Genomic DNA, 71,458 nt, shown 5'->3' with positions numbered 1-71,458 from the left:
GCAAACGTAGTAGCGGACGCTCTAAGTAGAAAACTGACGCATTTGGCGAGTGTGTCGATTTATGAGTGGATAATGATGCGAGACTTGGGGTTCTACGCTTCACATTTTGAGGAGGTTAGTGATGAAGTTACGTTATGCAATTTGACCGTTCAATTGACATTAGTGACTCGGGTTATAGATGCTCAACGAGGTGACAAGGAAGCAACCAAGTTTCATATCGATCTTCTTAGCGGAAAGGCACCAGAGGGGTGGGTAATCCATAGTGATCAAGGGTTGCGTTTTAAGGGAAATTTGTTCGTACCCGTTTCGTGTCGCGAGGAAATGCTTCAGGAATATCACCATTCTCCTTTAGCGGTTCACCCGGGAGGGACGAAAATGTATCACGACTTGCGTAGGCAATATTGGTGGCCGGGGATGAAAAGGGATGTTGCGACTTTCGTATCTAAGTGTCTCACATGTCAACAAGTTAAAGTGGAACACCAAAGACCGGCGGGGGAATTGCAACCGTTATCGGTAGCCGAGTGGAAGTGGGAACACATGACCATGGATTTCGTGACGGGTTTGCCGAGATCGCCGAGGGGGCACGATGCTGTTTGGGTTGTTGTTGATCGTTTGACTAAGTCCGCACACTTTTTGCCGATGCAAGTAACCGATTCGATAGAAACACTTAGCCATTTGTACATACAGGAGATCATTCGTCTTCATGGGATTCCAGTTTCAATTGTGTCTGATCGTGATTCGCGTTTTACCGCTCATTTTTGGTGGGGTTTGCAATCCGCACTTGGGACCGATTTGTTGCTTAGCACCGCTTATCACCCACAAATAGATGGTCAATCGGAGAGGACAATTCAAATCTTGGAGGATATGCTTCGGGCTTGTGTCTTGGATTTTCGGGGTAGTTTGGAAGATCACTTGCCGTTGGTCGAATTCGCTTATAACGATAGTTACCAATCAAGCATTGAAATGGCACCATTTGAAGCCTTATATGGTAGGCCGTGTCGATCACCCGTGTGTTGGACCGAATTGGGAGAGGCTACGTTAGTGGGACCGGAACTTGTAAAGGAAACATCCAAATCCATGAGAGCCATTCGTGAAAGGCTTAAGGCCGCGAAAAACCAACTACCGAGAAAGTGAAGACAATTCGGAAGAGGTTATTGACCGCTCAGAGCCGAAATAAGAGTTATGCCGATCGTCGTCGACGCCCGTTATCATTTGAGGTTAGAGACCACGTATTCCTTAAAGTATCGCGTCGGGGTTTATCTCGTTTTGGGCGAGGAGGGAAGCTATCACTGAGGTACATTGGTCCGTTCAACATCATCGAGAGGATTGGGGAAGTCGCGTATCGCTTGGCATTACCGCCAAAGTTGTCAGGCATACAAGATGTGTTTCACGTATCCATGTTGCGGAAGTATGAGCCGGATCCATCACATGTACTAGAGTGGTCCGATCTTGAGTTAGAGGCCGATGCGTCACTTAGGGAAAAACCGATACGTATAGTGGACTCTTGTGTCCAAGAGTTGCGAGGCAAAAAGATACCGCTAGTTCGGGTGTTGTAAAATAACTTTGGGGTAGAAGAGTCTACTTGGGAAAGGGAGGACGAGATAAAAGAGAAATATCCGAACTTGTTCGCTTCGACTTGATGTGAGTACTTTACGATTTTAGTGTATATATGTTGTTGAATTAATACGTCGTGTTGGGCGGTTTGGCATGATCATTGTTTGCATGTTTTGGCATGGCGTAAGCTAATTGATATAGGAGTATGGTATGGGAATAGCACTGGTACGCAAATTTCGGGGACGAAATTCCCTAAGGGGGATAGGATGTAGCGACCCAGATAATTATTTCATGAAAAATACGTCAATATTACGTGTGGCATTGGGGTTAATGTGTAATTAGTTTGGGGTTGGGGCCAATGTGTAAGAGAGGGAAAATATGTATATATGTATAGGGGTGGGGTGGGGTGGAAATCAAAACAAAACAAAAATCAAAACATCTCCTCTCCCCCTCTCTCTCACATCTACCTCTCTCTCTATACCCCTCTTCTCCAAACTTCATCTCCCACAATTCCTCCACAAAACCCACATCAAAAACCTTCAATCCTTGCTCCTCCATGCTGTAATTTCGTGGGATGTCGATGAGGGTTACGGGACCCAACACCGCCCGGAATTCATGTCAATATGGACGGAGCCCGGTTCACCTTCTTGGTGGGACCTTGGTGAGGGTTACGGGACCCAACACCGCCCAGAATTCACGTCAATATGGATGGAGCCCGGTTCACCTTCTTGGTGGGACCTTGGCGAGGGTTACGGGACCCAACACCGCCCGAAATTCACGTCAATATGGATGGAGCCCGGTTCACCTTCTTGGTGGGACCTTGGCGAGGGTTACGGGACCCAACACCGCCCGAAATTCACGTCAATATGGACGGAGCCCGGTTCACCTTCTTGGTGGGACCTTGGCGAGAGTTACAGGGCCCAACATTGCCCGGTGCATTGCTTTGCATCACATATCACGCATTGTTGATTGGTTGGGCTAGACGTATAACCTGTGTTGCTTGAGAAATGAAAAGAGAGATAAAGTTGTTAATCTAATGTTTGGCCTGTCATTCGACTTTGAACTGTATCTTGGATTACTATCCTTCCTCATTGAGCCTCTTGTTCGGTAATTGAATATATCACGTTTTCATGTATTTCATTTCAAGATTTCTCTACGAGCTTGTGAGCTCACCCTTCTTTAACATTTTCAGGTACAAATCAAGGAAACTAGTTCTTGTTGCATAGAGTGTATGCCTGCAAAGAAAAGGCATCTTTTGTGAGCTTATTGGACGGTTATTTATACATCTACACTTATAGTCTTTTGGAAATTGGGTAGATGGCTCTGTAATCGTATTTTGACGTTTATTTTTGACATTGGAAGAATGTAACTAACTTTGTTATTTCAGCCAGTTAACCTTGATACTTGAACTTTCTCCAATTTATGCTAAACTCAAAGGACCTTTTTGGTAATATTGTTATTTTTATTTTATTTTGTTAGTATCTTTTTTTTAAAAATATGTTTAAAAAGCAGGGCGTGACACATGTCACTTGTATATTTATTTATTTATTTATAATTTTTTTTTTAATTTTTTTCCAAGTTTAAATGACAAAATGTGGACAAAACGAAAATTCATAATTCCAATATCATTCAAACAAAACAAGACATCCATAAGTTCAATACAACCCAATTGAAAAATTACAATTTAACTTCTGAAATTTTTTGAAAAATTACAGTTTGACCTCAAATTTTTTTAAAATTACACTTTAACCCCTAAATTTTTGAAAAAATTACACTTTTACTCCGGTCATGTCCCCATCGGTGTCCCTATCAAAAATTTAAATTAAATTATGCGACATGCCACGTGGCGTGTCCCAAACTTGTCCCCGCGTCCAACACTGCAATATGTCAACCTCTAGAGGTGTTGGTGCATCATAGACAGCAGGTATTTCTTCGTGCGTGCTGTGTGTTTACGGGAAAAAAAAAAATTCAGACGCATTTTTCCGTCACTTAGGATTGATGTGAAATCCATTTGTCCCACAGTGGAAACGAAATGGAAGTAGAGTTAGTATAGTATAACAAATCGTGAGCCGCTTCCGCATAACTCGATGTTAATCTTTTGAGCCACATGAGTTGTTCCCTTCAATAAGAACAAATGAGTTGTTCCCTTCAATAAGAACAAATAATTGATCTAGTGGAGATAATAATGTGTCCACACTTAACAACTTTTAATTTTCCGTTAATAACTTAGGGTGTCCACCTTCCGAGCCAAAATGCGCGAACCTTCACTAATCTAGTAATCTATGAGGAGCCAATCCCTTAGTCCACTGGCGAGGCCGAAATCAGCACAAAGTTCTGTTTTGACTAGACCCATAAGAGTTGATATCACCTGAGACCGTAGAAGAAAATTCCTAAATTAAATCTCACGGCTTGTCCATCTAGCTAAGGTCTTGGGGCTGTGTTCACACTAACTTAAATATTAGTCAGCGCGAAGTTTCATCTGGACTAGACCCATAACATCGAGTTGATATCACCTAAGACTGTAGAAGAAAATTCCTAAATTAATTAAATCTCACGGCTTGTCCATCTGGCTAAGGCCTTAGGGTTGTGTTCACACTAACTTAAATATTAGGAACGATAGTCAGTTATTCTCGTGGTTAGAGAATTTTTTATGTAGCTTTTGGTTAAAACATTTGGAATTATGTACGCTAAAAAATATAAAAAGGTGGATCAAAGATGGAAAAATTGATTAAAAAAAAAAACTATTCACTTAATTCAACACAAATATGATCTGAAGCATACAAACAAATAAAGACAATAATCGTGTGTCTTGGGAGTTATTTCTAATGAAAAAATTAAACTCCCAATTACTCAGAATGAATTTAGCCCTTAGAAGAAGAAGTACCAGTTGCCATAAAAAGAAACAGGCAATAACAAATTGCTGAATCTTAACATGAGAAGAAAGAGAGAGAATATCTCAAGGGCTGCCAAAACCCAAGGAGAGTGCGAGAGCAATACCAGTACATCAGCGCATTTTATTTCCTTCCACATCCTACTGTGTTTTCACACCTAATAGTGGGCTCCCCAATTCAACTTTCCACAAATCATTTATTTCTTTCCACATGACATGCTACTGTGCTTTCACATGTAATCTACTTTCCACAGACCAAATAGGGACCAGTAACAAACAAAAACCACACAAGACAGAAATGGCACAGGGTGCTATCTCTTTACATCCAAGGGCAACTCCAGGAAGCAACAAAACAGAAAAAAATGGCAGAGGGTGCTGTGTTCATACTTCTATCCAACTTCGCACCCTATCTCCAAGAAGAGGTAAACCTGTTAACAGGAATGCGGGAAAAGATTGAATTCATTTGACAAGTTGCTATTGTTATGGTGCATGGAAGTTACTATGTCATATATCGATGTAGAACCGCTTTGACACGTACTAGTTGTTCGTTTAATGATAGTATTATGATTATGACTCAATTGGAGAAAGCCTAAACACAGATTTATGTGCCCTTAATGTTACCATATGAAGCCCTAACGTAACTGATCGCATGGGCCAAGTGAAGAATGTAAGAGTATGGCCCACATGAATGCTTTTCCCACATGATTGCCTTGGATGCCTAACAATTAAATGAGCTCCATAATTGCAAGGCTGGCATCTACTTCTTTTGCCTTCACCTTTTGGTACGTAAAGCAAGGCCTCTGAGGATGTGTATGGATGATTGTACCACGTGACATTGAGGCATTATCGGGGTGTGACTAATTCATGCCCCATCTGTTACCTGGGCAACCAATATTCATTCGGTAGTACTTCTCATCTGATAATGGCAAGTAGGTCGTCCAGCGGATGAACCAAATCATCCAACCCCCTCAATCCGGACCAAACCGAGACATGCTATGAAAGAGTAAGGATCTGAAAATACTGATTTTGACGGATGCGGTTTGGTTCCGGTTCAAACCGCCCAATCTGTCTAATTCGCAAATTCTTACAAAACACTAGAAAAATATATTCACTTCAGCACCCAAGCCCTATTCCCATTAGCATCCGAATCACACGTAAACCTAAATATCTCACTGAGAATCAGATTCTATGAACGCAACCAACCAATTATCTTCTTAAAGTGTACTATTGTGCGATTATTTGCTTGAATTCAGTTGATATCGAAGCGAAATTCAACTGACCCATATTTAGAACTTGTTTTGATTTTAGGGTGGATGAACTTTTTTCGATTTTAGGGTGGATCAATGTTTAGACTTGTTAAATTCTTTTAGACTTGATTGAACTTGAAGTTTTGGGGCTTTTTTTTTTAAAAATCTTTTGGTGTATGTAAAAAAATTAAATTGGATGCTCAAATCCGCCGAAACCGCATCCAACCAATCCATCCAAACAACATCACAGACAGTTGACAGATGGAGAAAACGACAATCCGCTGCAAGCGAATCAGATTGAAAACCGGACCGATCCGCTGGCAACCCTAATGGAAAGGGTCTTTTCTCTCAGTCTTCCCCATCGATTGAAGTTATAAATTATAATTGAGGGCCCAGAGGGAGAAATCTAATTCCTAGACCCTAGTGCTCTTAAGTATGAGGGCATCTTTCAGTAATGCTTTAAATTATGATGTTCTAGATTCGGGAATTATAGTTCACATTTGAGAATCTAATTCCTACTAACCGGTTCAGATTTAAGATCCCAAATATCCGCTTAACCTAAATTCTATTGTAAGAAACAGAAAAAATAAAAAAAGGCCGGAGGCTTCAGTTTTCAATTGGATAACTGTAAGTAGTGGAACTAATCATCTATTTTTTCATTCAGAATTTAAGATCCTGAATTATGAAAAGAAAGGAAAGGGTTGTGGTTTCTTAAGAAATCACTCGTTTGGATTGAACATTTTAGTGAGAAAAGGAGAGAAAAATATATAAAAAAATATTTTAATTAGTCCTTTCCTTTTTCACCCAATCTCATAAAAAATGGTGAGATTTGGAGAAAAAAGACTTTCCTTTCTTTTCTCCTCCTTTCTCACCATCTAAAGGGAGTGTTAAGTTATCTTACAAGCTAATTTTTCACGAGACTTTTCAAAAACCTACTTAGAATTACTGAATGCCTCGTGTGGGACCCTTCGGAGTGTGTCCCACAATGTGATCGGTGCAACTTAGATCGATACCCTTCGTATTACACCCGGAATAAACTAATAACTCCTCACCAGTTTTCCCTCACCTACTAAAGAAGCCACTGTAAAAGTAGTTTACTATCTAGAGTCAATTTCTCATTCTATACTCAATCGAATATTGTTCATATTTTTCATGGACAAATTAAGCTACTTACTTAGGAGTACCCTTGGACCTACCTCATTTGGTATTTGGGTCTCATTGAATTTAATTTCTGCTCCAAAATATCCACAAATCTTATGAAAAATCCATTTTCCCTAACATATGCAGCTAACATTAATTCGGAGCTTGAATAGAGACTTACAAGGCGTGGACTATTGAGAAATTGCCCACATCCCTACGGTTTGTTATGCTATGCAGAGGACTCCAAATCTGTCTTTTGGACTGTTGGCTAGCCTATGTACTCGATAATATACAGCAGTGGACTCCAAATCTCCACCATTAATGGTCTATATGTCGTGGTGTTTGTGAGAGTTTGAAACACAAGGGGCAGAGCCTCACTTTTTTGACAGAAGAATTGCCTTCGAGGTACTGAATTCTTCCAAGGAGAGAGAGATGGAAATGACTTCAATTTCCCAAAGCATATTAAAACACTCACAGCAGGTGCATGTTTCTTTGTGCGTGCTGTGAGATTACGGAAAATTATTAAGTGCTTCAAACGCTTTTTTCCTATCACTTATTAGTGTAGGCTCGATGTGAAATCCATTTGTCCCACATCGGAAATGAAATGGAAATAGAGTTAGTATAGTATAACGAATCGTGAGCAGCTACTGCATAATTTGATGTTTATCTTTTGAGTAATGTGATTAGGCTAAGAGTTAGCAGAACGTAGGTCGTTACACTCAACCATTAAGTCTGTGACTCCCATACTAATGTATGATGGAAGAGACCCCTGAAACACCACATGGTGATACTGCTATTCACTCGTGTGTTGTCCCCTTTCAATAAGAACAAATAATTGGTCTAGTGGAGATAATAATGTGTTCACACTTAACAACTTTTTTTTTTCATTAATAACTTAGGATGTCCGCCTTCTGAGCCAAAATACATGAACCTTGACTAATCTATGAGGAGCCAATCCCTTAGTCCACTAGCGAGGTTGAAGCCAATACAAAGTTCCGTCTGGACTAGACCCACAAGAGTTTATATCACCTGAGACCGTAGAAGAAAATTCCTAAATTAAATCTCACGGCTTGTCCATCTGGCTAAGGCCATGGGGCTGTGTTCACACTAACTTAAATATTTAGAACGATAGTCAGTTATATATTCTCGCGGTTAGCGAATTTATTATGTAGCTTTTGGTTAAAACATTTGGAATTAAGCACGCTAAAAATATAAAAATGTGGATAAAGTTGGAAAAAATCGATAAAAATAAAAAAGCTATTCACTTAATTCAGCACAAATATGCTCTGAAGTAGACAAACAAATAAACAAATAAAGACAATAACCGTGTCTCTTTTGTAGTTATTTAAAATAATAATAATAAAACTCGCAATTACTCGGAATGAATTGCTCTTAGAAGAAGAAGTACCAGTTGCCATAAAAAAATACAGACAATAGCAATTTTCTGGATCTTAACATGAGAAGAACGAGAAAAAATATCTCAAGGTCTGCCAAAACCAAAGGAGAGAGTGCAATACCAGTCCATCACCTCATTTATTTCATTCTACATCCTACTGTGTTTTCACACCAGAGGCGGATCCTCTGCAATTGGACTGCAGAGACTCTCTGCAGTTCAATGACAGTCATTCATTTTTGCATCCAACGGTCTAAACTTTAAGAAACTTTCTAACTTTTCTGTGAAATTTAGTTTCTAGATCCCAACCATTAAAAATACCATCCGACAGTCCTGAACACTCCAACCACACCTTTGCAATCCAAACGTGGCCTGCAGACAAGCCTTCTTCTTTCACACCTAATAGTGGCCCCCGAATTTAATCAACTTTCCACAAATCATTTATTTCTTTCCACATGACATGCTACTGTGTTTTCACATGTAAATCAACTTTCCACGAACTTTCCACAAACCAAAAAATATATATATATAACTTTCCACAAACGGTCCCATTACTCTTGGACAATGTCCCTTATAGCTATCAATATCATATTCAGGGCTCACTTGAATATAAACTAACAAGAACATTATTCCGGTTTTACCTCACAATCTCCTTTCTCTTTACATCCAAGGGCTACTCCAGGAAGCAACAAAACAGAAAAAAATGGCAGAGGGTGTTGTGTTCGAACTTTTATCCAACTTCGCACCCTATCTCCAGGAAGAGGTAAACCTGTTAACTGGAGTGCGGGAAGAGATTGAATTCATTAGAGCTGAATTCGAGCGGATGAAGAATTTCCTGAGAGTTGCTGATGAAGTGGAAGAGAGAGACCCGAATCTCAAAGTATGGGTGAAGCAAGTTCGAGAAGCTGCATATGACACTGCAGATGCTCTTGACATGTACATGCTTCGCCTTGGACGTCAACATGGCGCTGGATTCCGCGGGTTTCTTCGTAAGGTTTCTTGCTTTATTAAGACCTTGAAAGCACGCCACCAAATTGCTTCCGAAGTAAAACGAATCAAGTCCAGATTCGTCGATATTTCCGCGGGATATCAGACATATAGTAACATATATTGCACAATAGAGCAAGGCTCAAGTTCCACTCATTCTGGAATTGCATGGAATGATTGCCGTGGCGATGCACTTCTACTCCAAGAAGCTGACCTTGTGGGCATCGACAATCCCAAATCACAAATGATTCAGTGGCTAGTGGATGAGGATCCTCAACTCAAGGTGATTTCAGTAGCAGGAATGGGCGGGTTGGGCAAAACGACCCTTACTAAAAAGGTCTATGATGATGCAACAGTGAAGAGGCACTTTCAAACCCGTGTTTGGATCACTGTTTCTGAAACAGTCAAAGTCGAAGAGCTTTTAAAAGACATGATCCGACAACTCTTTGAAGAAGTCAGGCAACCACTCCCCGCAAGAATGGACAATATGGATACAAATGGCTTAAAAAGGACAATTAACGATTTTCTGCAGCCGAAGAGGTACGTGTTTGTTTTGGACGATGTATGGCACATTCCTGAGTGGCAATTTCTCAAAATTATATTTCCTGAATGCAATTGTGGCAGTCGAATAGTCCTAACAACGAGAAATAATGATCTAGCATCTTTTGCTAGTAAAGAATATCATGGTTCTGTTTATAATCTCCAACCCTTGCCTCACCAACAATCATGGAACCTGTTTTGCAAGAAGGCATTTCAAGGGAATCCTTGTCCCTCACATTTGGAAGATCTTTCAAGAGACATCTTGAAAAGATGCGAGGGTTTACCACTTGCAATTGTGGCAATCGGTGGTCTTTTATTAACAAAGAAGAACAGAACTGATGAGTGGGAGAGGATTAACCGCAACCTTGGAGCGGAACTAGAAAGCAATGACAAACTCACGAGCATGAAAAAGATATTGTCTCTCAGTTACTTTGATCTCCCTTACTATCTCAAGTTATGTTTTCTGTACTTGAGTATTTTTCCAGAAGATTTTTTCATTGGCCACATGACATTAATTCGGCTGTGGGTAGTGGAAGGATTTGTAGAAGCGAAAGAAGGAATGACAAAAGAAGAAGTTGCTGTGGGATACGTCAATGAGCTAATCAATAGAAGTTTAGTTCAAGTGGCAGAGAAGAGGGATGATGGGAGGTTGAAAAGTTATCGAATCCATGACCTTTGGCGTGAAATAGTTGTTTCAAAGTCGAGAGAGCAAAACTTTGTGTCATTAGCCAGTGCCGAGAAGGTGCGACGCTTATCATTACACACTAATTTGGACGACATACAAATCAATTGCTTCACTCGACTTCGTTCTTTGCTTGTGTTTAGCATAGAAGATCCGATGACTATGTTGTCTAAAGTTGTGTCGTTCAGCAAAGGGGCGAGGCTATTAACGGTGCTAGACTTGAGAGGTACAGATTTGGGAACATTTCCCGAAGGAATTGTGAAGCTAGTTCATCTTACTTATCTAAGTCTAAGGGAGACCGAGGTAAAATTGATTCCGAAGTCAATTGGAAACCTCAAGAAACTAGAAACATTGGATCTCAAGTTGACACATGTTACAGAGTTGCCAGAAGAGATACTGAAGTTACAATATCTTCGTCATCTCTTATTGACTAGTGCTAACAAAGGATTGATGGGTTGTTACTATGGTTTTCACTATAAATCTGGATTCAAAGCCCCAACAGGAATAGGGAGCTTGACATCCTTGCAGAAATTATGTTATATCGAGGCAGACAATGGAAGTAACAATGGCATTGTGTTGAGGGAGCTTGGGAAGCTGACTCAACTGAGGAAGTTGCACATTTTAAGAGTTCCACAAGAAGATGGAAAGGTGCTATGTTCATCCCTTGAGAAACTAAACAGCCTTCAATCGTTGTTTGTCGGTGCAAAAGAGAAAGATGAGATCGTTGATCTAGATTCTTTGTCTTCGGCACCTCGACAACTTCGAACGCTCTATTTAAAAGGACGCCTGCAAAATCTACCCCACTGGATACATTCGCTTCACAACCTGACGAGAGTATTCTTATGGTGGAGTAAGTTAAGGGATGTTGATCCACTGCAATCCTTTCAAGACTTGCCCAATTTGGTTTGCCTTCAAGTCACAGCGGCTTATGAAGGAGAAGGATTGTGTTTCAAGGCAGGTGGGTTTCAAAGCCTCAAATGTTTACAGCTGTCTCAAATGGAAGGATTAAAATGGGTGAGAGTGGAGGCAGGCTCAATGCCTCTTCTTGAAAAGCTACTTCTCTACGATTGCAAATCGATGAAGAAGTTGCCCTCAGGAATTGAACATCTGACCAACCTTAAACTTCTTGACTTGGCTGATTTGTCAGATAGCTTGATTACAAGTTTGGATAGAGACTTAAAAGGTGGGGATTATTGGAAAATTGCACACATCCCTAAAGTTTGGACAGGGGACAGCAAGTCAGGCATTTGGAAAATAACTCATCTTTGAGATCGGGTCATACCTTCAATTACAGCGTCCTGTTTTTGTTTTTGTTTTTGTTTTTATTTTTCAGGATTTTTTGAGCACTTGGCAACTTATTTGTAAAATCCTACTATAAATAACGGATTTCAAGTTTTATTTTTTGTTCTTTTTTTGTTTTGGATATCAGTAGATCGAGAATCTCTTATTTGACATAATTAGCTTGACATGGATTTGGAACAGCAAAGCATGCATTCAGTTTGTAATAATCGTAATTTAGATTTAGAATGTCAAGACTTCTCTTGATGAATCTAGGATTTCTTAGACTCGTGAAAATCTTTGTCTTGTTTGTATAATTGTATTTAGGGTAAACTACAGTTAACCCCCTCTAACTAAGCTTCACGTGCACTTTGCCCTCTCTAACTTTTTGTTTTGACACTCAACCCCCTCTAACTAACTGAAATTCAAACGGTCATAACTTAAACAGTCATAACTTCTTTGTCCGAAATCGAAAACATGCAAATTGTATATCGATTTCGAGGTCTTGAAGTCAGCTTTCTAATGACACCAAAATCATATCACGATTCAAAGCACATAGAAAGTTATGATCAAAATGGTCTTTCTGTCTACCAGCCCTTACTCTTTTGATCATAACTTTCTGTGTCCTTTGAATCGTGATGTGATTTTGGTGTCATTAGAAAGCTGACTTCAAGACCTCGAAATTGATATATAATTTGCATGTTTTCGATTTCGGACGAAGAAGTTATGACCGTTTGAAATTATGACCGTTTGAATTTCAGTTAGTTAGAGGGGGTTGAGTGCCAAAAAAAGAAGTTAGAGGGGGCAAAGTGCACGCGAGGCTTAGTTAGAGGGGGTTAACAATAGTTTACCCTTGTATTTATTTTGAATTTACAGTTCCATTGAAAGGTTTTATTGTCATTTATCTAGGGCTGTAAAAAGCATTCGATGCTTGGATAAATCTAAGTTCTTGAGAAAACAAATACAGTATAGAGGAAATGATATTGGCACTCCAAAAATTGATACTGGCACTCTAATAAACAAAAAAAATTGGCTTTGGAATTACATTGATTTTGGAGTGCCTGAATCTATATTGGGAGAAAACAAATATCTCATGTTCAGACTTTCTGAGTCCTTTGTATTGTTTGGTAATGAATATATGTTTCTATTTTTTGACATCATTTTCCACTAGCAAAAAACCTGTGCTATGCATAGCATAGGAACTTGTTTTGTGTTGATTACACAGTGCATAAAATGACTGAGGCCAATGGGCTTGTCCCATTGGGTTTCCTTGATTGGTATCTTGTCAATCGAGGGTTTGGATCTCGGACTGAGCATAAGATTTTTCTTAGATTCGTTGGAAATTTGATGTCGTTCTCCTTACTCCTATTCGTCTTTGTATCAATTTCAAAGATTAATAAGAAAAATTTGTTGTTAAAAAAAATGTTTGAGACCAAGACTAAACTGCTCTTGCACTGTTGGGAAAGTTGTAGTGGGATCATCATCTTAGCTACTTTTGGGGGTAGAAGCAAAAGAAAATAAAACATTGTGTTCATTGGTATTGTTCACCATTATACCAAAGATCAACCACTTCTAAGTTCCTTGGACATAAAATCTTAATGTAGAAGTGTTACTACGTGTTTGATGTTAATGAAAATCTATTAATGGATGGTTAATTTTTTTCGTGAGGAAATGAATAAATCTAGTATCAAAAGCGTGCTAGGCACAACTGCCTTAATCGAAGTAAAATCAAGGGTCTTTTTTTTTTTTATCAACAAAATTATAGTAGATTTTATTAATCAATTGTAATAGATACAAAGATTAAACGGGGCAAGAGAAAGCATCACAAGTATGCCACTCGAGACCCAAAAGATTTCAAGGTTGGCAAAAGGACAACTAACGAAACCAAACAACAAACAAGCTCAATAAAGAGCAATCAGATCTGATAGTCCCATAATTGAAAACAGCCCTTATCAAAGTGGATAATCTGTGTGGGAGTTCATACTTTCTTCACACTACAAGCATTCAGAATATATGTCAAACTAGTATTTAATTTGTTTTAACCATAAATATATAGGACCAAGTCAAAAATCAAAATAGCTGATTTACGCCCAGATCATTCTACTAACTGATTTTAACACGTTTACTTAAGCATAGATTACATCAAACTTCACAAATGTTACAGGACGTCACCATTTTGTTTAATGATATTCGGAAACAAAAAAGAAGTAATTCATACCTGATGAAACGCTGGTCCAATCCTCTTTTCAGATTATTTTTCAAACTGAAGTACGAAGCATCTTATATGATTCGTGGTTATATTATCTCATTGAACAAGTGCACACTGAGAAAAGCTTATAAATTGTTTGAGCTTACGGAACCAAAGCATAATTTCTGAGGGAGATCAAATGGAATTCCAGTTTATATCAGTTTCAAGCTGAACTTTGGACCTTCTATTGGACAGGTTCCTCCTCACCACCACCAATTGATTCCTCATCACTTGAAAACATAATATGCGTGAATAATTTAGGACTGTAAATGAACTAAACCGTTTGTGAACTGTTCGAGGCTCGACTCGGTAAAAGCTCGTTCGAGTTCGATTCGTCTACTAAATGAACCGAACCTGAACCTCAATTTTAGGCTCGTTACATAAATGAGCCGAACATGAATATAACAGTATTCGGTTTGATTAAGCTCACGAACCTAGAGTATATATATATAGAGATTTTATATAGTTACATAGTGAAACTTTTAAAACTTGTACAAGTCTAACATTTACAAATACAATAAACTTATTTATGTATATATTTTTATCATTTTACATGTATCCGAACGTATTTATGCACATATTAAATTTTTTATTTGCAGCTTTAGACATGTATAAGAGCATAAATATATGATATTATTGGATCGTTAAGGCTCGTGAACAAGTTTGAGTTCGACCCAAACTTAGGCAAGCTCAGTTCAAGTTCTGCTCGTCATAATTTTCATTGAATTCGGCTCGAGCTCGAGTTTGCTAAAAAACTTAATGAACACATCTAAACGTTCTAATAATCGACTCGATTCGGCTCGTTTACAGCCCTATGCATGATGATAACTATCAATACAACAGGACCGAATGTATTCTCATTAACGGCATATGAGTTTACCACTCAGATACAGTGTACTATTTCTCACAGCATGTACAAGCATATATACGCATATAACATACACAAAAATGATACTCACACAACAATCTAAACACAACAACTTACACAACCTCTCACATGCATGTAAACTCCACACACACTACTATGTGTAAGCCCCGCATATATGTGAGAGGTTGTGTAAGTTGTTGTGTTTAGATTATTGTGTGAGTAGGCATCTTTGATACATACAACTGGAGCAACATAATTCACACAATGGCCCAAATGGAAAACTCACAAATTAAAAAGCTTGAAGTAATTGGCTCCCTCTGGTATTACAGCTTCTGAATAGGCTCCGCCGGTGCATGTGAGAGCAGTCATCGGGAGCAATGGAAGACACGAAGGACCACACAGGTGAAACTGCTACACAATCTTTGAGCTTGAGTCACTTTTTTTCTCTTCAAAGGAACAGTCATTCATAGATTTGTTGCTCACCTTCCATTTTCTAGAAAGCGTGTCATGAAAAAGTCTAGGACATGGTATCACCCAAAAATGTAAAAACCCTTTTCCTAAAAACTCGAGCCAAGACCACAATTTCAGACTCCCTCATCTGCCGAGTTGTGCTGTCATACTGCCACAACCACTTATCAGAACAGGATAACCTATTTGCGATATCGACAGTCAAGCAGGCCATATCTCTACTATTGGTTAATATTCGCAAAACGGGAGCGGAGTATTGAGGATTGGATACAAGTCGATTCAAAAGGATAAGTGCCTCTCGGATTAGCAAAGTTCTGCAGAAGAAAAATGGCCCATTAAGTGGCAAGTCTAAAACCAGATAAACGGAATCAGAAACATTGAACAGAAGTATGTACTTGACATTGACAAAATTTTGAGCCTTGTATCCTAACAAAATTTTGAGCCTTGTATCCTAACTGTTTCCATGAATGAAATACTACAACAATACCGACACTAAAACAAGAATATCATAGGATATGATAGTATCTAGGAGACCCCAATCAAAATTCAAATGACTCCGCTCTCTATCTACTTCATAACAAACTTCTTTACCATTTCAAAAAAAAAAATACTTCATAATAAACTTCAATGTAAGAGAATGTTAACGCAAAAGGAATCCGGACCCATACACCAAAATAAATAACTAAGAAATGAAGAATCTTCTATGAGAAGTCTAAATGACCATATTAGGGAAGAGGTAAAAAGTGAAATCAAAAAATGATTCAAAATTACATGCATCCATACTTGAGACATCTGTCGTGTAAAATGTACCGAGTTACCACAAGCAGTCAAACAAAAGCACCTTAAATAATAATCACCTCACCTTTCTCGAAAAATTTCAGGTGGCACAGAAGAGTTGACTTCTTCTGTGTCCATTTCTGATACCACCATTTTCAAAATCAGTGCAAGAAAACTGGTCCTTTTTGGAAGCCTCTTGCCCAGCAAAATTTCAAAACCAGGTTTCCCCGAAGATGCTAAGAAAGCCAACAGAGTAACAGCACTCCTGCGAAGTTTCAGCTCCTGAAAATTGGACATAGATGATATTGTGCATCAAGTGATATTCAAGTGCCACAAACGGGGGGCACACGCGCCTATTAAGAGCAATAAGTTTGGACAAGTTCCAAGGAATTTTATTGCATAACTCTGAGGAAACATTGCACCTATAGATCTTGTCCACCAACAAGCTTCCACAGTTTTGGACTTAAGATTTCAAACAGAAATCATGCAGTCAGTCAAATAATGCAATTACAAACAGAGAGATAGAAAAAGGTTAATGGTAAAGTAAAAAGAAAGTAACACAGATGACAAAGTAACACAGTGGCTTGAAAAAAAATGAAAGTAGGCAGGATATGAGTCATGACAGAAAATAAATGCCTTTGTGAGTACATGGGAAAACAACATGATACATATTTTCCACAAGTTTATGTCTAAGGAGAAAAGGAACAAGAAGCCTCATATTCATAACAAGCATGATGTACACAAACTAGTTAAACTATTTACAAGGTTTCAAATTCTAGAAATTGAAAGCCTAAAAATAGAAGGGTGAAATCGTATAAACCCAGAACCGTGAAATTAAAACATTCTCTGGGAGACAGACAGGACGGGAAGGGACGGGAATTAAGATGGTCGTGATTTCAGCCCATTTGATCCTTCTTTTCTGCATTAAAACAGTAAGCTCTCTTTTTAATTTTTTTGGCACCATTTGTTCTTCCAAACCTGCTCAAAGATAAGCATTTCTTCTTCTAAGCAATTGACACAAACGTATGGTGAAGGTCACATTAATGTCCAGTTCTGAAAAACTACACAAATAACACAACGCAACATTGATGCACATCGAATAAGTGTCAGCTCAAACCATGGCCCCACATGACGGGAAGTGTACATTGATACCAGATAATCTAGGAGGCATGTCTGTGCTTCCTTGACCTTAAACCACTCCAATTAGGAGAGGTGACTATCCTTTTTAACTCAGTTTCATACATTTGCTCTGGCAGGCAGCACAGAGGCAGAAAAGCTCGTCATTTAACCAATTCTAGATTCCCTTAGTAAAATTAATTTAATCCAGAAGTTAAATAGCATATTGCACTTCATTATTCGTGGGTAAGTTTGTCAGTTGCTCAACTCCAACTAGGAACATGTTAAACATAAACGATAAACCAATACACTTCAAGGATGTCAACAACACATGAAGGACAATAAAGCTGAACCTAGCCTTAGAAAAACACATCCAACTGATGCGATCCACCCAAAAAGACCACGGGCAGTTTGACAGTTTGAAAACATTCAAGGCATTGGCTAGAAGCCTAGGGAAGTCTGTGACTTTTCTTTTCGTTATGTTTAACCACATATTTTCTAGTCCCTTGTGTGATGCTAAAGAGGCCTTGAGTGCAATGCCTTTGGTAATCTAGTTGTGAGCCCTAGACCTATCTTCTTCAAAACCTTATTCTTTTGTTCAAGAACACTATTCACAGGTCAAAGAATCCCCTGCCCTTTCATATTTCATAATGAATAGCAACATTTCAACTCCGTCCTACATCACAAACTGAGAACTAGTTGAACATAGTACTCTTGATACCAGTACCTGTGTACCATTTCCTCCACAAGCGACACAATCTTCTAAACCCTCCATAATAACACTGAATCCTTGAGAGGAAGCATTTTTGGCATCGACATTTGCAGCTCCACTACACTCCGCCTCCTCTTCACAAAATGAGCAAAACATGGCCATTACTTTTGGACCTGCATTCACCAAAGCAACAAAAAACCATTAGTGAAACCACAGATACCTATTTACACCCCAACTCTAGAAACTTGGAATCCAGAGAGTGAAAAGAAAAAAAGCAAAAGGTTGAAACATTCCATTCAGAAGCCTGACAACCTCAATAAATACATAAAAAGCACAGAACCATAACATAACCTTGCAGACCATCCATACACCATTTTGCTCTCTTTTTTGCTTCAATCGGATATCTAGGATTTTTCTTTCCTGATAGAATTCATGAAGACACAAAAGGAGTACAAAAATAGCACCACTCTGTTTAAGCAAGTTCAAAAAGGCCACAATTAGGGTGGCGCAGATTTAGTAGGAAATGGTTTGCCCAAAGTTGCCTTTGGGGAGTGGTTCAGTTCTGAGGGACTTCCTTCCCCTCTGCCTTGAACTGGTTACAAGAATATCATTGATGTAGTTCTAAAGTTTGCCACAGCCTTCTTCTGTACAATTAAGCCTAGAGTTCCTTTAAGCCTCCCCAATTTTTGTAAGCAACTAAGAATACATCAGAACAAGTACTGAGTAGTGCAGCCTCTACATGGTTCTTTTCAAGACTCCTACAGTGTTACCTGTTGCCACTTATCTATAATAAAATACTCGTAGGCATAACATAGCAATCAATTTGTAATATTCTGCGCCATCTCTAATGTTTTATTGAGCTTTGTAGGAGTAAAACCTGATCCATTTGTATCATGCACACGGGAAACAGTATATAGTTGATAGTTCCATGAATTTATGGCAAAGAGAAGTGCCCTATAGCTACAATACGTAATTATACGTCAAAACTACTTTCAAGATAATAAAGTTACAAAACAAAATAGCAAGAAAAAACTAGATCGCATGAGAATAGAAATAAGCCAGGAAGCCAAGTTAAAAATGATCTAGTCCTTCAAGTTGAAGGCAAAAGAAAAGGAACAGCTTACAGTTTAGTAGCAAGTATAAAAGACGAACAGCTTGCTTTTGCACACTCAAACCAGATCCTTTCCTTAACAAGTGTGAAATACTTTCAAATGCCAATAATCTTGCAAATCTATTTCAAACAGAAGTTCAATTAGAATACAGCTCTACCACAAGACACGAGACAACTGCACAAAAAGTTAGTCAAAACTTACTTCTCCCTATCCAAGTAAGCATTACTTCTCATAAGAATCATATTCATAATTGCAACAGCTTCCACCCTTAAACATTCCTCAATATTCTTCATGGCTATCTGATGCATCAGTTCAAAGACAGAACCCCAATCTAAACAGGAGGTTGATACTGCAGAAACAAGGTTCCTTTGGTCCTTCCATAAGATTTCTTCATCAAATAATCTTGTTCTAGATGATATAAGACCTGAACCGGACATGTCGTCAGCACCGACAGAAAACAGACTTTCAGTTTTAAGTTCACAAGTATCTGCAGAGTTGATCGAAGAGGAAGGTCCTTCGACTATGACATTGTCCCTGAGTACAGTACACTGGAAACATCAAGTCAAAGTTCATAAGCACGAGAACATACAAAACAGGTCTAATTATAGTTCACCAGGCAATGAAACTATGGAAATATACCCCAACTCATAACTCTAAGATAACAACAAAAAGCACAAATAATTCCAAATAAGAAAGAACATTTGAAAAAATCACAGCCAACCCTGAGGATTCTTTTTATCATTGTAATCTGGATAAGTAACCACAAACCATCTCCCATCATATAAAGGCCCAGAGAACAAAAAGACCCACTAAAATTACATGAAAGGGGAACGAACCAAATCATATGTTTCACATCAAAAATGACCCAAAACCAATGTAAAAAAAAATGATCAAAAATGACCACCTAGCACAAAACAGCCCCTCCACACATCCTGAAGATATGTTCTACTCTATTGCATCCAAATCATCCAACAACAGACACGACGGGACTCATAACCAAGCTTCCATGCCGCCTTCCCAACCTTGCATCTGTTTAGCTTCCCAACACCCTCGCCAAGTCTCCATCAAGCACTTATTGGACTCCAAATATTACAAAGATCAAATTCCAAAGATGAGGAGGTGTTGTACTGAATCCCATTGTTTTGACTCATGCAACACCCATTCACTGAGAAAACCATCTCATAATAAGGTTGTCATCAAAACTTCCCATGAGTTGCCGACCAAACTAAGAAAATTTCCTCACCGGAGGGGGGGGGGGGGGGGGGGTTGAAACCACCCACCTAAGGCTTCCCTCAAAGCCTCAAATCCTGAAAGCTAGGAGGTAATGACTTCACATGTGGAACCACACCAATCAGGATTAACTCTGACTACCATAAGTTTACCTGCAAGGCCGCAAACCCCACGCAAGTTTAGAGCACCACAAAGATACCTTAACAGATCCAGGTTCGCCCCCTAAAAGATCATCGTGTCATCAAATAGAGCAAATGAGAAACTGACATCTAAAGTACTAAAGACTTGCCAACTTGGAAACCTTCCAAAAATCTGAACTGCTTAGGAAATAAATCTACCCTGAGCCTCCATCACCACATTAAACAACAAAGGGGACACAGGATCCCTTTGATGCAAGCCCATGGAGAACTGAATAGAACAAGTTGGAGATTGTAGGTACATGGTACTAAGTGCCTAATGCCTGAAGGGGACACAAGGCCTTCAGGAGCAAAGTAACTTTCTTACTCGGACTGAAGGCAGGGCCCGAGTCACTTGGAAGTGAAGGAGGATTATGGAATGGAGGCTAGAGCTTAATGGGTGGTCAGGAGGGCCAACTCCCTTCAGAAGTTCGGATTTCAGACCTATCCTAGAGAGAGAGAAAGATTTGCTGGAAGTTCCCTTGAGATTCGTATCAACCCACCACTCACATGATATACAATCCATCTTATCACAGCCCTCTGAACCAGCCACCCTACCCCAGACAACCTTTGACCTGTGACATCTCCTGTCATTGGACTGACTCCCCATTGGATAGCCATCCAGAAGTCGACAAGTGTCCTTCAGAAGGGCTTTCCTTCAGGGATGTTTCTATGCCTATATAAGTAGACACTCGAATTACACCATACCCACATCTCTGTGTGTGACTGATTTGCCTTGGGCTCTCTCCTCCTCCACCTTCGGGATCTCAAGTCTTTGGTATATCATTGGTTTTTCCGGATTTTCTTCAGGGGTCCTATCGCCTTACATACATACCCACAGAGATCTATTACCAAATATTGACAACTGAGCATTGTCTAGAAGACATGTTAAAATAACAAAGGGAGCTCGTGTGAGGAATTACAAAGACTTACCTTATATACAATCCCCTTTCAAGATCAACCGTGTGATTCAAAACCATACGCAGTACCCGGAGTGATCTATACACAATAACATCCTGCACAAAATGGGATTAGTTTGAACGAGTAATTGACCATATTTAGTACAAGCATACCAAAAGGACACTAGTACCATGTACCAAAGAATTTTAAGACAAATGATAAGAGAACTGAAAACAAAAGAAGAAAAAAAACCTCAACATCACAAGTGACCACATAGTAAAGCACCAAAAAATGAGGGATTAGAGCAGGGTTGCTAATCAAATAATCATTTAGAGAGACCAATGGCACCATAGGTGCAAACCACTGGTCACTTGGTCAGCTAAAAATAAATATGACGAGCCAAGGGGAACTTAAAGCGACCACACCCATGCCCAAAATCAAAGTATTACTTGTATCACTCCGGAATAAAATGCAGTAGTTTTATTCCAAATAAGGCTGTTGTTTAGGATAGTAAAAGTGTTATCTAACCCTAACACAAAACACTTTTATATTATAAAAAATTAGTATTAGGTCCATTATATGAACTTCATAAGCCCACAAGTCCACCTACTGATTTTGTAAGGTCTCAAGTCCATTTTAGGGTACCTAGAGTAGGAAAGGGTACCCTAGGGTTTAGGCACTTTCATAAGATTTTAGAATCAACTTTCCTATTATAGGGTAGGGTAGACTATCTTAGCGTAGGATACCCTAGAGTTTAGGCACTTTCATAGGGTTTTAGGGTGCACTTTCCTATTATAGGGTTTTAGTGGTTTAGTCACTTTCACAGGGTTTAGGGTTTTAGGTACTTTCATAGGGTACCCTAGGGTTTAGGTTGTGTGGACTTGTGGCTTTACGAAACTATTAGGTGGACTTGTGGGCTTATGAAATGTCTATAGTGGACCTATCACTAAATCCGAGATAGGTGTTACATGACTCTACTAAGCCGTGTGGGACTAATTACATTCCAACATTCCCTCTCAAGCTGGAGAATAGATATCACAAAGTCCCAGCTTGTTACATAACAAATCTAATCGTGGTTTGAACGACGACTTAGCAAACATATCTGACAACGGAGCGCCTGTAGACAAAAACGAATAGCAATCACACCATCAGCTAACTTTTTCCACACAAGATGACAGTCAACTTCATGCTTAGTTCTCTAATGAAACACTGGATTAGATGCAATATGGATCGCTGCTTGATTATTACAGTACAAATTCATAGGCAACTGTACCCCGAATCCTATCTCCTCAAGAAAGAGCCCACCCATACAAGTTTACATGTCGTGTGAGCCATGGCTCTACGGCCTCTGCACTAGACCGTGCAACTACTTTCTGCTTTACTCTTCCAATTCACAAGATTTCCCCCAAGGAATACACAATATCCAATAGTGGACTCTTGTCAGATAGTCCTCCTGCCCAATCAAATCAATAAAAGCCTCCACACGTAAGTGTCCTCCAGCTCGGTAAAACAAACCACGTCCTGAATCAATCTTAAGATACTTTACAATTCTAATAACAGCTTCCCAATGTGGAAGACGAGGAGCAGATATAAACTGATTCACAAAATTAACTGCAAATAAGATATCAGGACGAGTAATGGTGAGATAGTTTAACTTACCAACCAAGCTATGATACTAATCAAGATTAGAAAGGCTTTGTTCGTTTGCCATTTTAGTTTTGTTTTAGTTTTGTTTTCCAATCATTACCCTACTTCTTTCTCCAATCATTACCCTATTTTTCCAATTATTACTTTCACATCTCTCTCTATCTCTCTCCAATCATTACCCCTATCTTCAATCATTACTCTACTTCTCTCTCCACCCCCTACCAAAACTAAACTAAACTAAACTCTCAACCAAACACAACCAAAGTAACTCCTACTAGTCAACACAAAGCTTGTTATTGGGATCCATAGGAGTTTCAGCAGGCTCAGTCCCCAACAAACCAGTCTCCTCTAGAATATCCAACACATACTTTCGATGAGATAAAGTTAATACCATCTTTGGACCGCGACACCTCTATAATCAGGAAGTATCGCAATTTTCTCAAGTCCTTGGTATGAAATTGACACTGTAGAAAATCTTTCAACTAGCCAATACCTTTCTAATTGTCTCTTGTACTAATAATATCATCCATATAAACAATCAACAATATTTTCCCTCGGTCAAATATGAGATGGAATACGAAATGATCAAATTGGCAATGATGCATCATAAATCGCAAGACAGCATTAGAAAACTTCCCAATCAAGCTCCAGGGGACTACTTAAGACCATACCATATAGTCCTTTGCGAAGACAACACACCTGAATACGCTCCCCCTAGCAACATTCCCAGGTGGTTGCTCTATATAAATTTCCTCCCGCAAATCCCCATGAAGGCAGGCATTTTTAACAACTAACATATAGGCCAACCAAGATTGGCCACCAGGGATATAAGAAGACGAACAGAACCAAGCTTGGCAACTGGAGAAAAAAGTCTTAGCGCAGTCAACACCAAAAGTCTGAGTATATCCCTTAGCAACAAGACGAGCTTTGTAAAGCTCAACAGACCCATCAGAATGATATTTGACCGTAAAGACCTACTGACAATGTATAGTAGACTTTCCCAAGGTATAAACTCTCAAGTGTCATTCTCATGAAGAGAAGACATCTCAGTCTCCATCGGTGTCCGTCACTCAAAACATAGAGAGAGCCTCCTGGACATTGTTACGAGGATAGAAGAAACTGACACAGTGAAAGAACGAAGGGAAGGAAACAAGTGATGGTAGGAAACATAATGAGAAATGGGATGAGAAGTACAAGTACAAGCTCTAGGTTAGGGTTTCGAAGGTCAAGGGCTTCAATTAGGGCTTCGTTTTTTGGATTTCGAAGGTCGTAGGCTTCAATTGTGGTTGCAGTTTAGGTTTCAGGGGGTTGGTTGGCTGCGGTTTAGGGTTCTAGTGAGGTGGGTGGCTGCAATTTAGGGTGTAAGAGGTGGTGATGGACGATTGCTGCGATTTTAGGGCTTTGGTGGGTGGCGGCGGTGGGCGACGACGGTGGCAGCTATTTAGGGTTGTTGTCGTTTAGGGTTAGGGTTAAGGTGGAAGTGTATAGGGTGTATAGGGTGTTGACTAATCCTTACACAAACCACTTTCATTAATATTATGAGATACTGTGTTAAATGACTCTACTAAGCAATGTGGGACTAATTACATTCTAACATAGGCGTTCAAAACACACCAAACTAACACATAAGTACACTAAATTTGAACAAGATGCACAGCAGTAAATTACATCGCAGCCCGTATCTCAAGCATAATACTACCTTCACATGAAAGTCTACTGCTTTTTCTTGCCCACTGAAACCATCAAATTGAGGCCAATCACAATCACATAACAAATTCCAAACAAGCATATGGAGAATTTTGCTCTCTTTTTCACTTTACGTCCAGTCAGTAACAAAAAAATGGGCAGTTGGGCAAATGAAAATAGGGTTCAATTATCTTACCATCCAAGTATCCAACAAACAGATAGGATCTTTCTTCTCCGTTTCACCCCTTTCTGACAGATGATCATTAACAAAGATAAGTGAAGTTCCTTTCCTCCTTTTCTTCTTTTTTGCATTGATCCCAGACTCACAAGTTGAAGAACTATTTTGCGTGCAAGACAGGATTCTGATGAAGCAGCACTATAACAGTGACTACTCCCCAGTCCCGCTCTCTTCAGCAAAATTAAAATTGTCGGGACTGCTAACTGGAATCTAAGTCTTAGTTATTCTTTCCACTTACCCAATAGAACATATAGCAAATAACTAAATTCTAAGTTCAAAACATAGCAACCATACTTATTTTCTAAGTGCTGTACTGAGGGCACATATCCTTATTGCCAAGCATGCTTATAGCATTCATTCTGATGGAAACCACATTATGTGACAAAACAATTCACGATAGTTGGCAAATCTATTTTAAAGAACAATGCTGCAATATTTAACACAACACAATGAAGACAACAAACCTAACGAAAATTCTCAGATCAATTCAGCTTCTGATTATCCATATAGAAATATAAAAAAATCAAACAAGTTTCACTAACTGTTCACTTTTGGAAATAGAAATTTCTGAGAAAGTTTATAAATAGCTTCAAAATTTAAAAGCCCAGATCCCAAGTGTTCACTTCATTATAAATTTATAAGATTGTGATAACAAGGCAACACTTTCTAAATCCATATAACTGGCAAGGATATTGAATAACAAAATGTGTGTTTGTATGTGCTTAACATGCGTATATAATTGCATATATGTGTTTTTGGGTGGTACATAAACATACCCATCCATAAACAGTTTCAATGTTTTCAAAAATCAGGCTAAAGTCAACTATTCATTTACCAAAGAAGTTATCATGACAACAATGATAATCATAGTAAACTTTCAAAAACCCATATGTGCGCGTGCGCCTCTTGTACTTTGGGAATAGATCATTTATTTGACCGGGAATTGAGACTGCTTCAAGGAAACTTAATAACTAACCAGTTTAATTGCATGTTTTTAAAGAACCAACAGTTCCTACTATAGATATATACTCTATTCGTCCCAGGATCTTGACCTTACCACTCCAACAGAAAGTAATATTTTCCAAATAAAATACCACAGGAAGTTGACAGAGTTGAATAACAAAACTGAACTCATGTAGCTAACACCAATAGATTGCATCAAAACTCAAGAGGAGATCTTTTTTAAAACTGACTTCAGCAATTATCCATGAACTCAGTTCTATAACTCACATCTTTGAGACTGCAGAGATCTACTAAAGCTTCAAATAAAGCTTCCCACTTAACCATCCCAGCACCAATCTGCAATGAAATAAGAAACAATTAAAGCACAAGAGAGAAGAACTATATATGCAGTCCACATAGGAATAAGGGCACCCAAGTCCCAAGCTAGATAGACTATTTCTCTACAGTGTGAAGCAACTTTTGCTAGCCTGGATCAATACGGGAATGAGTACGCATAGAGTTGCAAGAGTAGAGCACGTATCAAAACTCCAGGACAAGGAAGTTCACTACTCTAACTAGCTTCAACCGATTTTTTTAAGAAAATCCAGCAAGGAAATATCAAAGGCAATTAATATCTAACAAATACTGTTGGTTCATGCCAGAAATAAATCTCCATATCCAACAAGTATTCAGACATATTTAAAGACACAAACACTGCTGCCCAAAATACATTTACAACTGCATCATGGACATTCCATGCGTTGTAGTAGTACATCTGCACACGCCACACAGAGAACAATAAATTGAACATGTTGGCATGGCATCTAACAAAAATGACAAGATTAGTGCTGCTGGTCAACCAGAAAAACCCAAGGAGCAAAACTTTACTTTCATAAACAAGAAAAGCTTCAGAAGGACCCATGTCAATTGTCAGCAATCATTGCCCTATCAAAAATTGCCACCTTGTGCCAAAATCAAAAAGAGAAAGGCTTGGCCCCTTTAAACGTCCTCTTACTGCCTCTACTTTTCATTGTTAGAAGGGATAAAAAAAATAAAAAATAAAAGTTTGATTGGCAACTATAGTCAGTTATAAATCTTCTCTAGGGTGTCCCTACCGATCTCTATCATCCGTCCCTTCAAAAACAATATTGCGAGTATGGAGTCCAACCAGTTACATGATCTGCTTTGGCTGAGTTGCCAAACAAGTAGACTGATAGGTGGCCCATAAAGCAACTCCTGATACAAAGCCTCAATTTGATGCCATAAAATGAATACGGATGGATCATTAGGAGAATAACTTATAACACATGACATCTGTTTGCCATCCAAGGTTGCTTGTTTGCTAAATTTGCAGTTTAAATTCTTTAAGACGACCCTTTTTATCAGCAAGAATGAGGTGATTCCAATTCGTATGTATCCCTTGACACAGAAGAATAGTAGCCATTGTTCAGGAGGGTAAGCTGTCCCAAGGTGAATTGTATAAGCAAAAACCAAAATTCGGGCATTGTACTTGACATCTTTTTAGGAAGGCAGGTTAATGGAAGAAACACTGCAATAGGCCCTATTTGAAGAGGCATCATTGCTTCCATGTTGAGATTTTAAGTGCAACTAAAGAAAATATATCAGCTCGTAGGCTATAGGCTTCTAGCCTCAATTAATAGGATAAGAATCATCTTCTATAAAAACCAGAAATGTTATATCCTCACTGGAGTTACAATGTAGGTTCTATTACGATTAATAATTTTCTTAATCTTGGTTCCGCATAGCTGTACAAAGCTTGGCCTTCTTTCATCAATAGAGCTTTCAAAGTCATTACATCAAAATATGAATGGTAAGCCCAATCAACAAGACAACAACCAACAGGAATTACACAAAATGCACATCAAGCACAAGTCCATAGATAATAAAAAATATGGAAAGTCATGCATAAAACAATGAAGATTACAGTTACACAACAATAAAGATACATGTTAGACATTCTAGTTGAAAACTTGAAATTGATTTATGTGCTAAAGATGGTAACATACTTGACCAGAAAGGGAAGGTAGCATATATTCTGGATCCATGTCTTATGTTAAATGTAATAGCATATAGAAATAGTACCTTCGTCAGCATACAGTAAAGGTGAGATACTTTTGCTGCTTCAGCAGACTGAGAAACTGGCTTTTGGTCCTGCAAACCCACATCGGATCTTTCAACTGCTAGAGAGATTGTAATTGCTTTAGCAGATAAGCCCAAGCATCCAAAAAGAATATGAAAGTCTGTTTCACAAGCCACTAACAACTTGGAAACCAGATTTCTAGGTGATCCTTGCACTTTTGGTGAGTCCCAAACAGCCAGCAGCTTGCTTTGACAATGTTGACGAGTAGACAAATCGGTTTTACTGCATAAAGGGGTAGAGTCCCAAGATTTGTCTGTCTGAACTCCAACTGCTTTACAAGTTGGTGTAGCTAAACAGAAAATTGTCAAACGAAACTCAAGAAGAAAAATAAAGGACCACCGGAAGCTTGAAGCATCAACTTGAACAGAATGCCTACCTAAATTATCTCGAGAGCCACCACGATGGTTTGAAGAGTTATCATTTTGAATTCCTAGAGAAATAACAGGATGGTCATGAGTATGAACTCCATGGTCCCTGCCATTATAGACAGTGTCATGCACAACTTTTCTCACAAGTTACCAATATATACAGAGCACTGCAAATTAAAGCTGAATTGGTGACAGTTGCATGAGAAAAAAATAAAAAAACAAATAGCATATAGAAATTGCCATTATATGGCCAGGACGGCTTTAAGATTGCATATAAACCACCATAGCTCCCATTGTGGATGGGAATTGGAATGTTCCATGCATGATCTTGCATGACAAAAAAAATATGATCAAAATACTCCCACTGTATTTGGCGGATATAATCAAACAAACAATATATTGTTCTATTGTAAATCTATCATTTGAAAGTACACTTAAACAATATAATAATACAGCAGCCTACCCCTATTGTACCATGATATAGGGATGTTGCATACCATGTCACACTTCCTACGAACGACTCCGCGTTTCAGGAAACCCTGGTCATAATAACCAAAATACTTGACAATTTCCCTCCTTTGAACTTACTACCCCTGGAGCCTCAAATGACTGCATCAACTGTTCAACTTTGTTTCTTCTTCCTCGAGCAAAATGCTACTTCATATGAAATTTCGAGATATGAATCTAAAGTATAGTATGTCATGTCTTTGGCCCTTTTTAATAGTTAAGTTAAGAAGACTCGAGCTTGAGTAGCCCCCGTACGACAATATCATGTCTTCCAAAAGCGAAAATGCAACCAACCAGGAATAATCAAACAATAAGCTCATTCCACCTCTATTATAGACAATATATACCAAAGCACGGCATAAGTACATCCATTGATATTTTTTAGACACGTACAACTATGGTGTATAGATGCTCACATTCAAATGTGTTCTTGTGTGTTCCTTGCTCCTTACCAAAACCCATGCAATAGAGATACAGCATATGCCAACAAATGATGCATCACAATGGACCAATTTTCCAATTAACAAATCATAAGTCTCATTTTGTATGCTCATGAAGAAAAATTGATACCTTTATACTTTATGCTTCAAGAAACTAAAACCATGCTCCGTACATTGTGCATAGAATGAGAAAGCATATACAAAGATCATCTTAAAGATGCTTACAAGAAAAATAATGGAAGAAGGCATGCAATCACACCAACCAAGTCGTAGTCTCACAAATAAAAGCTGAAGCATATACCCCAAAACACTTCTTACGAACAAATAACAAAAATAGGGTACATGATCTTTTGAATAGTGCTAAGACATTCATTCTCACACTGCAACACCACATTCACCAACCTAATAAATTAGTAAAAGAAAAAAATACAAATACAAGTACTCCAGTTGCATTTAAATCAGACATAACAAAAAGATCGAATCATATGTATCCTTGTAAACCCATTTCATCCATCAGATTATCCACAGAAAAAAGGAGAACTTTCGGCATGGCTACTCATAGCTTAGTTGCAAGATCCTCTTATGGGAGGTGACAAATCCACTCTAGAACCTCGTCAACAAAATCAGCCAATTATCAACGCCCACACTGATCAGTGCTTTGACCTTTCAAAATTATTCACACGCTCCAGAATAAGAATATCCTAAGAATCTCACCGTAATCACATTCCCAACAAGAATGAAACATCTAGAGCATATGAATCTCAAAGAAATATAAGAACAGATAACTTTCCAGAGAACATAGCAGTAACCACAAGAAGTTACAAAAATACTGTCTTTTCTTTTATTTAGACAAAACTATATGACTTCTGTAGACGCTCCCGGTCTTAGGATCTTCTATGTGTGCTCTCGCTCACCGCTCACATCTCTTACAACTAAGAATCTCAAGGCATTAGGCACGCTCCAAATGGGCATAAGATTGAAAACTGTAACAGGCTAGGCAACCATTTATCTTCAACGTATAGACCAAAAGAAAGAAAACGTACAAGACTTTGCTTTTTCTACATTGAACCTCAGCATCTTTGGCTTCAATCTTTGAATAAACAGATTTAAGCTGTTCCTCTTTCTTATCCCTTTCATTCCGAAGCTGTAAGCAATCTTGTTCCTGGAATTGTGAAATATTCAACAGGGTTGACATGACGTAGCCATTAATATATGAGAATAGCGGAATATAAAACTATGAAATACTTCCACACATCAACAAAATCTCAGAAATTACAAAAAGTACCATGTTATGCAAATCCATCGTTGTCAAAATTCTACTATATGATATACATCCTACGATTCGATGGGTTAAGAGGTAAAATCGATATACATCTCCAAACACATAATATGTTAAAACAAATCTTAAGATATGCCTACAATACCATGCATTGCTTACAATACGGTACAGTTAGAGGCAAAATTCATGAGCATCTCTAATCCTATGTTTAAGTAAATACTATTGGGATACCCACAAAGTCTATGATCCGACACGTGATACTTTTTTTACTGCCACAAAAATCTACATAACTTGTAAGTTAGAACAAGCCCATCTAATAAATAATAATCAGGGATCAGCACAACTGATACCAGAACATTGTTATAGGCTTCCAAAAGAGGCTATTTAGTTATTCAAGCAGTGCCTACCAAATAAAATTCTCCCTTCACAACCATTTGATGCAAAAAAACATGCCTTCAAGGAACTCATTAACCCAATTCGAGCTAACACAATTTCGTGCCAGTAGCTGAGGTGTTCGTAACTCTGGTGAGCCACTTATACAAAGAGGAAGAGAGAATCGCATATGTATTGAAAATCAAATATTTATGCATATATGTATTTGCACACTTTAACACACTACGAATACCAAAAAAACACTTTGACACACTACTGGAGCACTCCTCACACTCCAAATTGACAAACACCTAGCACAAAAATTGGGTCCACTTTTCATCACCTTATTCAATTTTATCAAGTTTAATAATATAAGCATCTCGAGTCCTTACCCTTATAATTGAATCAAAAACAAATTTCAAAGATAATAATCTATCGTGTGTTTACTCAAATTTTTAACCAAACAAAGGGTCTTCCACTTATTTGATGGGATGGTTAAGAGATTATTTATGCTTAAACTCTACCCAACTTATCAACGGATATAACTCTTTTGGTATGAATAGCTTATCGGTTTGGGCATGGATGTTATTATTTGGACATCTTGTTTGGTCTACTAGATTTATGTTCTTAATTCCTTGGTGAGGAGACTCAAACTTTTACTTATTTTTGAAGGGCTTGTTTTGCACTTCAAAATTCACGACTATGACATTAAAGAAGCTTTTACTCAAATTTAGGCTTAGATTTGGTTTGGTCGTTGGAGTGCTAAGTGCTTCATACCAAATGAAGCTTAATTTGAGTAACGGCCAGAGATGCTCCAACTCCCATTTCTAGCCAACCCATTGCAGATGCTGTAAGTGTAAGAGATAGAGCTGTCGCAATTGTAAACTCTTTAGTAGTATACATTTCCATAAGTGCTTCACAATAGGCATAACTAAGAAAGTTCAGCTCATTCATCATAACACGCCAAATAAAAAGGAGGATCAATACAACAATCCATGGAACAACTATAGTTAACATGCTCGGTTGGAATTATACGTAGATATTGTTAACATACCAGGTGAGTGAGCTGCTTTGAAACGCGGCCGAGCTCTCTCTGTAACCACCCCTCAACACAACAAACACTCTGATTAGATAAAATTCTAAACCATTAATCCAAAAACCAAACAAACCACGGCCAGGAGGGAAAAAATAGAAGACAACCCCAACCTTCAATCTCTCGATTTCTTGTTCGTTCGGGGTACGAGACAGGGCGATGAACGGAGCCGGATCGGCGAGAGATCGCTCGGGATGCTTCGCATTGCCATCTCTAACTCTCTGTAAACACCCCCTCAACACACACAAAACAAAAACAAAAACAAAAAAAAACACTCAGATTAGATAAAATTCTAAACCATTCAATCCGAAAACCAAGCGAACCACGGGCAGCCGGGGCAGCTGGGGAAAAACAAAAGAAAACCCTAACCTTTAATCTCTCGATTTCTTCATCGTTGGGATTACGAAACGGGGCGACAAACGGAAACGAATCGGCGAGAGATCGGTCGGGATGCTTCGCATTGGCATCTGTTACTCTCTGAGACAACTCCCGCGGAGGCGAGTAGCTGATCTCAGGAAGTGACGGTGGTTGGGGGAGGCGGTGGTGTTGGGTAGGGTTAGTGGACGTCAAGGCGAGTTCTTCGACTTGGATGAGTTGGTCTAGGAAATCTGCGTCCCATTCTTCGAAACCCTCGTCGCCCATTGGAACCGGATGAACCCGAGAGGATTTCGACAGAGATTTTTCTGGTTTTGGGTGAATTCGTTTCGCTTCGAAGAGGAGTGTTTCGAAAAGTGCGTTGGGAGAAGAAGCGGGAGTGCGGGGAAAGGAGTGTAAAATGGTGATTTTATTTGGACGATCATATTGCCACCGTAAAAATTGATGCAAATATTTTTAAATTAATATAATTTCAAAGTCACTTTTTTTGTTTTTAGAATGTTTGCGTCAATTTTTAGAGTGTCAATATCATTTTCCTTTTCTTTCAATTGATAATTCTTACATAGATTAATACTAATGTTTAGTGATTATTTTTTAATTCAGTTATAAATCAAAAGAACATTAAATAGGAAAAATAAAATAGGATGAAAAAGATAACCCATGACGATGTTATGGACTAAAACATTAGTGGGTGGATTGGAGTGTTAAATACTCCTACCAAAATCATAAAAGTCACTTTTTAAGATGCAAATAATGCATCTGGTGCAATGTTCTGAATACCGTACCGGTCAGGGTACCGGTTTTTCTACTAGTACGGTACGTACCGGTACCGGTCAAATACCGGGTACCGTTTCGGATTAATCGTTATTAGTGTTATTTTCCTACTTAAAAAAAAAATTATAGTATAATATACACTTTTTTAAAATAAAAAAAATAAAAAATTCGGTATTTGTCCGGTACCGTCCGGTATTTGCCCGGTACTGTCCGGTATTTGCCCGGTACCGTCCGGTATTGTCCGGTACTTGAAAAAAATATAAATTTAAAAATAGTCCGGTACCGGCCGGTACCAACCGGTATGTCCGGTACCGGCCGGTACCGACCGGTATTTGAGCCGGAACGAAATTAAAGGTGTAGGGTACCGGATTTGGTCAGAAACGGTACGTACCGGCCGGTACGGAACGGTATTAATAACATTGATATGGTGTTAAAATTTGTGGAGAGGGTTGGATATGCCCTAATGCAAAACAAATCCACATAACTTTTTTTAGGTATGAATGTGTAAAATTTAGCCTACCACAAATTTATTATTGAAATACAGTTTTTACATACTAGTACAAAACTTTAGTGTAATATACAGATGCGTTGTGTGGGCCCATTCCGAGTCTTATAAAAGATCGAAGGCTTTTTATTGGCAAAAAAACTTTATTGGTTCAGGCCTCAGGGTTAGAGGTGAATTGGTTTGGCTTCGATTCTTAGCAGGGTGGGTTTTGTGGACTTGTGGGATTCTGAACTTTGAATCCTGAAGAGGATAGTGTGCTGGGAGAAGCAAAAGAGTGGGGGAAAGGAGTATAAAGAGAGGGGAGTTTTAACAGTGTGTTCGGAACCTGAAAGAAATTGGAAAAACTATTCAATGTCCAGTCCATTGTTAAGTGATGTCTCAACTCTTCTATCCACCGCTATTGCGTTGTGCCCACCACATACACAAATGTAGGGTGAAAGAGGGATTTGGTGCATCACTTGCCAATGTCTCAAGCACTAAATAATCACTCGAAAAAACCAACAAGAAAAGAAAAGAAACTAATTATGAAGGGAAATCCGCAAATGGAAAACAATATTTTCAAAAAATTACCGTACATAATGTTTAACTCTATTATTTGTTCCCCTCTTTTTCCCTGAACTTCACAATGGAAGATTAAAGTTTTTAATCCCTTCTATCCTTAATTATTCCACAATTTCCAAATATATCCTGAATCAAATAAAAAAGATATTGATTTTAAAAAATAAATCATTATGCCAACTGTAAGAACCAAAAAATCATAAGAACTTTGAAATTAAAAAAAGACACCATTTTAATCTTACAAATCGCACGGACGGCTTGGATCGAATCTAAGCGCATAGAAATTGTATACAAATCTGAAACGTCCATTACTCGATTAAAATCCAAGCCGTCGATTATCCAACCGCTTTGCACCGTTTTGCAGGGTGCTCCTTGGCAGCATCCCCCATTCGCTCGCATTCTTTTAGTATTTAGGTAAAAACTCCAGCAAGCTTCAGCGTGCAATATCCTTTTCATTGCTAGATTTGTTTTTTAGATGTTCTTTTATTTTGCTCTTTGTTAGGCCTATGGGCCGCGTAGGTTGTATTGATGTATACATGCATATAATTTGAATTTTGATTCTGCTCAAAAAAAGGTAAAAAATCCATATAGAAATTCAACCGCAGAACTTTATCTCTTGCAATTCCATGCTCCCATTTTATGCCAATGAGGTAGGTTTTTCGCCTTGCGTTCAAATGCAACATTTGATCTAAAAAATCGACTAAATAAGTAGAAAGTTCATATGCAACATTTGACCTAAAAAACCGACTAAGTAGAAATTTAATTGATATCGTCGTCATTCATTATTCAAGTGTCCATTCATGGACTCAAATAATCAAATGTACATGATTCTATCAGATGTATCTGCATCTACAATGAATGTCATCGTAACACATTATATATTTTATAGGTTTGATTATTCTCATATCTTTGTCATATTTCTGAACATATTTTACCGCTGTTTTCGATATAGTCAAAGCATAACATATTTTGTGATCTCATGCATCGCACTAAATCAACACTTGTTTCAAACAGCAAGTAGAATTTGAATCTAAATCCCAGATGGACTGCATTCTTCAAGCAGTTTAAGGAGACTGTGTTCGGGTGCACTGATGGATGGTAGAATCACCCGGTTGGAGGGGGGCCGTGGTGGTTTTTTCCCCACAGGTCCAGATTCCACGCGAGGCCCCTCCTGCATAACTGGCATTTCAGCCCTCCTTTGACCGCCGCCTGCTGATACTCGCTCCTTCCATATCCTTCCATCCTGATATATTGTAAAAATAAACATCAAAACTTCAAATAAGAAAGTTTTAACCAAAAGGTGTAAGGGGAGATTTTATGACATATTGATACTGTAACTTAGCTATCTAATATTGCAACAGGTTCGCTACCATTTCAAACCCCCAAAATACAGCCAGTAGTCCCGGCTTCGATTTTTCCTCGTTACTATTTCCTGTTTATGTTTTGGAACCATTTTTCTGCGATCCAAACACTGGCCGGTCAAAAATGTCTTTTCTTTACCCTGTCAACATTCACATGTTATTGTCCTTGTCCAAGCTAATATTGTGTGATGTCTCTCATAGAGTCACCTTTCTATATCTTCAAGATTGTGAAGTATTGAGCCATCTTAGCATGTTAATTACAAAAAAAACAGTTCAAACATATCTCCTCAGTCTTGATACGCTTTTGTTGTTATCTTTTTCCTTTCCCTTCTGCGGAATTCCTGGACATCTTGCAGAAAAGAAATCAGCACACAGACCACTTACACTTGTAACAAGACCATCACATGACATTCAAAAGTTCATGATTTTTGCAACTATGAAGAAGAAACTGAAGTCAGAATTCAAATAGAGTTTCTCCAAGTTGTCAATTGTTCTTGTTCATGCAGTTAAACAGGAAAACTTGGATTAGCAAGCAAAGCAAATACCAAGAAAAATGAAGTAAGAAAGCGCCGCTAAAAATTCACACCAAACCCGAAGGAAAGAAATCTATTAAGATACAAACACGTGGTAACATGCAAAGTACCAAGTGGGAGATTGGAACTGAACACCAAACGGAAAGAACACCAAAGACATTATGCAACCACCACGAAGAACTCACTACCTGACAATGTATACTCCCACCACCCCTCTCAACAACAGAACACAAATGACTCCACCAACCAACAGTCCATAACGGTTGATCATAAACCTAGCATCACATTCTAAAAAAATAAAACTAAAAATATACACTTAGGCATCCAGTGGTTCAGTGTCTCCTACACAACCAAATGCGGAACAATCTTCATTAACGGAAAATAAAGTCTTGCTTCATTGATCAATTGGGGCAGTGAATAAAAGGATCAACTAGACTATGCAAAACTATCATCAGCATTAACCAAAATGGATTGCTATATTTTGTCCTCGGCATACGTTTTTAGATACTGTGAGTCTTGCTAGAATGGTTTTGGAGATGAATGGCATCGTCATTCCTTGGCCTGCCAATGGAATGGCCATTCACCTAGAAATGTAACAGAGATCTTACTTGTCCCGTGTATTGTGTCATTTGTTAAAATGAACCAAACCTCAGAATGACTGTTCTAAGAGAATGAACATTCTATTCCAGTGAACTGAACACAACCATGGAGCTAGACATGTCCCAAACATCTTTATAATATTTAAGGTTCTTACTAGGGGTCAAATTGAAATATGAGAAAACCCACGATACCTAATACAACAACAACAACAGAACCCATGTTGTCCCCAATCATTGGGGGCATGGGCGGAGGAGGATTGTTGACAGACCTAACCTTTGGCAATATGCACAAAGTGGCTGCTCTCAGAATACCATTGAAACAGTGGCTCCCCTATACCTATTTTGCTGCCACCTAATAGCAATTGAAAAGTGTTGGTAATGAATGCATGTCTCTCTTTTTTTGGTTAATATTAAAGGTTCTTTCTGTTCTATCTGAATACAAAATCAGAATTCTGCATTCACACTTTTGCATGCAAGTCCGCATCCTATTGAACAAAAAACCTTCAATGGAAATGCACTATTTTCAGTCTTGTTTTGGCATTGGAGCAAATTAGAAAATGAAGCACATGAAGATTTGAGTATAGAAGCACTATTTGAGTTATGCAACTCTTTTCTTAATTTCGAATCTCTATATTTGAAAGATTAAACTTCCGCACCTGATAAATAACTACATTCAGATCTTTTACGCCTACAACTTAAGCAATTGACCAATGACCTCTCTTTTTAGACCTCATCTTCATTAGTTCGAATGAACACCGCTGACTTTCAATCTATGGATCCTAGCCCTTGGGAAGTGATAGTCCCAAGGGACTGTTACCTCTTCTTCAAACCTGTGTTTGAAAGTGTCTTTCCAAAGCTCTATGTCACAATATTCACCATGTTTGTCATCATTCCCATAATTGTTGACTTAATTGAAAAAGAAGGAAGCCCAGTGCTTGCTTCTTGTGGAGCCTCCAATGTATTCTTAGGGCCTGCGGTATTGTTGTTTGTCACTGAAACAACATTCTAAGTCTATACAACAATCCATAGGGGTTTAAGAACCATCCACTATTGCTGCATTAACTTAGCTAAATGGTTTGCAGCCTTGGTCCATCACATTATGCATATCTTCACCCTGGCATATACTTTTCACATTGTGTCAAGAGGCTATACCACATGCGTCACTCTACTTCAAGTCTAAGGTTCACTATATTATTACTTATCTGTAAAATTTCTTTTTGGATTTACAAAATTGCTTCATTGAGAGCTTCATATGGTCGCCCTGAAATTGAAGTCATTATGCTTGCATTGGCAGGTAAATGGCTTCATGGTACATAGTATCGTGTAGTCTTTAGGAAAGCTCTACTGTAGTCAAAGGGTCATAGAATCCCTAGTGATTCTCATACAATGATGGATGCTTATATGAAGAACCTAAATGATGCTATCATAGCTCATTTGAGAGCACTACTTACAAGAAACCTGCAGACCGAGACCGAGGACGGTGCTTGATCTTTCAGAGCTTCAATTCATTTTATGTCATTTCTGTTTTTTTCAGCGAGGATGGTGCCTAATCTTTTAAAGAACTTCAATCCAATTTCCATCATTTCTGTTTTTTCGTTGTTGTCTGTCCTACGGTAGGGTCCTTTTCTAACCTTTTTTTCCTTGTTCTTAGTGTAGGGCTAGTGCAGGACTTTTTTTTCCTTACTTCATATGGAAATGGTAATTTATGCTTTTTTTAAGGTGTTTATTGTTTTCGTTTTGGTCTCTAGTATTAATTTTTTGCTAGGCGTGTACATCTAAGAAACCACATGAAGAGCGACAACACCCCTGAGACTCAGAAATATATCATTTTGTTGAACATGAGCAGCAGCCCACATGAAGAAAATTTTTGAAACACTAATGGGACTAATTGGTTACAAGTCCTTGGAATTGTTGGAAAGTAAATAATAATTCAAAGTATACTGAGTAGGGAAAAAAATCATTCACTTTTGGGGCAGCTATCACTTTGAGCTCCAATCTCCTTTTCCACCATACATAGTGACGGGATGTAAGACTAAGGGTATGGCTACCACCCCAATTTGTGATGAAAGAAGAGTCTGTCCAACACGTGGTGTACAGACTAAGAACAGATAAAGTAAGAAAATAAAGCCATGCACTAGCCCTACACTAAGAACATGGAAAAAAAAAAAGGTTAGAGTAGGACCCTACCGTATGACAGACCACAACGAAAAAACCAAAAATGAAGGAAAATGAATTGAAGTTCTCGAAGACTTTGTTCGGTTTGATTTTGAGGGAGGTTTTTGGGGGTAATGAGTGGAGAGAGATATGAGAGTAATAATTGAGGAGAAAACTTATCGGGAACCGTGCGCGAAGAGATATGGTTGGGTCTACAGATCCAAAACTAACATAGTCTAAAAGATCAAGCACCATTCTCAGTGGAAAAAAATAGAAATGACATAAAATGAATAGAAGTTCTCTAAAAAATCAAGCACCATGCTCGGTCTCGGTCTCTAGGTTCCTTGTAAACAATGCTCTCAAAAGAACTACAAAGAACTACGATGGTGTCATTCATGTTCCTCAAATAAGCACCCATCGCTGCACCAGAACCACCAAGGATTCTACGACAAAGGCAGTAAAGTTATCCTGTAGACTACATGATACTCAGTAATAGTATCATGAAGCCATTTCACCGCCGATGCAAGCATAATGACTTTAATTTCGGGGCGACCATAAGAAGCTCTCAATGAAACAACTCTGTAAATCTAAAAAGAAATTTTACACAGAAGCAAGAATATAGTGAGCCACGTACCTACTTGAAGCAGAGTGACGCAAGTATGTGGTATTTGCTACCACTTAACACCGGTGCGAAAGTATATGTCAATGTGAAGATATGAATACTGTGATGGCCCAAGGCTGCAAACAGAAAGCTAAGTTAACCCAGCGATAATGGATGGTTCTATAACCCCTATGGATTGTTGTAGAGATACAGAATGTTGTTTCAGTGAGAAACAACAACGCAACCCCTAAGAATAGAGTAGTGGCTCAACAAGAAGCAAGCACCGGGCTTTCTTCCTTTTTAATAAAGTGAACAATGATGGGAACAATGGAAGCAGGGTGAGTATTGCGGCATAGAGCTTTGGAGAGACACTTTCAAACACAAGTTTGAAGAAAAAAAGGTAACAATCCCTTGGGTCTATCATTTCCCAAGGGTAAGGATCCATAGATCAAAACACCTGGTTAGCTGTGTTAATTTCGCCAAGGTTGTTTCGAACTAATAAAGGGTCATTGGTCAATTGCTTAAGTTGAGAGTATAAAATATCTGGCTGTTACTTATAAGGTGCAAAAAGGAGTTGCATTCCTAAATAGTGCTTCTATACTCAAATCTTCATCTGCTTCATTTTTTGATTTGCTTCAATGCCAAAACAAGACAGGAAACATAGCATTTCCATAGAAGGTTTTTTTTTCACAAGGAACAAGACCTATATGCAAAAGTGTGAATGCAGAATTCTAATTTCGCATTGAGAGAGAGAGAGAGAAAAAGAACCTTTAAAATTTGGGCGGAACAGAAATAAAGAAAGAAATCGTTATGCTTCTGTGACTAGGATGAGTGAGCCCAAATCAAAATGCAAGCTTACATTGAGAATTGAAGGTTCAGGCAGAGGGCACTGAATAGGTCGATCATTGTCAAGAGGCTCAGGTGGGTGTTCAAGTGGCTTAAACTCAATTGCTACTTCAATCCCATGAGCAGCAGCAGTTGCACCACCAGTCACCGTAGCATCACTCGTAGCATCTGAATTTGACGGTATTGCTTCCCTATCACCCTGCTGACAATAAAGTAACTAAAATTTGTGAACATTGCACTTTACAGGCATATACAACAACTAAAGCACACCTTTATGTTTTTGTATCTGCGTTTGTGCATAAATGTAGGTACAAAAACATAAATACACAACATAACCCAAACATAATGGAAATCACCAACAAAGCAATAGGAATTATTGGGCAGAGTATTCCTTAACAAACAATCATTAATGCCCCTTTGATTGTGTATCTCATTTTTTGTTCATAAAATCTTCAATTACCCACACACACACAAAAAGAACTAGACCCAATCAAGTAACCTAAACCACAATACATGAAATTTTTGTAAGAAACTATCAATATGTTACACCAAATTCTTCAACTTACAAAATTATGGAAACCAAGGAAAAAGAGCAAATCGGGGCCTAATGTCTCAAAGAATTCCTGCAGCCCAACACATACTAAGGTGTATCCCACCTCCTGCAGTAAATGTTAATTTTATAACGTCATCTGTGATTTTTGTTACGGTTTCTTGTGATTAATGCATTTTTTATGCTGAAGTCATCAGGGCTACTGTACGCCGACAAGGTGGGCAAACCATAGAAGCTCCTTGATTAATGTTCCGTTGTTATATGAACAAATTACAACTGATCACAAATTTTCATATTTTTGAAGTTTGAGCGTTTTGAGCTAAAATAAATTCCGATAAGTTAAAAACCTCGGGTATTCCGCATATGGCAACAAACAGTTTTTTCCGTGTTATCAGCGGCAACAAACAGTTCCGTAAAAAAATAGGAGTACTACCAAAAACTGTTTTCGAAGGAAGAAAGAAAACCCACATGAATTCATCTAAAACCATCAAGGTACATGTCAAAATTCCTACATATGCTGCTATGCAAGAAGTATTACTCTCCATTCATCAATCAATCAATGTGCAAGCAAAAGAAAACAAAATGAGAAACAACTCTAGAAACCCATATCAAAAAATAGTGCAATCAATCGAAGATGCGAAGGCCAAGTTGAATCGAAAGAGAGGGAGAGATACTTACAAGCGCACTTTGGCTTCGACGGTGCCCATTTCTGCTGACAGAAAACCTAGAGAAAATACCCACCATTTTGGGGGGAAACTTCAACGATTTCCCACAAAGGGTGTGCTCTGATCTTGTAGTTCTGCCTTAGAATCCACTTCAAATTTATTTGTCTCTCTCGGGCAAGCAGAGAGTGAGGTAGCTTGGGGTAATGGGTTTTGATGGGATTCTGCGAGTAAAAAACAAGTTTTTTCGAATGCTCATCTGATGTTTGTAATTGGATTCGTCCGTTGAAAAAGAAGCCGCGATTAGAAAAAGAAAAAGCAGTGGGAATCAATTAAAGAAAAGCCCCGAAGTCCGAAGGAAGTTCAAAAACCCAATTGGTTACAGAACCACTGGCGTCAACCCGTTCAATGCACGGGTCAAAACATTGTTCTATGTACAGACAAAACTAACATGCTCAGGCGAGATTAACATATACGATGTGTTAATCGTGAATATTCTCCATACGATTAACCAGTTCTAGCATTGTGCCCGTTCAACGCACGGGACAATTAATAAAAGTAGGTTTGAACGGGCACAACGCTAGAACAAGTTAATAATATGGAGAATATCCGCGAATAACACATCGTGTATGCTAATCTCGCCTGAGCATGTTAGTTTTGCCCGTACATAGAACGGGGTTTTGCCTAGTGCATAGAACGGGTTGACGCTAGTTTATGAAAAAAAATATAATGATAGCATGTGAACATTAAACACAATTACTGGTAGCAATCATGCATGAAATGATTAAACTGATAGATAATGTCCTTGCAACTTAAAAAATGTTTTAAGAAGCTATTTACAAACTATGCAACTAAAAGCAACTGGTAGATGGGTTTACTGGGGTTGGGATATCCTATTATAAATTTCATTGTACACAATATTTTGGGTGACATCATCTGGCATACCGGGTTTGTTAACAATCAATATCTTCAAGCCCCGTGGAGAGGTGACACGTGACAGAGCTACATACAACTGACCATGAGAAAAACATGAATTTGGTAGATAAAGCCCAACATTCTTCAAAGTCTGCCCTTGACTCTTATTTATTGTCATAGAAAATGCCAACTTGATAGGAAATTGTCTTCTTTTCATTGTGAACGGCGAATGAGTTGAAGAATGTGATAAGACAGCACGGTGAAGATGGACTATTTCTCCAGCTCTAGAACATGTAACAACTTTGGCTTCAATTACCTGATTTCTCATCTTAACAACAATAAGGCGAGTGCCATTACATAACCCCAAGGATAGGTTCACATTTATGAGGAGTATTATCGGTGTGCCAACCTTCAATTTCAAGCAATGATTTGGGAGTCCGGGGAAGTTCAAAGAATGCAAAAGTTCAGGAGGATACATGTCTTGATCATTACTTTCATGCTCTGTAGGACACAACTTATCAGCACTATTGTAAATCCTCATTTCCCTAGGAAGCATTGAGAGCACAATATTATTGATTTCATTAACATCATCATGCTTTGGGGCTAAAATGGCGCGTCCTTGTAAGTACCCTATATCCTGATATTTATTAGAGAAATCAGGGTCGTTGCTTTCAATTAACATGTATAAGCTTCTTTCACCATTTCTTATGAGGAATCTTTCCGAAATTTGAATCCAATTAGGCTCTCGACCTTCAGAAAATGAGGTTCCCTGTATTTTTCCTTCACCGATTAATTTTATCCACTCTGCAAAATCACGTAACTCTTGACGTGTTTGATCAGGGATATCTTGCGCTGTAAGACGCATATTTCTTGTAAGATGCAAAAACGGCAATGATCCCAAATGGTGGAGTTTGGTAATGAAGCGGCCACCGTTTGTTCACGACTACCTTTGGTAACAATGGGCAGTATTTGTCTAAAATCCCCACCAAGCACAAAGAGGTTTCCACCAAATAACCTGCTTCTTGAACAATGCACAATACTTTTTAGTATGTCCCTGAATGTTCGGTCAACTGCTTCAAAAGCATAACAGCTAATCATAGGTGCTTCATCCCATATTATTAACGATGCTTCTTGAATCAACCTTGCCAACTCTGTTATGAGGTTTATCGAACAGCATGAGAATTCATCAGGGTTCAATGGAATTTTGAAACGTGAGTGCGCAGTTTGTCCTCGTGGCAAGAGCAATGCTGCAATTCCTGATGAGGCAATAGCAAGGACTATATTATTCTTAGCTCGAAATTTTGCTATTAAACTCTTCCATAAATATATCTTTCCCGTTCCACCACTGCCATACACAAAAAATGAGCCTCCTTGTCGACTGTCGTAAGTTTCAACTATGGTGTTAAAGACTTTCAGTTGATCATCATTCATCCCTCCATGTAAGGATTGGAAAGACTGTAGTTCGAAAGTGATATCATATTGCAGTTCCTCCCTTATAAGCCTATTTGATACAATTTCAGCTTCGTGAGAAGCTGGCAGTGGCATTGGTGAGAATTCTCGTAGTGACCTTCCATTTTGATTTAGCATATTTTCTATTTCAACTAAACCCAAATTCTTAAGATCACATCTTCTTGAAGACTTAGATTAATATCACCGGTAAGCCTCCTTACCCTATTTTGCAAATCATCTGTCAGGTTAACCCAATGATTCTCCCACAATTCTAGTGGGTTTGTAACTTCTGAAAACATTAGCATTGAGCAGAATAGATTTCGAAGTTAAGATCCTGATGCCCATGTTGAAGCTTCGTTTAAAGCTGCACCCCATTCATTGTCATCATCCAGTAAACCAAGTGCGATACATGTAGCTTTATATGTTGGGTACGCAAACACCGTTAACGATTCTGACATCCTCATAGCATTTCGCACCTCGTATCTTGGTAAGCATCATTCGTAAGTAAAATATCGCTCACTACTATTCGGATGCGCAAAGTTTAGCCTCCCTATACACATTCGTTGTTGTCGGGGCTTCCACTCTTTCTGTTTCTTATTCCATCCCCCAAATCTAGGAAACTCTTCATAAGTTAAATGATTCGCTGATGGATGATCTATATTCGCTTAAAACCACTTCGTAAACATCGTATCATGTATCCCTGGTTGATTAATAATTTCGGGAATATTTCCTGAATCTCTGAACAAAACTGACTGTTCACCAGGAAGATGATATTGCAACCGTTCAACAAAACAGTACTGTTTTTGCAATTCAAACTCAAAGATTCTCCAGCAAGCTTCAATTGCGGAGACATAGCGATAATCCAAATATTGTTTTACCTCATCAGTCATTGAATAACTACAATGGCCACCGCCTGCAGTCCTAGCAACGTTATTCTCGAGCACAATGGTTGCACGATCAGGTCCTTTGTGCACGTACTTATATAAGTACTTGATCAATTTGGTGTGTACACATCGTTCCAAATTGATATGGGCATTGTACTTTACTAAGAGATCACGATTGTAGGGAATGACGCACCGATTATCTATCTCAACTCCATTCACTATGTACTTTTTTCCAGAATTCCTCCGTCTATAGATTACAAAACCATTTTTATCTACCGTTGTTTGTTCGAATAATTTTTTCGGATAATGCTTGGAGCACTTTCCATTGACTATGCATGGGGCAGATAGATTACCATCACTACGGGGACCGTGTATCATGCACCTCATTATAGTTTCAAATGCTAAAGGATCATTTACCTCATTAGGAATTTCGGCACATATCACTTCATCAATTTCTTCTGGTGAGTTTAGCTTGTTTTCTGCAGCCAACGTCAAAATAATGTGTGAATGCGGTAATCCTCTCTTTTGGCATTCGATGACGTAGATATTTGTTGAAATTATATCTAATTATGCAAGGAAATTATAATTCCAACAAACCTAAATGTAAATTATGTACAAAAAGATAACATACTTGCTATAATTTTTCCAAAAAACTTTTTCCTTCTTGATATCTCTCATAAGTTGCTTCATTTTAATTCGAAATACTCTCACAAGTATGTCAGGCCTATCCTCCGTATGCTGATTAGGAATACCGCTCACCTCCTGTTGGATTTCTGACCAACTCGGGTTGCACGTGAACGTGAGAAGAAGGTCTGGAAATCCCATCGCTCGACATACTGCCATTGCATCTTGATAATGTTGATTCATATTCCGCGGCCCCCTTGTGAATGACAATGGCAATATAAATCTGGTACCTACCTCTGCACCATCAGCATCACCAGCAGTTACAGCGTCTCGTAGACCGCTATACAAATCAAAACGCAAAATATTTTGATTACACCAAACAAAGTTTAGCCGATCTTGCTCAATGGCTGCATAGCAATCAACGACAAACTGTTGGAATAAACGGCCACCTTGAAGTAGTGTTTTTCCTTCATTATCTCGGAATTGAAGTCTAAATGCATAAAACTCCTGCATTGACACCCCTTCTCGATTGGTATTTGTGGCCTGTGTGAATTCTATAGACCTTCTCCATCCATCAGTTCCATAGGGAAAAAAAGTGGGTATTGGAGTGGCATGTATGCAGGATGTGTTTCGTTAATCCTATGTAAATGACCATCCAATTTTTGAACAACAATATCACGATTGGTACCGCTTTCAAAACCATCACCAACTAATAATGCTACAATTTCATTTGTAGTTGGTTTGGTATACTGTGTTCCACCCCTCGAGCTCAAAATTCTAACACAAAGATCCTGAGCACCATTATCACTCCAATACTGCGAAAAACTTGCACATACAGGTTGGTCACATTTAACATCAACTGCAAGCCTTCCAGTGTAGTTGTATCAATTCCAGTTGAACCATCAGCCCTACTCATTACCCTTATTCTATTATGAGTTTCATGTTCCGTGTAGTAAATATACAGCTACGCAAACTTTGGATTTGTTCCAGGTTCTAGTAAAAGTGATCCAATTCTATGAAAATCTGCACAGCTAATACGGAAAGATTAGGGCCCCCTTCCATCTAACACTGAGGGTCAATCTTTCCTCCCATTGAGTTAAAGGACAATAGTGAGTTGTATGCCCTTATATTCTCCCTGAATTTCGCGTCATTAAACTTTTGTTGCAAGAACTCAGGTGAGTCCGGTAACAAAGGTAGCACAACTTGTCCACTTCTGATTAAATTTTGGATGACTCAATGGGCTATCCCTTACTTTTTCTTCGATCCACATCTTCGCTCCACAATTAGGGCAAGTCATGATTCTCTCACCAAAGTTCCAACGTTCTAAAATATTTCTTTTTCTAGAACGAATTGAGGGCCCTATACCTGAAGTTGTTGAAGCGAATCATGTGAATATATATTGGGTGTGTCATTTTCACTTCGTGTGAAATGGAATTTGTGTATGATACAAAACAAAGTTAGCATTTTTTTGTAAGCATTTTTTTTCAATCTTTGGTTTGCTGAAAAACATGAAATACTTCAAATAAATAATGTGAGCATACCTTCTACAAAGTTGTGCAAGCTTTGTTCTTCTATACGTTGACTTGTGCTACCACTTGTATTACCATGGTCATATGTTGCATGATTAAGCGTATAATAGAATAACGGTGTCAATCGTGTTTGCTGCCGGACTGTTTGTGGTAGATGTATCATGCATTTAAGACAGGATCAAATGTTATTTTTGAATTTTAAACTATTTGATTGATTTCTTTGAAAGAATGATAATGTTTATTGGACAATCGGTCAATATACCTTCATTTGGCATTAGGATTGTCTCATGAAACATAGTTGATGTTCCTTCTTCTAGTATTACTGGCAAACGTATTGATCGAGAACACGTCACATTTGGCTGAGTACGACTTCGCGTTCTTATTGAATTTATACCTGTAGATGTGAGGTTAAAATTCACTACTTGCTCTCTCTCAAATTCAGTTTATAAAAAATCAAAATTGTAACAATTGACGATTGATAGGAAAAACTGTAAGACTAACCGATATTTGGATGGCCGACGGGAAGCATTATGTTTTGATTAGTTTTTTGATCTCCATTCAAATTTTCCATGGAAGCTTCTATGAATTAAGCAACAAAAAATCACATGTTTTTTGGCTGAAAGAAAAGATGGTTTAAAAAAGATTAGCAATATTTAATTGCGGGAAAGGTACCGGTTGGATTTGGCTCATTCGATGTTGGTAGTGGAATATTGACGGATTGTCCTCCAATGGGGATGACATGAGCATTCACACTATTGCGGTCGTTCCGGACCAGAAAGGGCGCACGCCGCAATCGTCTTAGACGCAAGTATGCACTTCTCAAACGTCGCGCCTCTCTTTCAATTTCTAAGAAACGTTGATTCATTAATGGGTCATTACGTTAAGTCATTAATCTTCTCTTGTGCGCTAGCCGAGCCATTTTGGCTTTAATTCTTTGTTCGTTTATGTCTTTGCCATACACCGCATCCATCCTGAATATATAAATTTCAGCCAATAACTTTTTAACTATAAAAAGTTCCAACTGGAGTCAAACTTTACGATATAACAATTAAAGAAAGAACTCTTGGTATGACAATGAACAATTCTCGCATACTCATATAAAATGAACACCTAAAATAAAATAAAGTTCTTTCATACTCATATAAACTAAACACCTAAAATTAAACAAAGCGATATATTCAGCATGCAACTCCAAATACTGTAGAGCTTCCTCCCTATATAAATTCCAATCTTCACCTCACCTGCAAAAGCAAGACATAAGAAAATTTAATCATTTGTTAGTACAGTATTATATTGGACTTAAATTTTTAACTAAATGGGTATGTATGAACAGTTTTTCCTAAAAGGAATCTATATTATTACCTTTTGTCGTTTTTTTTCTTGTTGCTCCTCTTGTTTTTTTAATTGTTGCTCCACTTTGTCCAAAGCTTGCAGACATATGATATCAGTCTCTACTCCTCTAGCATAACTCCCAATGCTCTCATATCCATGAGATTTTGTTTTAAGTTTTGGAAAATTCTTGCTTTAGGCCATGTGGGTGGGAGGGTATTAATTATAGCCTAAACCAAATTCTCAATGTTTGGCTTGAAACCTTTTTTCCTTAGACTACGAAATTGGTTCTCTTTATTTAGAATGTGCACTCTCACAGTTGAGTTTGGCATCATTGGCCCTCATTCAAACTCCATCCACAAATAGTGGACATTATGCTCCTCTTCCATCAAAGCATTCATCAAATATGTAGCATTTTCTATAACATGTCTTTAAAATATTGTTCGCTTCACATGCATCCAGCTTGGTGATAGGAGGTCGACTATTTTTCCTATAAGGTATTGTTCACTTATATTTTCTCCAAGATTTTGCAAGGCTCTACATGCCTCTATTTCTTGTCTGACAAAATTTTCTACTGGGTTGCCCTCCTTATGACGTCTAGATTCAAAATCGTATACTTCATTCAACATATTTGAGTGATCATTACGACACAAACATGGAGGAGGCCTCACAAAAATCTGCATAAAATGTAAAAGTACTGAATCTGAACTTAAAAGTACTCAAGAGAAACAATTGGGGCACATTTTTAGATAGTGGGCCAGCAGTTGGCATTATGAGAGTAGTTGCTCATATTACAAACAGCCAGGCACCCTAACCTTCACACTTTTTTTTGTCTAAGTTCCTAAAACCAAATCTAGACCAAAGTAAAAAGGGAAAGCAAATCAATAGTAAGCGTATGGAGTGCCAATATGTTTGCCATCAAGCATATAAGGTAAACAAAAAAACAGATGAAATGTTAAACGCAAAAAAGTACAGAAAATTGGAAAAGGGGAAGTGGAACATGGGTGCAGTTTTTTGTAGAGAACGTGGGTGCAATTGTGGCTTACTTAGTTTAGGTATTTGCCCTCAAAATTTTGAAATTGTGCTCACTCTTATTTTTTATGGGTAGAAGCAGGGGAGAGAACTCGCAAGTCTGACTTTTGAACAGTGGATGAGCACTAAAACCAAACGTTGGTGTAATCACAACCTCTTAATCAAAATCTAGAAACCAAAAAGTGAAAACACCATTAGGAAAAGAAATGTGAGAAGACTTATTTACAATCACCATAGAAAAAAAAAAGCTAACAAAACAATTAAAACAATCAATATAAACTTGCATGAAATGATAGAGCTGATAGAAATGCGATATCAAACTTAGAGAACTAACCTTGGGGCAATAGACCTTTGAGAAGTGGATGAGAACTGAAAGCAAACCTTTTTTAATCAAACTTCTTACTTTAATCAAAATCTAGAGACAAAAAAGTAGGAACACCATTAGGGGAGGGCATGTGGAAATATGGGCGTGTAAACTTTCAGAGCATGTAAGAGGAGCAGTAGGGTAAGAGGCGTGTAAACTTTCAGAGCATGTAAGTGCCAGTAGCAGTAGGGTAAGAGTAGCAGTAGTACTTTCATACTTCAAAGCATGTAAACTTGCTGTTGAGAGGTAGAAATATGAGCATGTAGGAGACTGTATGGTTTCAAATGGAAGGGTGAAACGTGAACGTGGGACAGTTGGTTTGGACGTGGGGTGGTTTTTTTTTCATTTTTTCTTTTCGTTTGGTCTTATGGCTTAGACAGTGGTCTGGGAAGGTAGATGTTGTATGGGAACGTGGGGTTTTTTAGTTTTTTGAAAGTATAAAATTCAAGAAATTAGGAAGGAGGGTTTGGAGGCTTGTGGGGCTCAAACACATTTCCATAGGATATTGATAGATAGATAGATAGATAGATAGATGTGAAAGTGGGGTGGTACGTGTGGCAATTGGCAAGAGAATTCGGTAGTGTTTCAAGTTCTTTCTGAACCTTATTTTTTAAAAGAAGGTAATTTTAAATTTAAATACAATATAAGTAAATAATATTTTTTTGATTTTTTTACACTGTTTAAAAAATCTCAATGAGACCTATAAAACAAAATCTATATTGATTAAAAAATTATTTACGTAAATACATAATTTTTGAGCTTAAAATTAACTTTTTTTTTAAAAAGAAGGTTTAATAAGAAACTGGAATGAGCCGATTTGAAGATAGAGAAGAGTTTAATATGCAGTATGTTGATATAGTACAGGGGAAACCATTCAACTAACCTTTTTATCATTGGGGTGCGGTGCTCCCCAAGATCTGTAAGGTTTATCGGTTTGGGTATCATTTTTCTAATGATACGGTATGTATTGGTATCGTTGAACTACCAGATACCATTTAGGGGTTGTTTGATATCTCATATTCAGCACTTAAAACTAAAACAATTAAGTAATAAGTGATTAAGTAGGTTTAATAAACACATTTTACATTGCTTAATAGATTAAGTGCCACTTAAAATATAGTGTAAAAAGTTCATAAAAATTAAGTAGCTTTGAGCCACTTAATTCTAGCCGAATTCTTGTATGGTTGCATTCAACCACCACCATCACCAATCCTCCACCACCGTCATCATTCAACCACCACTACTCCTACCACCACTCCACCATGACAACCGCCACCGCTCCCATCACCACCACCACCACTATCACGACTCCACTACCACGCTATTACCACCACAACCATCACTATTCCACTACCACCACTACCATGCTACCACCACTACCATGCTACCACTACCACAATCATTACCACCACAAACCACCATCACTCCACCAACACCACCGCCGCCACCACCACTCCACCGCCACCACCACTACTCCACTACCACCACCACAACCATTACCACCACCACCACTCCACTCCACTCCACTCCACTCCACCCCCACCACCATCACCACCACGACCATTACCACCACCACTACTCCACTCCACTCCACTCCACCCCACCCCCACCACCATCACTTCACCACCACGCTACTACCACCACAACCATTACCACCACTAATACTCCACTCCACTACCACCATCACTCTGCCACCACCACCACCACCACCACGCCACCACCACCACTACCACACCACCCTTACCACTATTATCACGCTGTCGCCACCATTACACCACTATAGGGGGATGAAAACAATTGATACTTCGGATCACCTTGGATTGCAACGGCTTATTCGTGCCTTGTCACCGGAACCCTAATTCGTCGTCGGAACTCTAATCTGCAAAATAGACAGGGGGTGAGTGCACCTTTGCCTCTCGTGGCAAAGGCCCTCCAATGGCAAAGTTAGTATCACGTACTAAAGAAACCCTAATTATCAGTAGGAAGTATCGAATAGTGCAATGTATTGCGTACCTTTTGCCTTTAGGTTTACCTCATATTTATAGATTTGCGTATGTTTGTGGCCCAAGCATTCCTGTTGCCATAGGATTCCCAACTCGTATAGGAAACCCAGGATATCAAGGATTCTCGTTTCCTTTATCAGTTTATTAGAAAAGAGTCCTTTTAGGATTCTTTTCCATTACTGGCCGAACATCCCATTCTCTTTGGGTATCTTTCTCAGATCCTATATTCTCGGGATCTTATTCCTTTTCGGGACATGACTATTTTGGAATCTTCCAGAGTATTCCCTCTACTCCTAGTCTTGATTGGAGCTCTTTCCTTGTTCGGCCTTCTCATAGCCGAACAGATGGCTTGGACCAGTCACTTCACATGTAACTGGTCCTTTATCAATTATTTGGACTAACGACCTCACATGCCTTTTTGTCTTTATTTAGCCGATCAGACTGCATGGATCAATGACTTCCCATATCATTGGTCCATATCGTCGTTCCCCATACTGCCCGGCGATAAGTCCTATCATACTTACCACGTGCTTCCAAATATCACGTGTTCGGCAACTAAAAGTATCTGTTCGGGAATACCTCTCTACAATTGCTCCCCAGCTTTTCCTATTTTCCACTGTTCGGGGGTAATGGGAGAAGCTTCTAGAGACAAACATTTAGACCTGAATTTCCTCTGATACCGAGCAATCATAGTATTTAATACTTATTGATGCTCTTTGGCGCCTTTGTCATTATACCTATTTCGAGGTATAAACTCTACGTGGCATGTTTCGTATGCCTATCATTAATTTCGAACTGACGTTCTATCGAACGGCGTCAGAACAACCCTCGCTTTCCATTACTTTTTAAGTAACGGTGTGAGACAAGACGTTTCGTCTCCGTCCCTTTTACTTAAATCCCTAAAAAGGGTTTTCTTTGGATTTTTTATCCAAAAAACTCAAAGCATTGTCTTGTCTTCTCCAGGTGAAAAATTCCCTTTCTTCTGCCATAGCCGCCGCCTGCAACTCGCTCGTGTCACAGGAATCTTTTCATTTAAACTCGTAAGATCTCTATATCTTCTGTTTAGGTTTCCTACTAAGATTTCTCCCTTGTTCCATTAGTTTCTATCTGAGATCTTATTCTCAGATTTTGGGTCACCTCTAGGGTTTCAGTCGCGCCCATTTCCAGTTTTACTTTGTCTTCGAGTATATTCATGGCGGATGAACATGATCCAAAACCCAGTAAATTTAGGAAACTCTGCGACACCCCTGCTGCCATGGCGGCATTTAGGACAGAATATGACATTCCTGATAATGTAGGACTCGAACTCGCCCCTCTAGGAGCCGATAGGGATGGTGGCTCATGGGATAGAATGTGTATCCCTATTGTGGCCATTGTCGAAGGTGGAGTCCGATTTCCCCTTCACCCACTACTCCGCCAGATCCTAAACTGGTACCGTCTCACCCCTATGCAAGTATCAACAAATGTTTTTAGGCTGATAATGGGAGTAGTTGCTCTGAATAGGATTCTGGGGACCCAGCTAGGAATTTGAGACATTCAGTGGTGGTACAGCATTGTACTAAACCCTGAATACAATACCTACTATTTCAAAGTTAGAAGGGCAGAAAAGCGTCTCGTGCTAAACCTGCCAGACTCTGCTCGGGATCATGAAATCGATTTCCTTTACGTCACTGGAGCCTTTGAGCCACTAGGAGAGGATGGTCAGGTGGCGGGCCTCCACTGCCCCCACATACGGGGATACCCACGTATGCTCCTCATTTTTTGATCTTTGCAATTTTTCGTTTATTGCTTTCTCGTAGCTTTTCTATGTGTTTAATTTTGGATTTTCAATTTCGATCTTGCAGCTGAAAACGCTAACAGGCGTCCTAGACGTGTACCAAGCAACGTTCGAACAGAGGACATCAACAAGATCTTAAAGTATACAGGCGAGCCTGGTACCCGAACAGCAGGTGATACGCACCTAAGATTGCTTGATCGTGGTGCTTAAGTCCGTTAGTTCGAAGTGCTTTTAGCTATTATTTGTCATTTTTAGTCAATATTGCTCGTAAGGTAGTTTGTTTAGTGTTTCAGGCAAAACGCCCTTAAAAGGCGTATTTTGAGTGCAAAGTCAACCCCCAAGTTAATTCAAGAATCATCGCCCGGTGGAACTTGTGCCAAAGTGACCAAAGAATGAAGGCGAGGAGCATCGGGCAAGCCAATGGTCGTCGGGTGTCAAGATTGGGAGGCTGGCTTGAAGAACCAAAGATAAGCATTCCGTATCGATACGGATTTAAGGCGTATCGATACGCGTTTGTTACCTTTCCAAGCAGAGCTTCCCGTATCGATACGGCCATAATCTGTATCGATACGGGATTGTTACGGGAGATTGGCCTTTTCAGCTTAACGATGTGGTATCGATACTTTGCTTATTCTGTATCGATACGGAGAGCCTTCGGCCAGATATTTTGCTACTTTTTGGGCTTTCCATTTATGGAATACTTGCCTTTTATAGTATGTTTTTAGATATTTGAGGAGAGAGAAACCCATTGTGTATAAATAGGGGTCTCCTCTCTCCCCTTTTGTATCTAGGTCTTTAATAGCTTTTATTTTTCCTCCATTAATGGTCTTTTAAGCTTTTCAAGTTATTTCCTTAAGAACTCAAGTAAGTAATTCTCGTTTGTTAATCTCTCGTTTATTAAAGTTGTTCCTACGGACTAGATCTTTTATAATATCAAGTTTGTTTTCGTTTTTATCGGTTAAAAGTCATGTCTCGTTTTTATGCTTTCTTTCATGCTTTAGCTATGTGTGAGTAGTTGATAGGCCAAGTCTCGGGATAATCTTTCCCGAGTACTTAGGTGGTTATTTGGTTCTCAAACCTTCGGGCTTAAAATCTTGGTTTTCGGAATTTCATTAACCTAGCCTTTTTGGTCTAAGCGAGGCGTGTTAACTCCTTGGTATGAAGTTTAGTCAAGCGGTCTTGGCAAGCGACATATTTGAGGGCTCGTGGCCCCCTACGTGTTAGATACATTAGCAAAAATAGGTTGATTTAATTCCGGTTAATCACATCTTTTGATAAACGTAGTCATTAAAGCTAAATTCTCCGGGCGTGAGCACGCGGTCGTGGCTCTCGCCTGAGTTATATTAAGAACCGGTAACATCCTTTGTCAAGGGTTAGACGATCCCTAGACTTGCCTCCTTTCAGTTTATTAAGCGTTATCCTAGTCAATTGCCTTGGCAATTTTCATCGTTTCAAAGCAAAACCAAGTTGGCCGTCTTAAACGCCACAATCCACCTTATAAAACTTACAATCCGATTAAGCTACATTCGAATTCTCTGTGGGTACGATCCCGGACTTCCGGATATTATGCTACCGACGACCTAGCCCTACGCTTGGGGTATTCAACCTTATATTTGAAGGCGAGGTTTGAAGGCGAAGCATTTTTGACGCCGTTGCCGGGGACTTCTTTTATAGCTTATTTGGAGGATCAACAAACCATTGTAAGTACTCCGTATATTTTTCCTTTGTGTACTTTGAGCTCGGCTTAGCGGATACCTCTAACTGAGCCACCAATTCGACTTGAGGTTTAACGAAGCTAGTCGAGCATCAATTGCCTTTTACTTTCTATTTATTATTGCTTCTATAGCCGTGGTGGTGGCATAACCCCACGAGACTGTTTGTGAACGAGGCGGCGGCATAGCCCCTCTAGTCTGCTTTATTGGACTGTGCAGGTTGTATGCTCAATATCTATCGTAGCCCTTTATCGAATCGGCTACATCGATCTACATCTCGCGAGCTATCACCTCCATTAAGCCCAATGGCAGATCAACCAGCAACTCGCACTTTGCGCGATTATTTAATGCCAGAAAGAGGTCCACACGTCTCCCCCATAGCCATTCCCACTTGCACTGCCGCCAATGCGTTTGCTTTCAAGCCAGAGTACCATCGGGTTATCCCAGAGTTTCGGGGGCGTGAATTGGAGGATCCTTATGCCCACATTCGGGAATTCGAAACTATCGTTAGCACCTTTGTGACCGGGCCAGGTCAGCTAGATCAAGCTCGCCTGAAGCTATTTCCCTTTTCGCTCAAGGACAAGGCTAAGCAGTAGTTCCATTCTTTGAAGCCCCGCTCCTTGCTCACATGGGGGGAAGTACAAGATGTGTTCACCACCAAGTTCTTCCCGGTCAGCCGAACCAAGCTCCTCATGGATCAAATTCAGAATTTCAAGCAAAAAGATGGGGAGGTTTTCTACAAGTATTGGGAGCGTTACAAGGATTTGCTTGCAGCTGTCCCACACCACAATTTTCCCATGTATCTTGTGATCAACTATTTCTATTTGGGTTGTGATCGGGAGTCTAAGCAGCTTTTGGATACTATGGGGAGCAGTGACTTTATGGGAAAGGACCCCGACGCCGCTTGGGAATTCTTAGATGCTTTGGCCGAAAGAGCTCAAACTTGGCAATACATTGATCCGGGTGACCAAGCTATGAGAAATCAAGGACCGGGAGGCTCCGGTAAGTTTTCAGTGAATGAGCAGAACGGTCTTGAGACGCAGTTGGATGAGCTATCGTTAAAGTTGGACAGAATGAAGCTAGATTCGGTCCAAGCAAAAGAAGCGAAAGAAGCGACAGAAGTGAAAGAGGTGAAAGAAGTTCGCCAAGTGGAAGAAGTTTGTGTCATTTGCGAGATTACGAGTCATTCGACCGACAACTGTCATACCATCCCCACCCTTCGACAACACTATAATCAACTCCCTGAAGAAGTATGTGCACTGAATCAACGTTGGGATCCATATTCCAACACTTATAATCCGGGGTTGAGATCTAATCCGGCTTTCCGTTGGAGTAACCAGAATGAGGCAGGCTCGTCAACTTCTCAAGGTCCTCCTCCTTCTCAGAATCAAACATGGCGCCAATCTCAGTTTCAAGGTCAGCCACGTTTTCCTCCGGCACAATCTCAAGGCCCGCCAGGATTCATACCATCGAGCCAATTCCAAGGGCAAAATCAATTTCAGCAGCAACCAGCCCCACCTCCACGATGTTCTCTGGAGGATACTCTGAATGCATTCTGTCAAATGCAAACGACCACTAATGAGCAAACTACCCAAGCGATGAACAACATAAGAAATCAAGTGGGTAAATTAACAACAGCTATCGGTGTCTTGCAACAAGAGAAAGGAAAACTACCTACCCAACCTCAACCAAACCCTCAAGGCCAACATTTTGCACAAGGCTCTTCGGTGACTTTCCCCGAGCAAGCAAAGGCCATAATATCGTTGAGAAGTGGGAAGACGGTTGATAATGCTCAAGTGGAGCCGCCGGTTGCGCAAATCTTGTTACCTTTCCCGGCACCATTGAAGCCCACAGTGCCAAATGGGGAATCTCCCAAACCGGTTCTTACAGAAGAAGAAAAGGAAAAGGCCAAAGAAGTCGAGGTTCCGCCCGCTTTTACCGTTCCCGTTCCATATCCTAACCGACTTAAGTCGCCTGCCAAGCTGAATTTGAACAGTGATATCTATGAAGTTCTTAAGAAAGCGACGGTTAACCTTCCTTTGCTTGACGCCATTAAACAGATTCCATCATACGCCAAATTTTTGAAGGAGTTGTGCACTCACAAACGGCAACTCCAAGTACAGAAGAAGGTGTTCTTGACTGAACAAGTGAGCTCACTCTTCCAGTCAACCCTTCCACCCAAGTATAATGATCCGGGCTGTCCTACGATATCCATCACCATCGGGGGTAAAGTTTGTGAAAAGGCTCTTCTCGATTTGGGGGCAAGTGTAAACCTCTTACCGTTCTCGATCTATGAACAACTTGGTTTGGGAGAGATGAAGCCAACTCGGGTGACTTTACAACTGGCAGATCGGAGTATCCGAGTTCCCAAAGGGGTGGTCGAAGATGTTCTTGTTCAAGTTGACCAGTTCGTGTACCCAGTCGACTTCGTGGTTCTTGATACGTGCCCGGTACCGGCAGCTCAATCGTCCGTTCCAATCATTCTTGGCCGGCCATTTTTGGCAACATTCGACGCCGTCATTCATTGCCGGGATGGCCGCCTTAACATGAGTTTTGGCAACATGAAGATGCAAGTCAACATGTTCCATATCGGTAGCCAATTGGGCGATGACGAGGATGTGTGCGGAGTTAGCATGGTCGATTCACTTGTTCAAGACCACGTCACTACGTTTATTTGCAAAGATCAGTTGGAACTCGCACTGACTTCTGCCGAGGCAGATTTTCTTGAAGCCCCTGAGGTTGCGTACTTGTGCTCTTTGTTAGATGAGGAGGAGATGTGTGGTATAACCCCGTGGGTCCCAAAATTTGAGGAGCTGCCTTTTATTGAGAAGCGAGCTGTTCCGTCTAGCATGGAACCCCCAGTGCTTGAGTTGAAACCACTACCGGATACCCTCAAGTACGCCTATCTTGGCGACGGCCAAACATACCCGGTGGTAATTTCCTCCGCCCTCACCGAACTTCAGGAATTTCAACTACTCTCTAAGTTGAGGACACATTCAAAGGCTATTGGATGGTCCATAGCCGATATCAAAGGAATAGATGGATCTCTGTGCTCTCATCGCATTTACATGGAAGAGGATGTTAAGCCCTCTCGCCAGCCTCAACGACGATTAAACCCGATTATGAAGGATGTGGTGCGAGCAGAAGTTCTTAAAGTGTTGGATGTTGGCATTATTTACCCGATAGCGGATTCCAAGTGGGTGAGCCCGATACAAGTGGTGCCAAAGAAGTCTGGGGTGACTGTGGTGAAAAACGACAAGGATGAGCTTATTCCAATGCGTGTCCAGACTGGCTGGAGGGTGTGCATTGATTATCGGAAGCTGAACGCCAGTACCCGAAAGGACCATTTTCCCCTTCCCTTCATCGATCAAATTTTGGAGAGAGTGGCCGGGCACAAGTTCTACTGCTTTTTGGACGGGTACTCCGGTTATAATCAGATTGAGGTGGCCTTGGAAGATCAAGAGAAAACTACTTTCACGTGCCCATTCGGGACCTTTGTGTATCGTCGTATGCCGTTCGGGCTTTGTAACGCCCCCGGTACCTTCTCGCGGTGTATTATGGGTTTATTCAGTGACATGGTGGAGAAAATTATGGAAGTATTCATGGACGACTTCTCAGTTTTTGGTGACTCCTTTGAGGCTTGTCTTACCAACTTGGGGTTAGTATTAGCCTGGTGCGAGGAAAAGAACCTAGTGCTGAATTGGGAGAAATGTCACTTTTTGGTGACCGAAGGTATTGTACTCGGCCATATTGTTTCTTCGAAAGGCATAGAAGTGGATCGGGCAAAAATCGATTTGATTGGGAGTCTTCCGACTCCAAAGTGTTTGAAGGATATCCGATCTTTCTTGGGGCATGCCGGTTTCTATCGGCGGTTTATCAAAGATTTTAGTGCAATTGCCCGGCCTTTATGTCATTTGCTCGCCAAAGATGTGCCGTTCGAGTGGACGCCGGGTTGCGAGGCCGCCTTTGCCAAGCTAAAGTCTAGTCTCACCTCTCCACCTATAGTGCGATCTCCGGATTGGGAATTGCCCTTCGAGCTCATGTGTGACGCCAGTGATTACGCCGTTGGAGCTGTTTTGGGCCAAAGGAAAGGGAAAGAGCCGTACGTTATCTACTATGCAAGTAAGACGCTCAATGAGGCTCAAATGAACTATTCGACTACGGAGAAGGAGTTGCTTGCCATAGTCTTTGCATTGGACAAGTTCCGGTCTTATCTAGTGGGGGCTCCGATTACCGTGTACACCGATCATTCGGCTCTCAAGTACCTTTTTACGAAGCAGGATGCCAAGGCGCGTTTGATTCAGTGGATTTTACTCCTACAAGAGTTTGACCTCACTATTAAGGACAAGAAGGGTGTCGAGAATGTGGTGGCCGATCACTTATCTCGATTAGAATTCGAAGATCATACATCGCACATTCCTATCGGTGACTCCTTTCCCGATGAGCAGCTGTTCTCCATCACTACGGCTCCATGGTATGCGGATATAGTGAACTACTTAGTCACCGGTCTTATGCCTGGACATTGGAATTTGCAGGAGCAGCGTCGGTTTTTGGCCGAGGTGAAACGGTTCTCTTTTGACGACCCGTATTTGTTTAAGTATTGCGCCGACCAACTTGTTCGCCGTTGTGTGCCCGAGTCTGAGCAACATAGTGTTATCCAGTTTTGCCACACGGAGGCTTGTGGCGGCCATTTCTCGTTCAAAAAGACCGCCGCTAAGATTTTACAGTGCGGATTCTATTGGCCACAATTGTACAAGGATACGTTTGCTTTCTGCCGGGCATGTGCGCGCTGTCAACTTCTGGGGTGCGTGACGCGACGTAATGAGATGCCGCTTACCCCCATTTTGATTATTGAAGTGTTTGACTGTTGGGGTATCGACTTCATGGGGCCATTTCCTACATCTTTTGGGTACCTCTACATCTTGTTGGCCGTTGACTATGTCTCCAAATGGGTGGAGGCCATCCCCACTCGTACTAATGATGCCCAAGTGGTCGTTGAATTTCTCCGGGAGTACATTTTGGCGCGATTTGGTATGCCCAGGGCTATCATTAGTGACCAAGGGTCCCACTTTTGCAACCGATCCATTGCGGCCCTCTTGCGGAAGTATTCCATCATTCACAAAGTCTCAACGGCTTATCACCCGCAAACAAATGGCCAAGCGGAGCTTGCAAATCGAGAGATTAAACATATTTTGGAGAAGATGGTTAATCCTACCTGTAAAGATTGGTCAACTCGTTTGGTCGATGCTTTGTGGGCTTACCGTACTGCGTACAAGACTATCTTGGGAATGTCACCTTATCGGTTGGTTTACGGGAAAGCATGCCACTTGCCAGTCGAGCTTGAGCATAAAGCGTATTGGGCCATTAAGAAACTAAATTTCAATATGGTACAAGCCGGTGCCCGCCGCAAGCTCCAATTGACGGAACTCGAGGAGTTGAGGTACAATGCTTACGACCATTCTAGCACTTACAAATCTAAACTCAAAGCCAAGCATGATAATAAGATTGTGATTAAAAACTTTGAGCCCGGTCAGCAAGTCTTGTTGTATAATTCTCGATTGCACTTGCATCCCGGGAAGTTGCGCTCACGTTGGGCCGGACCTTATGTTGTCAAAAATGTGTCCCCTCACGGGGCAATAGAAGTAGAGAGCATGCGTAACAGTTCCTCTTTTAAAGTTAACGGTCAGCGGCTTAAGCCTTTCCTTGGTGGCTTTGAAGCTGGCGAGCCCGATGAGGTCTTGGCCGATCCCGTTTACACGGATGGCCCCTCGTTTTAGCTTGTGTTACTCTAATTTGCACGGGGAGCGAAAGCGTAACCGCTGAACTTAACTGTTTGTCGGACCCGGTCCCCGGGTAGAGGGTACCCTCCATTGACTTGGGTATATGTAGCTCCGCACGCCGCTACTAAAAAAAGGATCGTGTGCCCAGCTCCGGTTAGTAAGGGCAATTTTAATATCAGTGACATAGGGCTTTCATTAGCTTTTCTGATAGGAGTAATTCACAGTGAACCACTCACGTCTTCCAGATTAGCCCCAACGGGGGCGGTATAGATCTTAGGTTAGGCCTTGATATTCCCGTGCTCCATTACCGCACTTGGCTCTATCTTGTGCCTGCCTGGTTACGATCTTAGGGGACGCTGGACTTCATTGTTTGGCGGAGTCCAGCTGTGACTTGGACGCTCCGAGCTCTGATATTAAATTCTGTATATTTGTACATTTGTAAATACTGCGTTTCTGCTTTGTTCTTATTTCTCATGTTTCGGGATTTTCTCACCAAAAGATTTCACCAACGCATCATTGTATCGGGCTTTAATTAGTCCTTCTTTGTCGTAGTTTGCCGTTAACGATCCATGCTCACCAGATATGTCCCTATCGGGGGCAATTTAGGTCTTTGGGTGCGGCTTGATATTCCCGGGCTTTGGCACTAGGCTCTGTCTTGCATCATTTTGTTTTGATCATAGGGAACGCTGGGCTTAATTGCTTGGCAAGGTCAAGCGGTGAATTTTACTTCGGGCATGATGTAACAACTTTGATGGTCTAGTATAACCACCCGCGTTTTGCCTACTTGGTGCGACACGGGAAGAAAAGTATGACTCGTGAGATTGCATGAAAATCGGGTGGTGTCCTTTGTTTTTCTTTGTATATATGTTTGTTGGCGCCCGGATAACACGAGCCGGGCGGTTCTAATGTTATTTGGCTCTTAGTAGGTAGTTCGAGCTTAAGTCTTTTGCAGGGTGTACGTGCTACCACACTAGCCTTGGTGGTTTGGATCTAACGTCGGAGTGATTGAGGCATTTAGGAGCCCTAAGCATGGGTGCGATTACATGTCGCGGTTGTTAGTCCAATAAAGTTTTGGCCATGATCCTGTGTGACTAGCTGTGGTTCCGTTGGAAGAGCTGAAGGAGTCGACCTTGGAAGCCGTTCGGATGACAAACGGAGCCGGTGACGTAAAAACCTCCAACTTGGTCGAGGTATAAAGGGGTTGACATTCCCCCGTAGGTACGATCTTTTGTTCCTTTTTCCCTACTGTTGTTCTCCATGCTATGAGGGCATAGCATATGTCAAGTTAGGGGGAGGGACATAAATCGGATATTTATGTTTTATGCTTTTTGTTTAAATTTTTCGTTTTTGGTAGATCAATCCTTCCGTTATTACAAGTTAGTGGAATGGATCAACTTAGCACTTGGTCAATAGTTCATTAATTGGCAAGAGTTCGTGTAAATATTTTTGTTAAACTTGTTCTGTCCAACTCGTATGCATGCTAAAGGGCGAGAAATTAAGTGTTGAGTGTGTTGTGAGCAGGTTTGACCCATATCCCGTTGATTGTTCTCAGTATATTCTTAGTTAGGTTTTAATCTCCTGTCATGCCTAAACATGTTCGTTATCTACTTTAAATCGCTTCAGAATCTATGGCATATGTAAGAAATGATACAAGGCCATCTTTGCTTGATTAAAACCACAAGAGAGTCTCATTGTCCTTTAAAAATAAAGCCTAATCCGCGTCTCACTCTTTTCCATAGGAAACCGGATGTTTGGGTGGAAGTTGGTTTTAAGCTTTGCTGGGGCTGGCTTCAGGTTTACAGGCTCCGGGTGTATCTTAAAGGTGGCTCTGGGCGTCGGCATTGGCTATCGGGTGGCAAAGTTGAACTTCTGGAGATAAGCTACCCGTATCGATACGGCCAGTAAGGCGTATCGATACGCGTTTGTTTCGTGGCCAATCAGAGAGCTACGTATCGATACAGATTTTGGACCGTATCGATACGCGTGGGTTAAAATCGAAGTCTGCAGTTATTAAGGTCGGCCTTTTCATCTTCCCAAACTCCATTGTCTCTCACTAACCCTCCATAACCGCCCAAGCTCACCGAAACCCAACCCCAAAAACACCAAAATCAACCCCAAAACTCCATAATCTTTCATCAAAACTCCAAGCTTTCAAGGAATTCCAAAGGTTTTCAAGGATTTCAAGTCAAATCCTACTCGTTTCAAGGTAAATCCTCTCTCTCTCTATGCGCATCATCTCCCATTGTTCTTCCTCTATATTAACTCCAAACCTTGATTACCCACTATATTGCCATGCATTGCTATTTTGAACCATCCTACCATGTTTCTAAACCCCAACTTCCGAAATCACCCATGAACCCATGTTTCCTAGATTTTTGAAATTTTGATTGGTTTTGGGACTGGAATTGCATGGCGAAGTTACCATTTGGGTGCTTAAGTTTAGAAGCAGAATCTGTGTAGTACAACTCAGATGTGTTGTGGATTCTGTCTAGCTGCCTATTTTTGTTGAAATTTGCGCATTCCTGGCTGCAATCTGGGTTGTTTTCTGTAGTATTTTGTTTCAAGATTTGGGATATTGTTCTGTTTGGTAGGTTTTGCATGCAATGGTGAGAACAAAGACTGTGGTTTCTAAGGGCAAGGCTCCAGCTTCTTCTTCGCAGCAAGCGGAGGAGATAGTGCTGGAAATGGAGGAGGAGGAGGAAATGATTGCGAACCCGCAAAAGCGAGGCCGGGCTAAGAGGAGGACGGCGGCTGAAATTCGTGCCGCAACTCAAAAGAAATGGGAAGAAGGGATTCGGAACCGGGGGTTCAAGAATGAACGACATGTTGACGTCGACAACCTTGGTATCGAGAATCCGTTTGTTCATCGCATCCGCGACCAAGGTTTGTCTTACTACCTTGCCCCTAACCCTAGTTACAACAAAGAGCTTGTCATAGAATTTTACAAAAACATGAAAATTCCGCCTGAGGAGGATGAGAAGAAGGATGATGCCAAGGTAACATCAAAAATTGGGAAGATTACTATCGAGGTGACTTCAGGGTTTATTGCACGGGTTTTGAATTACCGCCAACCACCCGCGGATGATGTGAATTATCCCGATGAGGAGTATGTGGCGGACGAGACCGTTGTTCAGGAATTGTACAAAAATCCTAGGGAGGCAAGTCTCCCTCATGTGCCTGGGAAGTTTAAGGAAGTTTATCGGCTCGTTAATCAACTAGTGCACGACAATTTCAACCCGAGGGGGACGGAGAACAAGCTGGATAGTTACGAGGGGGGAATGATTCACGCGTTCATGAATCCAAATGTGGTGTGTGACTGGGCAACGGTTATATTTCAGGAGATGATTGACTTCAAAGCCAAGGCCCCAACCAACTCTAGGTTGCCTTTTCCATGTTTGGTGACCGTTATGTGTTTGGCTCAGAAGGTTCCCGCTTCCAAGTTTCCGGAGCGTGAAAAGCTCAATCCGGGGGATATTAACAGTTCCATACTCACCCGGAGTATCTCTCAGTCTCGACCTACTGCTGCTGCTGCTCCACGTGGGGAGTACTTGACTACTTTGCCACCAAAGGGTGCAAAGTCGGCTGCTTGGAACAAATTGCTGTTTTGCCAAGGGGTGGCCACTATGGGATGCCTGAAGAAACTGAAAAAGGAGACCCGAGCCAATGCAAGGAGGCAGCGGAAGATTGATCATAAGTTAGACTGGGTTCTGAGCCAAGGAGTGGGGCAAGCCAGTGAGCAATATGTACCACCGCCCGAGGAGCCTGATGAGGACAGCAATGATTTTGCTGGGGATGGGCCAGTGTTTGTGGATGACGAGTAGGGTCGGTGGAGTAGTTGGAAATCCCTCAACTTGGTCGGGGTGCTTGGTGGTTGACAGCCCACCTCTTATCTTTTATTTCGTTGTTTTTAGTTTAGTTTGGCTTAGTTTAACTCTGACTTAATAGTTTAGTAAGTTTTTGTTGAGGCCGGCATGTGGCCTATGACTTGGTAGTTGGAGTTGGAGGCGGCCAAGGGTAGTTGAACCAAGCTAGTATATGGCCGCCATCCTATTTTGCTAACCGTTCTTTGATTTAAAACCAAGGTCAATATATGCTATGAAGCCCTTAGTAGATCTTTAATATGCCTTGATTCCATTTCGATTTATTACCTGATAGTTAGTATTTTTAGTCTGTGGCATGCTTTCTTTCGGCAATTCAGTTTTCAATCGTTTAGTTGTAAGTTCTGTTTAATGGTGCTCTCCACTTATAAGGCATGGTATTTTTGTGCCCCGTGCCTAATTCGAGCACTTTTCTTGTGGGATATGGTTACATTGGTTGGAATTGGTTACGTTATAGCTTCGTATCCGTCTTTTGTCTTTTGGCGCTCATTTTGTATACTTGATTATAACTTGCTCAATATTTAGTTGATCGCTCAATTGTTGGCTGCGAGTTGTTTTGGAATAATTAAGCTATTTTAACTCTTGCCAATTAGTTGCAGTTTGAGTAGGTGCTAAGTAGCTCTGTCGGAAGGATGGTCAGGCGTTCTTTATTTCCTTTAGTTTCTATTTTGTTGCTAGGGGCTAGCAACGCTCAAGTTGGGGGGTGTGATACGCACCTAAGATTGCTTGATCGTGGTGCTTAAGTCCGTTAGTTCGAAGTGCTTTTAGCTATTATTTGTCGTTTTTAGTCAATGTTGCTCGTAAGGTAGTTTGTTTAGTGTTTCAGGCAAAACGCCCTTAAAAGGCGTATTTTGAGTGCAAAGTCAACCCCCAAGTTAATTCAAGAATCATCGCCCGGTGGAACTTGTGCCAAAGTGACCAAAGAACGAAGGCGAGGAGCATCGGGCAAGCCAACGGTCGTCGGGTGTCAAGATTGGGAGGCTGGCTTGAAGAACCAAAGATAAGCACTCCGTATCGATACGGATTTAAGGCGTATCGATACGCGTTTGTTACCTTTCCAAGCAGAGCTTCCCGTATCGATACGGCCATAATCTGTATCGATACGGGATTGTTACGGGAGATTGGCCTTTTCAGCTTAACGATGTGGTATCGATACTTTGCTTATTCTGTATCGATACGGAGAGCCTTCGGCCAGATATTTTGCTACTTTTTGGGCTTTCCATTTATGGAATACTTGCCTTTTATAGTATGTTTTTAGATATTTGAGGAGAGAGAAACCCATTGTGTATAAATAGGGGTCTCCTCTCTCCCCTTTTGTATCTAGGTCTTTAATAGCTTTTATTTTTCCTCCATTAATGGTCTTTTAAGCTTTTCAAGTTATTTCCTTAAGAACTCAAGTAAGTAATTCTCGTTTGTTAATCTCTCGTTTATTAAAGTTGTTCCTACGGACTAGATCTTTTATAATATCAAGTTTGTTTTCGTTTTTATCGGTTAAAAGTCATGTCTCGTTTTTATGCTTTCTTTCATGCTTTAGCTATGTGTGAGTAGTTGATAGGCCAAGTCTCGGGATAATCTTTCCCGAGTACTTAGGTGGTTATTTGGTTCTCAAACCTTCGGGCTTAAAATCTTGGTTTTCGGAATTTCATTAACCTAGCCTTTTTGGTCTAAGCGAGGCGTGTTAACTCCTTGGTATGAAGTTTAGTCAAGCGGTCTTGGCAAGCGACATATTTGAGGGCTCGTGTAACGCCCCGAATTTTGGGTACGTTAAAAAGACATTTTATTCATAAAATCAAATGGAGTCTGGGCCTTAAATAAGTAATTTTATTGAAAATAAACTGAGTCAAGCTCTTTATTACAACAGAAACTTAAAAGGAGTACTTTTATTACAAACGGAAGGGAACTAAGGTTCCTAACTACAGCTTCGCCTGCTCCTCCATCTGAGCCAGCTCTTCGGCTCCAAAGGCCTCCAAGGTGTACGGCTCACATTGATCATCTACAAAGTCTGACACATTATACCAGCGTCGCCACCGATATAATATGTCAGGGTCACCAAAAAGGCAACACCGTGAGCTACGAAAGCTCAATAGAAAAAATCCTATACCCGCTAACCCATAACTAACAAACAACAGGTTATAACATCACATCGATTTCCACAAGATATGTGTATACAAAAGGTAACATTAATAACACATCCGCAATCGCTATATAACTATCGTTGGTGTCCAAGATTCTCCGAGTTTCTCCTACGCAACTCATCGTAGACCGTGTCAACATTTTCACATACCAATTCATCTTTTCAAAAACCATTTGTTTAACTCACACAATTTGCATTGGCTCCGTACCGCGGATAACCAAGCTACACACCCAACCTCGGTTCCGCCGCGCCGGTCTCTGGAGTATCCTCACAATGGTTCCGTCGCGCCGGGTTCCCATTGGCACACAAAACTTGCATTGGCTCCTCTCCGCGGATAACCAAGCCATATTACCAATGAGGCTACCACGTCCGGCCGCATTGGCAATCTTCACAATGGGCTACCAAGTCCGGCCACATTGTGGTTTTCACAATCCACGCAATGGGCTACCAAGTCCGGCCACATTACGAGTTTTCATACACACAACGGGCTACCAAGTCCGGCCACGTTGCGGTTTTCACAATCCACACGATGGGCTACCACGTCCGGCCACATTGCGGGTTTCCATACACACAATGGGCTACCAAGTCCGGCCACATTGCGGTTTCAAAACACATCTCATCATTATCCACACCCTAGGTGTCATGTTTCTACTTTCTGGATTTTCGTGTCTCGTTTCTCATGCATAGACTCCGCGGTGAGACTTTTCACATACGATATCATTCATTATACTATTCAAACTAACAAGATCATCCATTTTAAAACTACTTGACATGCTTGAATCACTTAATAACAAACATCATTCGTTTCATATACTTTCAACAAAAGATAACATTATCTACTTTAAATGACATGATTAAAGTTTCTTCCTAACGAACTTATAATTGGGTACAAGACTATATATGGGAAAATAGGTAAAGATACTACTTGGGATGGAAGATAAGGATATCCTACCTTGCTTCTTGGCGGTAGTAGTTGGTTATAAAGATTCGGTCTACGGTTTTGGATTTCGGCGGCGTAACGGCGTCGGTTTGCTTCGAAAGGAAAAGAGTTGTACTTTCTTTTCCTCGAAACAACTTCCTAACTTAACTAAGCTACTTTAAAAGATCTAAAGGTGGTTTTGAAAGTGGTTTGGTGGTTTCTCTCAAGAACACTCAAGAACATAAGAAAACTAGAACTTTGAAAGCAAGAACTCTTGAAATTTCTAGAGAGAAGTGAGAGAAATGGTTGAAGGTGTGAGTTTAAGCTTGGAGTGAGCTTCTATTTATAGGCCAAGGCTCCTCCTCTCCCTCTCTCAACCGAATCTCTCTCTCTCTCTCTACATCTTTGATTTCCTTCACATGTCAAGCTTGATTGAAAGCTTGATGGGTGAAGTTAAGGCTTGCTTGGAAGATCAATGGCTAAATGATAGGCTTGCATGGCTAGTTTTAGTCCTTGGATTTGATCTTTGGGAGATTTGTTGGAAGATTTGGAGACAATGGTACAAGATTTAGTCTTTGAACAAATCCTAGAAGTACAATGGGGGAGTTATGTTTGGCTAGGAGAAAGATTCACCAAGGATGAAGAAAGATCAAGGAAGGATCATGAAAGTACAATCTCATCTTCTTCTATCTTTCCTCCTCCTCCTCTCTCTCTCTCTCTCTCTCTCTCTCTCTCTCTCTCTCTCCCCCTAGTACACTTATATATATATATAAACAAGAAAGAATAAGAAAGTACAAGATTTCCAAATTTAAAATCCTATTAAAGAAATACAATTAGGCACATGTTGATTAAATAAATAAACTAGGGTACTTTGTAATCTAGGTAGATCACACCTCCCTTTAAACAAATCCAATTGGGTACAAAACCCCAATACAAAATAATATTAAGGGTACTTTTAAGAATCTTAGGCCTTAAAGGCTATTAAGGCTACTAAGTACTTTAATAATAAAATAATGTGTACTTTATCACATGGGGTTTAAGAAAAAATATTATTTTAATGAACCCATGTACTTGGTGAAAGAATGACTCTATTACTCAATGGATAATAATTCCCCTAACGGTTATCGTCCAATGGATAATAAGGTACGAGTACTTTAATTACTAAACTAAGTTTTTGAAAAAGACTACATGTCCTTTTTGAAAATACACATGTGTTTATATATATATGTACTTACTAAATAAAATAAAGAAAAGGCTTTTGTCCAATGGGTAAAGATTACCCTAATGGTTATTGTCCAATGGTCCATAGTTACTAGGGTACTTTTATTAGTAAAATAATCGAAAAGTACTTTTCACAATAATTATAAATGTCTACTTCCAAAAGATTATAGTACTTTGTTCCAATCTTTCAAAAATCCTTTTAATATAAAGAAATGGGTTTCTATTAACTAATGGATAATAGTTTCCCTAACATTTATCGTCCAAAGGATAAAGAATAAAACCAAATCAATAAAAGAAATAATTAAACAATATCTAGTCTAGGGTTTGAAAAGGTTCAAAAGGTTCAAGATGGGTAAAATGGTCCATCTACGGTTAGGGAAAAGTAACTAGGTGACTTCCTAGTTTGGTTTCTCCAACAAGTCGGTTAGAAGCTAACTAGGCTTGCTAGGTAGGGCTTAAAGTTCAAGAAACGATTCTTGAGGGGCTAAAGTGTAATTAGGGTTTCTAGTCGAGGAATACAGTGATACGAACTACTAGGAATCAAATAAGAAAATCATCGAGAAATTAAGAAATTTCGAATAACAACGAGATTTTTATTGAATGAAAAATCGGAGTTGTTACACCAAAAATCTAACTACGACGAAAACAAGAAATCATATAGCCACTCAGGAGAAAATAAGTAATTTAAATAAAATTCAAATATTTAACGAAAATTTTTATTGACCAAAATTGAGGGGCGTTACAGCTCGTGGCCCCCTACGTGTTAGATACATTAGCAAAAATAGGTTGATTTAATTCCGGTTAATCACATCTTTTGATAAACGTAGTCATTAAAGCTAAATTCTCCGGGCGTGAGCACGCGGTCGTGGCTCTCGCCTGAGTTATATTGAGAACCGGTAACATCCTTTGTCAAGGGTTAGACGATCCCTAGACTTGCCTCCTTTCAGTTTATTAAGCGTTATCCTAGTCAATTGCCTTGGCAATTTTCATCGTTTCAAAGCAAAACCAAGTTGGCCGTCTTAAACGCCACAATCCACCTTATAAAACTTACAATCCGATTAAGCTACATTCGAATTCTCTGTGGGTACGATCCCGGACTTCCGGATATTATGCTACCGACGACCTAGCCCTACGCTTGGGGTATTCAACCTTATATTTGAAGGCGAGGTTTGAAGGCGAAGCAGCAGGTCGGGGTCGTGAGTTGACGTACTGCTGGGATACGACCCTTCGTACAGAGGAGTTATCGATAGGAGACTTACCCATTCTAGTACCAGTGCTGCCTCTACTTCTACTGCTCCCCAGCCGAGGAACTCGAGACTCTCATCTTGTGTTACTGTTGCTGGTCAACCAGGTGAAGTTCCTGTCTCAGAAGGCGTCCCATTACCCCACTTGAGACTCCGAAGACCCTCCCAAAGACAGGTCGTTTCTCGTCATCAACCCGAACAGCTAGTATTGAATCGCGACACCAGCCAATCATCCTCTACTGGATATTCTCCTTCTCCTCCAAACTCAGCAAGTATGTCTCGTCAACCTTTAAATTTAAGTTCTCTGCTTACCGTCTCAGCCAGAGGGCGTGGTGTTGGCCGGACGTCCTCTACTGGGCTTGCTCCCCCACCACCCCGTCGTACCAGGGGTGGTTCTACTCGATCTTCCTTTTCCCCTCGTGAAGTGGACATTACTGTAGAGGCTAGTGACGTTCATAGAGACAAACGGCCTAGGTCTGAAGACCCAACTGGCACTTCTTCTCAAGCAGATACGGAAACTCATCTCCCTACTTCACCAATTACCCAAAACCTTCCCCAGACGTGGACTCCTCCATTTACTAGGGGAGACCGTCCAGTTCACGTTGGGGACAGTGCTAGTTCATCTGAAACAGCACTTGCCCTAGCACAAGGGTTGCTGCTTCCAGTCGACATGCAGAAAGAATCTGGATCTGCACCTGACCGTCTTGTAGCCACTGGTCTCGTCAGTGGTATTAAGGTAACAACAAAGACCCTCCTTCTATCAAGCCAAAAAATTTGTCTTTATATTATATTTGATCATCAACTCTTTTTGGTACTTCTTTAGTTCATTCAAAAGATGGTCACTTTGGGCCAGAAGTACCAAGAAGCTGATACCGAAAGGATCAGACTGCTGAATGACAACACGCGGCTACTTCGGACAATTTCACGTTTAGAAAGAGAGAGAGATAAAGCCAAATCTGATTTTGATGGAGCTAAGGGCAAACTCAAAATTGCCGAAGAGAGCCTAAATTAGGCTTTGTCGGAGATTGATAGCACTAAAAAAGCCGCTTATAAAGAAGGGTACCAGAAGGGTTTTGATGCTACAACTGCTAGCTA

At 40.0% G+C, this 71,458-nt stretch overlaps 5 protein-coding genes and 1 long non-coding RNA gene across 8 annotated transcripts; 1 reads left to right on the top strand and 5 right to left on the bottom strand.

Moving 5' to 3' along the window:
- Positions 1-8,927: 8,927 nt before the first annotated feature.
- LOC131332719 (disease resistance protein RPM1-like) lies at positions 8,928-11,798 on the top strand. The gene is made up of 2 exons (XM_058367014.1): positions 8,928-11,676; positions 11,767-11,798. Exons 1-2 carry the CDS (start codon positions 8,928-8,930, stop codon positions 11,796-11,798), a joined length of 2,781 nt encoding a protein of 926 aa, XP_058222997.1.
- Positions 11,799-14,794: 2,996 nt separating this feature from the next.
- Positions 14,795-32,835, bottom strand: LOC131333807 (protein SENSITIVE TO UV 2-like). Of its 2 annotated transcripts, none has more exons than XM_058368567.1 (13): positions 32,421-32,835; positions 32,165-32,272; positions 32,013-32,063; positions 30,351-30,469; positions 28,369-28,466; positions 27,935-28,281; positions 26,120-26,188; positions 21,352-21,434; positions 19,214-19,546; positions 19,025-19,131; positions 17,916-18,073; positions 16,158-16,354; positions 14,795-15,609 (listed from the first exon to the last, which is right to left on the bottom strand). In XM_058368567.1, the coding sequence occupies exons 1-13, from the start codon at positions 32,691-32,693 to the stop codon at positions 15,345-15,347; spliced, it is 2,208 nt and encodes a 735-aa protein (XP_058224550.1). In that variant the 5' UTR covers positions 32,694-32,835; the 3' UTR covers positions 14,795-15,344. The 2 variants fall into 2 exon arrangements, with proteins under 2 accessions (XP_058224550.1, XP_058224551.1); XM_058368568.1 differs by having other exon boundaries at positions 32,013-32,051.
- Positions 32,836-35,007: 2,172 nt separating this feature from the next.
- On the bottom strand, positions 35,008-41,961 carry LOC131333806 (uncharacterized). 2 transcript variants are annotated; one of them, XM_058368565.1, is made up of 3 exons: positions 41,586-41,961; positions 40,371-40,559; positions 35,008-35,506 (listed from the first exon to the last, which is right to left on the bottom strand). In XM_058368565.1, the coding sequence occupies exons 1-3, from the start codon at positions 41,649-41,651 to the stop codon at positions 35,294-35,296; spliced, it is 468 nt and encodes a 155-aa protein (XP_058224548.1). In that variant the 5' UTR covers positions 41,652-41,961; the 3' UTR covers positions 35,008-35,293. The 2 variants fall into 2 exon arrangements, with proteins under 2 accessions (XP_058224548.1, XP_058224549.1); XM_058368566.1 differs by having other exon boundaries at positions 40,371-40,556; positions 41,586-41,946.
- A 340-nt stretch (positions 41,962-42,301) lies between these two features.
- On the bottom strand, positions 42,302-44,064 carry LOC131333805 (uncharacterized). The gene has a single exon (XM_058368564.1). The coding sequence runs from the start codon at positions 43,347-43,349 to the stop codon at positions 42,444-42,446; it is 906 nt and encodes a 301-aa protein (XP_058224547.1). The 5' UTR covers positions 43,350-44,064; the 3' UTR covers positions 42,302-42,443.
- Positions 44,065-44,598: 534 nt separating this feature from the next.
- LOC131332717 (uncharacterized) lies at positions 44,599-46,357 on the bottom strand. Its single transcript, XM_058367013.1, has 3 exons — positions 46,278-46,357; positions 45,577-45,737; positions 44,599-45,380 (listed from the first exon to the last, which is right to left on the bottom strand). The coding sequence occupies exons 1-3, from the start codon at positions 46,355-46,357 to the stop codon at positions 44,599-44,601; spliced, it is 1,023 nt and encodes a 340-aa protein (XP_058222996.1).
- An 807-nt stretch (positions 46,358-47,164) lies between these two features.
- LOC131333803 (uncharacterized) lies at positions 47,165-49,501 on the bottom strand. The gene is made up of 3 exons (XR_009201917.1): positions 49,437-49,501; positions 47,643-47,941; positions 47,165-47,549 (listed from the first exon to the last, which is right to left on the bottom strand). It is a non-coding gene; the product is annotated as an uncharacterized LOC131333803 (long non-coding RNA).
- Between the last annotated feature and the right edge of the window lie 21,957 nt (positions 49,502-71,458).

This window comes from Rhododendron vialii, chromosome 7a, assembly GCF_030253575.1.
Source record: "Rhododendron vialii isolate Sample 1 chromosome 7a, ASM3025357v1".
Classification (NCBI taxonomy): Eukaryota; Viridiplantae; Streptophyta; class Magnoliopsida; order Ericales; family Ericaceae; genus Rhododendron; species Rhododendron vialii.
This window is presented reverse-complemented; position numbering and strand designations above follow the sequence as displayed.

What these genes read in the sequence shown, in the direction of transcription:
- LOC131333805 (XM_058368564.1), bottom strand. Translation starts at nt 43,349, where the DNA reads ATGCGTCTTACAGCGCAAGATATCCCTGATCAAACACGTCAAGAGTTA.
- LOC131332717 (XM_058367013.1), bottom strand. Translation starts at nt 46,357, where the DNA reads ATGAGTAGGGCTGATGGTTCAACTGGAATTGATACAACTACACTGGAA. An exon ending in ATGTTAAATGTGACCAACCT is followed by an intron (nt 45,738 to 46,277) that starts GTATGTGCAAGT and finishes CTGATGGTGCAG; the next exon opens with AGGTAGGTACCAGATTTATA. An exon ending in GGTCAGAAATCCAACAGGAG is followed by an intron (nt 45,381 to 45,576) that starts GTGAGCGGTATT and finishes TTGCATAATTAG; the next exon opens with ATATAATTTCAACAAATATC.
- LOC131333807 (XM_058368567.1), bottom strand. Translation starts at nt 32,693, where the DNA reads ATGGGCGACGAGGGTTTCGAAGAATGGGACGCAGATTTCCTAGACCAA. An exon ending in AAGAAATCGAGAGATTAAAG is followed by an intron (nt 32,273 to 32,420) that starts GTTAGGGTTTTC and finishes GGGTGTTTACAG; the next exon opens with AGAGTTAGAGATGGCAATGC. An exon ending in TGTAGAAAAAGCAAAGTCTT is followed by an intron (nt 28,467 to 30,350) that starts GTACGTTTTCTT and finishes CTATAATGGCAG; the next exon opens with GGACCATGGAGTTCATACTC.
- LOC131333806 (XM_058368565.1), bottom strand. Translation starts at nt 41,651, where the DNA reads ATGGTGGGTATTTTCTCTAGGTTTTCTGTCAGCAGAAATGGGCACCGT. An exon ending in GTCGAAGCCAAAGTGCGCTT is followed by an intron (nt 40,560 to 41,585) that starts GTAAGTATCTCT and finishes CTTTATTGTCAG; the next exon opens with CAGGGTGATAGGGAAGCAAT. An exon ending in CTGAACCTTCAATTCTCAAT is followed by an intron (nt 35,507 to 40,370) that starts GTAAGCTTGCAT and finishes ACAATATATCAG; the next exon opens with GATGGAAGGATATGGAAGGA.
- LOC131332719 (XM_058367014.1), top strand. Translation starts at nt 8,928, where the DNA reads ATGGCAGAGGGTGTTGTGTTCGAACTTTTATCCAACTTCGCACCCTAT. An exon ending in GACAGGGGACAGCAAGTCAG is followed by an intron (nt 11,677 to 11,766) that starts GCATTTGGAAAA and finishes TTTATTTTTCAG; the next exon opens with GATTTTTTGAGCACTTGGCA.